The sequence below is a fragment of the Dipodomys spectabilis genome, unplaced genomic scaffold (genome assembly GCF_019054845.1).
Source record: "Dipodomys spectabilis isolate Male_0828 unplaced genomic scaffold, ASM1905484v1 ptg000167l, whole genome shotgun sequence".
In the NCBI taxonomy this organism is placed as follows: Eukaryota; Metazoa; Chordata; class Mammalia; order Rodentia; family Heteromyidae; genus Dipodomys; species Dipodomys spectabilis.
In genome coordinates this window covers 36,462-106,480 of record NW_024870844.1, presented here as the reverse complement: position 1 = coordinate 106,480, position 70,019 = coordinate 36,462, and the positions used below count along the sequence as shown (strand labels likewise).

At 47.2% G+C, this 70,019-nt stretch overlaps 2 protein-coding genes across 4 annotated transcripts; both read left to right on the top strand.

Annotated features, from left to right (window-relative positions):
* The first annotated feature begins 21,532 nt into the window (after positions 1–21,532).
* On the top strand, positions 21,533–41,094 carry Got2 (glutamic-oxaloacetic transaminase 2). The gene is made up of 10 exons (XM_042693464.1): positions 21,533–21,722; positions 30,094–30,250; positions 31,526–31,654; positions 32,606–32,665; positions 33,316–33,477; positions 34,320–34,424; positions 35,160–35,310; positions 35,989–36,154; positions 39,154–39,304; positions 39,880–41,094. Exons 1-10 carry the CDS (start codon positions 21,640–21,642, stop codon positions 40,000–40,002), a joined length of 1,287 nt encoding a protein of 428 aa, XP_042549398.1. The 5' UTR covers positions 21,533–21,639; the 3' UTR covers positions 40,003–41,094.
* Positions 41,095–45,929: 4,835 nt separating this feature from the next.
* Slc38a7 (solute carrier family 38 member 7) lies at positions 45,930–61,715 on the top strand. 3 transcript variants are annotated; one of them, XM_042693467.1, is made up of 12 exons: positions 45,930–45,962; positions 46,599–46,720; positions 50,467–50,854; positions 51,691–51,889; positions 52,083–52,227; positions 53,320–53,418; positions 54,170–54,227; positions 54,416–54,530; positions 55,615–55,762; positions 56,513–56,712; positions 57,416–57,470; positions 60,752–61,715. In XM_042693467.1, the coding sequence occupies exons 3-12, from the start codon at positions 50,585–50,587 to the stop codon at positions 60,852–60,854; spliced, it is 1,392 nt and encodes a 463-aa protein (XP_042549401.1). In that variant the 5' UTR covers positions 45,930–45,962; positions 46,599–46,720; positions 50,467–50,584; the 3' UTR covers positions 60,855–61,715. The 3 variants fall into 3 exon arrangements, 2 of the variants coding, with proteins under 2 accessions (XP_042549401.1, XP_042549400.1); XM_042693466.1 differs by lacking the exon at positions 45,930–45,962 and having other exon boundaries at positions 46,595–46,720; XR_006149564.1 differs by lacking the exons at positions 45,930–45,962; positions 60,752–61,715 and having other exon boundaries at positions 46,595–46,720; positions 56,518–56,712.
* Positions 61,716–70,019: the final 8,304 nt, after the last annotated feature.

Genomic DNA, 70,019 nt, shown 5'->3' with positions numbered 1-70,019 from the left:
GCTCAAGTGGTAGAGCGCTAGCCTTGAGCTGAAGAGCTGAGAGACAGCGCCCAGGCCCAGAGTTCAGGCCTCACAACCGGACCCCAAAAAAAAAAACATACACAGACTCGGAAAATCAGAGACAGAGAAGACAGTCAGAGATGAGGGAGAGGGAAAGAGAGAGAGAGAAAGAGAGGATGTTAGGGAGCCTATAAGAAAGGGAGCAGACAGGAAATGGGGAGAGGAGGAAAAAGAGAAGGATAGGAAAAGAGGGAGGACGGGAAGAAGAAAAGGGGTTTTTAACCAAAGTCGGGTGCCTGTTAGATAACCATGTGACATATCAACTAAATGATTGAACACAGAGCTAGACTTCTGGGGAGGCATTTTGTGGAAAAGACATCAAATTGGGAGTTATGCCTTCGAGCTGTCATGTGAAGTCATAGAATTGGATGAGGGCACCCAAGCAAAAAGAAAGTTTCGGCACTCCTGGGCAGGCCAGCCTCCTGCTTCAGCCCAGCACTTCTTGGATGATGCATGGAAACAGCAAAGGCAGGACAGAGGCTCAGCTCTTTGGTGTCAGGGGTATGGAGTCGGCCTTTGCCTGGAAAGGGGAGATACAGCTCCCTCTCTCAAGTTCTCCATAAAGAAAACCTCAGGTGGATTTTTACAACACCAAAGCTTATTTACCAGGCTGTCTTCTGTCCACCAACGTCCAAGACTCATAGGTCAATCCAAAACCAATTTATTGAACATGCAACTCAGAGCTGCCTCTGGTTCTTCATAGCCTTTTTTTTTCCCTGAAAGAATGACAATTTTCTAAAAAGGAATCCCATAGGTCCCTATTATAGGGACATTTTTTTAAAAAGAGAGAGATGAAAAAGCTCCAAATAAAGTTAACCAGCATACTAAAAGATCAGCTTTTGGCCTGAAATCCTAGCTTCTCAAAGGCTAAGAATGTCGGTTCAAAACTAGCCCAGATAAGAATGTCCAGGAGACTCTTACCTCCAATTAACCACCAAAAAAGCCAGAAGTGGAGCTGTGGCTCAAGGGGTAGAGTACTAGCCTAGAGCACAAAAGTTCCAGGGATAGCACCCAAGCCCTGAGTTCAAGCCCCCAGGACAGGTACTTTAACTTTTTAAAAAAACTCAGCTTTGAAAAACACACACACACACACACACACACACACACATTTTGCAGGGTGCCAGTGGCTCATGCCTGGAATCCTAGATACTCAGGAGGTTAAGTTCTGAGAACTGTGGCTCAAAACCAGCCTAGATAGGAAAGTCCATGAGACTCTTATCTCCAATAAACTACTCAGAAAAAGCCAGAAGTGGCACTGTGGCCCAAGTGGTAGAACACTAGCCTTGAACCAAAGAAGCTTAGTGACAGTACCCAGGCCCAGAATTCAAGCCCTAGGACCAGCAAAAGAAAAAAAAAATCTTCACAGCTGTTGATAATGACTCATGCCTGTAATTCCAGCAGTCAGAAGACTGAGCTAGGAGGATCCCTGGTGCTCAGGAGTTGTATTCTAGCTTGGGTAGCAAGCATAGCAAGACCTAGTTGGGGGGCGGGGAGGAAAATGCAGGATGAGGGAGAGTGAGAAGAGGGGATGAGTCTGATCAAGATACATTATGCATATTTGGACATGTCAAAATGAGACTCCCTTATACAATTAATGGATGCTATTAAAAAACAACAACAACAATGCAGCTGGGAGCCAGTGGCTTACACCTATAATCCTAGCTCCTCAGGAGGCTGAGATCTGAGGATTGTGGTTCAACGCTAGCCCAGGAAGGAAGGAAAGGAAAGGAAGGGAAGGGAAGGAAAAAGAAGGGAAGGAGGGGGGTAGGGAGGGAAGGAAGGAAGGAAGGAAGGAAGGAAGGAAGGAAGGAAGGAAGGAAGCGAGGGAGGGAGGAAAGAAGGGAGGAAGGGAGGGAGGGAGGAAGGGAGGGAGGGAGGGAGGGAGGGAGGAAATGAAAAGAGAAGAGGGAATCCAGGAATGGGGTTAAAAAGTGCTGGTTCCTGGTCAGTGGGTCTCAGTCCCACAGAGGAGTTTCTAAGAACCCTTCAAAGAGGCACCTCAGGAATGTCCTGCTGACCAGGGAGTCTGGTGCGTCTTTTGACCAACTGTCTTTCCTTGTTGGTGCAGGACTATTCTCTATACATCCAGTGGGAGCTCATAAGCAATTGACTTTCCTTCAGTGGCTTTAGAAAGAGTCCACAGGCAGAGAACTGGAAAGACAGTGGCACACAGGTTAAGTGGGATGGGGATAAAGGGAGAAACTGTTCCTCTCAGCTGAGCTGAAAAAAAAAGATAGCTGAAAGCTGGGCACCAGTGCCTCACACCTGTGATCCCAGCTACTCAGGAGGCTGAGATCTGAGGATCACAGTTCAAAGCCAGCCCCGGTAGGAAAGTCTGTAAGACTCTTCAATAAACCACCAGAAAACTGGAAGTGGCACTGTGGCTCAAGTGGTAGAGCTCTAGCCTTGAGCTGAAGAGCTGAGGGACAATGCCTAAGCCTAGAGTTCAAACCCCACGACTGACAAAAAAAGAAAAATGTGTGAAGAGAATGTGGCCTGGGCATGGCATGCATCTATGATAATGTCCAAGGCAAGTCTCATGCTGAATAATTTAGGGGAGCCTTGTCCTGTGGAGGGCAGGGTACCACATTTGCTGTCTGCTAGCTGTGTGAGCTTTGACAGACTAACTTTCCCTCTGAACCTTAATGTCTTCATCCATAAAGTAATTATAGCAGTAGCCATAATGAAGTGCTCTTCTAAATAATAAATGTGTTAATATATGTGAGGTGCTTAGTACAGGGAGGAAAACACATTAAGTTGTTATAGTATGGTTAATAAAATCATTATAAGAGCAATATCTCATTTGCCCCACTAGCCTCCAGATTGGGTTCACATTTATTGACTCCGGTTTGGTCTTGCTCTTAACTTCGTAGCTTCTGTTTATTCTGACTCATGATCATTGTTCTGTCTTACTTCTTTTCCTCCTTCTTCCTTTTTCCTTCCTAACACTTACAGAGCCGTAACTGTGCTTCTTGCATTGCACTCACCTTTTTTCCTACGATTCTGTTGTTTCCCAGGCTGTAGTTAGCATTCTTACCAGAAGTACTGCAAATGCATTGTCTGTATAAAACTCCCTCCTCATCAAACCCCAATCCTGCACGACACCAATGCTTTGAAGTCTTGGCATGCCCCACTGCAAACACAACAAACAGACCAGAACTGACATTAGGTGAGTCTTGTTCCTTCACCTTTCAAGCCTTCAAAACCTATCTATTTGTCCTTCCATTTTCACCCTATGTATGCATTTAGGGAGCAATAACTGAGCTTCCATTTTAATGCACTTTCTTAAGGACAGGCAACATCACAACACAGAAGAATTCTCTAACACAAACGATGACATCTTAGTTGTAACCCCTACATAAAGTACTAACTACTGTAAATAAGTAAAGTACTCACTACTGTATCCATCCACTTCTCAAATATGTTAAATACCTACCATCATTATTAAATATTGGTGAAGGGCATAGCAGTGATTAAAATATGATTGATGATCTCAAGCCTCTATGATCTAATCGGAACAATAGTAATGAATGCCTCTAACTAAATGAATGTGTGTAATGTGTCTTTTCTAGAAGACAGTAGTGCAAGGTGCATATATTGGCACCTAACAAATGTTGGCAGAAAAAGGAAGGAACTGGAACTCAGTTGTTACAGTGGAAAGAGAATATAGACAGCCCTTAAAAAGGTCTTGTGTTAGGGTTTGAATGTTTGGCAAGTGGAAATGCACTGGTGATTAGCCTGCAACATTACTGCTACTATCAAAAGGTAAGTTGAAGCTGGGAACTGGTGGCTCACGCCTGTAATCCTAGCTACTCAGGAGGCTGAGACCTGAGGATCATGGTTCAAAACCAAACCCAGGCAGGAAAGTTCAGGAGACATTTATCTCAATTAACCACCAAAAAGCCAGAAATGGGGCTGTGGCTTGAATGGTAAGAGTGATAGTCTTGAGCAAAAAAGCTAAGGGACAGTGCCCAGGCCCTGAGTTCAAGCCTCAGTACCAATAAAAAAAAAAATTTAATTGTGAAAATATCATACAGAGGGGTTACAATTACATGAGCAATGTAATGAGTATATTTCTTATCAAGCATTGTTGCCTCCTCCTTTGTTTCCCCTTCCCATCTCCAACCTACCCACACACCCCAAAAAAAAATTTTTTTAAGCCCCCTTTGTCCCTTAGCAATTCTGTTTATCTGCCATGTAAGGAACAGTGAGGGGGTTTTTGGTGTGTGTTTGTCTGTTTTCTCTCTGGAGGGCACAGCATGGAAGGTACTATCATGGGAGCAGAAACTAGGCCTTCGCCAGACACTAACTGCCAGGTGCTTCATCTTGGACTTCCAAGCCTTGAGACTGTAAGGAATAAAGTTCTGTGCTTATAAATCGTCCATTACATGATATTCTGTTAGAGCATCGCGAAATGGAGTTCTTATGATGAAGATAAAATAAAAAGCAGTAACAGTCCGGTGCAGTGGTTCACACCTATAAGTAATCCTAGCAACTCAGGGGGCTGGGCTCCCAAGGATAATGGTTAAAGGCCAGCTTGGATAGAAAAGTCTGAGAGACTCCATCTCTAAAATAACTAGCAAAAAAAGCAAGGTTAGAGGTGTAGTTCCAGTGGTAGATTACCAGCTTAAACAGCATAATGGAGAAAAAAAAAAAAAGAAAGCTGGGCACTTGTGGCACACACCTGTAATCCTAGCTACTCTAGAGGCTGAGTTCTGAGGATCATGATTCAAAGCCAAACCAGGCAGAAAGTCCCTGTGAGACTCTTAACTCCAATAAAGCTCTCACAAACAGCAAGTTACACTGTGGTTCAGTAGTAGAGTGCTGGCCTTGAGCACAAAGAGGTTCAGGGACAGCTCCCAGGCCCTGAGTTCAAGCCCCATGACAGACCAAAAAAAAAATCAGTCCTCCCTTAAAAATATATGGGATCGATCAAGTGTGGGGCGGGGGAGACCATTACTATTAAGACCATTCACTTCCTTTCTTTTAGTAACAATGAGGCTTGAAATTTTGAAAAACATTCATTCCCTTTAAGGGAGGAAGATAAAGACAAAGATAAAGATACAATGCCTATATGCCTCTCATCATATAACATAAAATTTATTGAAATTAACTCCAGGAAATGGAAGCAAGAGACTTTTTCTTTGCTGTTTTTGTTTTCTTTTCTTTTTGCCTTGTTCGTTTACTTATCAGTCGTGGGGAGGGCACAGAAATGGAGGCACAGGGCTGGAAAGTGGGTCAGTGGTAAAGTGCTTGTCTCACCAGCATAAGGCCCTGGGTTTGAATCCTTAGTACCACATTAATAGGAAAGCTGGAAGTGGTGCTGTGAGTCAAATGGTAGAGTGCTAGCCTGGAGCAAAAAGAAGCTCAGGGATGGTGCCCAGGTCCTGAGTTTAAGCCCCAGGACTGGCAATAAGTAAGTAAATAAACATAAATAAATAAATAAGCAGGATAAAGCAGACATTTATGAATTTTATTTGCAGAAATTAAATTAATATATAAACCTAGCCAGGTGCTGATGACTCATGTCTATGATCCTAGCTACTCAGGAGTCTGAGATCTGAGGATCATGGTTCTAAGCCATCCTAGGCAGGCTTAGAGTCTGTGAGACTCTAATCTCCAATTAATCACGAAAAAAGCCAAAAGTCGAACTGTGGTTCAAGTGGTAGAGCACCAGAAAAAAGGACTCAGAGACAGCACCCAGGACCTGAATACAAGCCCTATGTCTAGCACAAATATATATATATATATATATATATATATATATATACTTTCTGTATATATACATTAAAATATATACATAGCTGGGCACCAGTGGCTCATGCCTGTAATCCTAGCTACTCAGGAGGCTAAGATCTGAGGATCGAAGTTCAAAGCCAGCCCGGGCAGGAAAGTTCATTAGACTCTTATATCCAATAAACCACCAGAAAACTGAAGTGGCGCTGTGGCTCAAGCGGTAGAACACTCACCTTGAGCTGAAGAGCGCAGAGACAGCACCCAAGCCCAGAGTTCAAGCCCCATGACGAACCAAATATATATATACATTTATACAAAAAATCTTAATGTCATGGGCTGAAAAGGTGGCTCAGTGGTAAAGTGCTTGCCTTGCATGCTCAAGGCCCTGGGTTCGATTCCTCAGCACCACATAAGCAAAAAGAAAAAAGCCGGAAGTGGCGCTGTGGCTCAAGTGGTAGAGCACTAGCCTTGAGCTGAAGAGCTGAGGGACAATGACCAGGCCCAGAATTCAGGACCCACAACTGGACCCAAAAAAAAAATCTTAATGTCAGTTAAGCTATCTAGTGATATATATACATATATACTAACTATATATACCAAAAATATGTATATATATAAATATATATTTTTTATATATGTGTGTATATATGTATATATATATGTATACTAAATGTATATGTGCCAAAACAAACAAGCCTCTGAACCAGGTATAGTTGCACATGGTCATAATCCCAGCACTAAGGAAGCTGAGACAGGAGGGTCATGATTTCAAGGCCAGGCTCAGCTACATGAAGAATGTAAAACTAATAATTCCAGTTAGTGAAAATGTAAAGTAACTGGAATTCCTCTCCATTACTCGTGAGAATGCAATATGGCAATAGCACTTTGGAAAAAAGAATTTTCTGGGTGCCGCTGGCTCACGCCTGTAATCCTAGCTACTCAGGAGGCTGAGATATGAGGATCATGGCTCAAGGCCAGCACGGGCAGGAAAGTCCATGAAACTCTTATCTCCAATAAACCACCAGAAAACTGGAAGTGGTGCTATGGCTCAAATGGTAAAAAAAAAAAAAAAAAAAAAAAAGTACTTGCCTTGAGCTGAAGAGCTGAGGGACAGCACCTACACCCAGAGTTCAAGCCCCACAACCGACAAAAAAAAAAAAAATTATTGTAGGTTTAATCATAAACTTTCAGATGACTTAGCAATCTCACTTATAGGTATTTACCCACATGAAATGAGAAGACTATGTTCACATAAGAACCTATACTAATGCCAGTGGTTCAAATCTGTCATCTTAGCTACTCAGGAGGCTGAGATCTGAGATTCAGAGCAAGTCTGGACAGGAAAAGTCCACTGAGACTCTTATTTCCAACTAACTACCAAAAAATCCAGAAGTGGAGCTATGGCTCAAGTAGTAGAAAGCTAACCTTAAGGAAAAACAAAAAACAAAACAGGGCTGGGAATGTGGCTTAGTGGTAGAGTGCTTGCCTAGCATGCATGAAGCTCTGGGTTCAATTCCTTGGTACCATATAAACAGAAAAGGCCAGAAGTGTTGCTATGGCTCAAGAGCTGGAGTGCTAGCCTTGAGCAAAAGAAGCTCAGGGACAGTGCCCAGGCTCTGAGTTCAAGTCCCAGGACTGCCAAAAAATAAAAAAGACCTAAGACTTAGCCAGGTGCAGTGGCTCAAGCCTGTAAACCTAGCTCCTCAGGAGGCTGAGATCTGCTGATCAAGGGTTTCAAAGCCAGCCCGAGCATGAGACTCTTTTCTCCAATAAACTACTCAGAAAAAGCCAGAAGTGGCACTGTGGCTCAAGTGGTAGAGTGCTAGCCTTGAACACAGAGATGCTCAGGGACAGAGCCCAGGCCCTGAGTTCAAGCAAAAAACAAAAAGACCTAAGGCTAGGTGTGGTGATAATATATCTATAATCCCAGCACTCAGGAGGCAGAGGCAAGAGAATCTCAAGTTCCAGGCCAGTCTGGGCTGGACAGTAAGATTCTGTCTCAAAATAAACAAATATCAGATCTCAGTAAGCAAATCAGAATCTTCTGAGCAACCTAAGGGCAGAGCCAGCAGAGAGAGGCCAATAGGTAAGTTAAGACACTAGTAACCTAGGCAATAAGGAAGGGCAAGAAATGAAAAGCCTTAGCAGGCAATTGCAGGCATTGCTACACGACGCTTCTGAGACCTACCTGATCAATAAACTACCCCAAAGCTAAAGAATAATTGTCGGGGGGGGGGGGGGGGGGGAAGGAGGGTAGTGACTCACACCTGTAATCCCAGCCACTCAGGAGGCTGAGATCTGAGGATCGAGGTTCATAGCCAGCCCAGGAGCAGGAAAGTCCATGAGACTCTAATCTCTAAAAACTGTAAGTGGCACTGTGGCACAGAGTGGTAGAACACTAGCCTTGAGTGTAAAAGCTCAGGGACAGTGCCCAGGCCCTGAGTTCAAGCCCCACAACCAACAACAACAACAAAAAGGGCAGAACAACATAGTCACTTTACCAAGATGCCTGATTCCAAATGTAGGCCTTTAACTACTAGGCCCGCAGTTCTCAACCAAGGGTGGCTTTGCCAGCTTGCCCACAGGACATCTGGCAACGCCTGAAAACATTTTCTGAGTCTGTGCAAGTGGGGAGAGGAGAAGTACTACCACTGAGTCCTGCTGCTTAGAAGCCAGGGACAGGCTGAGCCTTCCACAAGGCTAGCACAGACCCTGCACTGTACCCATGGGCACTGTTGGGCTTCCGGGGACTTCTCTCTGTAGTTCAAAGACTTCACTAGGGCAAGGCAGAAATCTCCTAAGGATGGCAGCACCAAGGCTGGGAAGGTGGCTCAGTGGTAGAGCGTTTGCCTCACATGCATGAGGCCCTGGGTTCGATTCTGCAGTACCACATACACAGAAAAGGCCCAGAACTGTTGCTGTGGCTCAAGTGGTAGAGCGCTAAGCCTTGAGCTGATAGAGCTCAGGGGCAGCCCCCAGGCCTCGAGTTCAAGCCCCACGTCCAACAATAACCAAAAAAAGGATGGCAGCATCAAGCCCTGAGCCCTTGGGAAGGGGGCGGGTGAGGGAATGAAAGACGTGCCATTCTCCACAAAGAGATCATTTTCCTGACAATCACATTTGATTTCAGAAGCAATTTAAATAGATAATAATTTCTTTTTAAAAAAAAAAACCATACATACACACACAATAATCTTTTCTCCAAAACTCTAGAACTTTGGGGATTTTTTTTTTTCAATCAGCAACACAAGAATTCAGCTTCCACCAAAAAAAAAAAAAAACCAGCAGGCTGCATCTTTGAATATTAAAACTTCCACCTTGGGAAATTTTTTTAAGCCTTCAGACAAACCTCTTTTAAAGTTATAAATGAAAGTCGCTCCGCAGACATCCATCGGTGCTCAGAGGCGCCTTTTATCTGCTGGAGAAAGACAACAGTGTGATCACTTAGGAGCCAGAAGTCAGATGACTGACCTGCAGTCCCGTTCCCCTCCACCGCTGGCCCGACCAAGATAGGGCATCCAAGCTTTCCCGGGTAGCGAGAGACAACGATATAATTTGATGATATAAAGAAACCCATCAAGGGAGAATAAAAAGGCTAGATCCTATTATTCATAGAGTTCTTAAGAGTTTTAAAAGAGTTTAAATTTGCCTTCAGTGAGGCCCTTTCTTGTTTAAAAAAAAAAAATCAACCACTCCAATCTCCCCTCCTCTTCAAGGCATAAGCAATTCCAGAATTAAAGAGCTGGCTGGCTGGAGGTTAGGTGTACCCTGTGGGTTTCTCTTTTATCTGTAAAGTTAAATATTGTGTGTGTGTGTGTGTGTGTGTGTGTGTGTGTGTGTGTGTGTGTGTACTGAGGCTTGAATGTAGAGCCAGAGCTCTCCCTTGGCTTTTTAGTTCAAGGCTGGTGCTCTACCACTTGAGGCCCAGCTCCACGTTAGGCTTTTTGGTGGTTCATTACAGATGAAGAGGCTCTTGAGTTTTTTGTCTGTCTGGGCTAGCCTCGGGCTGAAGAGCTTCAGATCGCAGCCTCTGGAATAACTAGGATGCCAGGCATGAGCCACCAGTGTGCTGCATGGGGTGAATGCTAAACTCCTCATCCACTCCCAGCTCTGTAGCTTTGAACTTCCTCTGCATTCCACGCCTCCGACCCACCTTCATCCACATCCCTTGAGTGGGTTCATGGGCCCTTCCACCCCCGCTGTATCCCACACACAAGACAATCGTGACTCCTAAACCCATACCAAGCTCCAGCCACCCAGGGGCTAAAAGCCAAAAGCTGTCATGGCCAGGCTAAACACTGAGGTGCGTTCTTCCCCACTTCCAGGATTCTCGAAATACTGTCTTCACGCTCCAGATTGTATCTCTCTGTCCTATTTTTGTTTTTGTTGGAAGCAAGGAGTGTTTTCATTGGTTTGTGTGTTTGTTTGGCATCTTTTGATCATGGAGACAGTGTCTCTCTGTGTAGCCTCGCCTGGGCTCAAACTGATCTTGACCTCCTAGCCTCTGGGCTGCCAGGCGCGGACCACCCCAACCCAGCTCACCTTACTTTCTTTTTCTCTATTTCATCTCCATAAGCGCTCACTACCCCTACCTGGGCATCCTTATGCACTAGCTATTTTGCAATACTATATCATTCCATCTCCCAGCAGCCTCTGAGACACAGCACGATGGCTGCTATGTTGCTGTTTTTTCCCCCTGGGGAAAAATGTTTTTTTCTAATTGACTCACGAATGTTAGCATTCCACCAGCAGATTAAGGGAGCCACGGAAGCAGTGAGTTCCATAGAATCTCCATGGATTTTTACACAGTAAGAATAACCCACTCCTGACATTGTCCACAAAGAAATATAGTCACCATCTGCCTTATGAGATGGTAACCACTCTGTTCAACACCTTAAAATAACAATAGAAGAAGAAGAAGAAGGAGGAGGAGGAGGAGGAGGAGGAAGAGGAGGAGGAGGAGGAGGAGGAGGAGGAGGAGGAGGAGGAGGAGGAGGAGGAGGAGAAGGGCAATTACTACTCCCTTTCGCTGTCATTCTGAAGCAAGGAAGCCATTAATAGAAGAGGCCTAAAGTTGATGGACTGGGAATGTGGCTTAGTGTAGAGTGCTTGCCTAGCATGCATATAAAGTCCTGGGTTCAATTCCTCCATACCACATAAACAGAAAAAGCCAGAAGTGGTGCTGTGGCTCAAGTGGTAAAGTGCTAGCCTTGAGTAAAAGAAGCTCAGGAACAGTGCCCAGGCCCTGAGTTCAAGCCTCAGAACTGGCAACAACAGAAAGAGAGAAAGGGAGGAAGGGAGAGAGGGAGAGACCTAAGTTGAGTACAAGTGGCTCAGCCTGTAGTCCTAGCTATTCAGGAGGCTGTTCTTTGAGGATCATGGTTCGAAGCCAGCCTGGGCAGGAAAGTTCATGAGCCTCTTATCTCTAATTAGCCACCAAAAAGCTGGAAGTGGAGCTGTGGCTCAAGTGATAAAGCTCTAGCCTTGAACAAAAAGCTCAGAAATAGTGCTCAGGCTCTGAGTTCAAGCCCCTTGACCAGCACTTAAAAAGGGAGGAGGAAGAAGAGGAGGAGGTGGAGGGGGAGAAGGAGGGGGAGGAGGGAAAAGAAAATGAGGCCTACAATGGGCTGGGCACATAGCTAAATGGTACAGCACATACCTTGTGCATTTGAGGCCTCGGGTTCGATCTCGAGTACCATGAAAGGGCACCAGGAGGCACCGAAGAGACTGACTGACTCGTACATCTCAAAAGGAAAAACAGACAAAATATATGAAACACAGATTCTCAAGATGCCAGGTGCCGGTGGCTCACGCCTGGAATCCTAGCTACCCAAGAGGCTGAGATCTGAGGATCGAGGTTCAAACCAGTCTGGGCAGAAAAGTCCATGAGACTCTTATCTCTAATAAACCACCAGAAAATGGGAAGTGGTGCTGTGGCTCAAGTGGTAGAGCACTTGCCTTGAACTGAAGAGCTCAGGGACAGTGCCAGGCCCAGAGTTCAAGCCCCATAACCTACCCAAAAAAACCCTCAAGATATTGGACATCAGAGGCCTCCTGACAGATAGAAATGAATGAGGTTAGGCAAATGGCTGTACCCTCCTAAGAGTCCCCAGGCCTCTGCCCAGGAAGGGGAGAAGGCAGAACTTCCCACTGCCCTGAGTTAAGGAGACAGATCCCCACGGCCAGTGAGACCCAGGCAATGAAGGATAGGGTAAGAGTCGACGCTGGAGAGCTGCCTGGGGCACTGAACCCGCGCTCGCCCGGGCTTCGCCCAGGGAAAGAACCCTCTGAAGATTACAGACTCTAGTGTTGAACGGAGCCCGGCTGGGCGTCAGGACCACTCGCTGTCAGTCAGATGAGGAAAGCCACAGGACTCACAGGTCACCGGGTGGGATACACAGCGCAGGCTCGTCTCCGTAATGGAAAACAGTTGTCCGTAGACCGAGCGTGGCTAATTCTTACAAGCACTGCCAGAATGCATCACATTTCTTCCAATAGCCTAGATGTGATCCAGAATGAACTTCAGAACTACTTGTAGTGGTACAAAACCATCTCCCATTCAGCGCTATCATCAGAACATTTCCATCTCTCCATGATTTATGTGTTGGAACTCTGTCCCCAGCGAAAAAGTATTCAACAATGATGTGATAAGGTCACCCTTACAAAAGGGTTTAATATTTTTGTAAGAAGTTTGAGGGAGAGACAGGCACTGCGCTGGTGGCTCACGCCTGTAATCCCAGCTACTCAGGAAGCTGAGATCTGAGGATCATAGTTAAAAACCAGCCTGGGCAGGAAAGTCCCTGAGACACTTACCTCCAACTCATCACCAGAAAACTGGATGTGGTGCTGTGGTTCAAGTGGTAGAGCGCTAACCTTGAGCAGAAAAGCTAAGGGAGGGGCTGGGAAGGTGGCTCAGTGGTAGAGCGCTTGCCTTGCATGCTCGAGGCCCTGGGTTCGATTCCTCAGCACCACATAAGCAAAAAGAAAAAAGGCGGAAGTGGTGCTGTGGCTCAAGTGGTAGAGCGCTAGCCTACCACTTGAGCTGAAGAGCTGAGGGACAGTGCCCAGGCCCAGAGTTCAGGCCCCACGACCGGACCCAAAAAAAAAAAAAAAAGAAAAGCTAAGGGACAGTGCCCAGGCTCTGAGTTCAAGCCCCAAGACTGGCAAAAAAAAAAAATCCTACCCTAACTTTCCTGTCCCTGCAATGTGCCACAGAACAAAGCAGTTTCAAATGGCATGACAAAATGCAGAGCATAAACTTTTGGCATCGGATCAAGTTTTTAAAAGGATGATAACTGAGAAATCTGTCTTCCAATCCTTACAGGGAGCTTTTGTGAGGATTCAAATAGTAATCATAAGCTGGGTACTGGTGACTCATGCCTATATTCCTACCTACTTGGGAGGTTGAGATCTGAAGTGTTCGCTTCAAAGCCAGCCTGGGCAGAAAAGTCCATATCTCCAATTAACCAGCAAAAAGCCTAATGCTTTTGTTCTTTTTTTAAAAACCAGTTGAAATGGGGTCTTGTATACTTTTTTGCCTAGACTGACCTCAAACCTCAATCCTCCTGATCTCTACCTCCTAAATAGCTAGGATTATAGGCATAAACTACCATAATCTGTTTTCTACTCCTCAAGTGTGTGTGTGTGTGTGTGTGTGTGTGTGTGTGTGTGTCCTGGGTGATGTCCCGGAGCTTTTTTGCTGAAGACTAGTGTTCCACTGCTTGAGTCACAACTCCACCTTCCGATTTTTTATAGTTAATTAGATATCAAAGTCTCATAGAGGGCTGGGGATATGTCTTAGTGGTAGAGTGCTTGCCTAGCATGCATGAAGCCCTGGGTTCCATTGCTCAGAACCACACACACAGAAAAAGCCAGAAATGGTGCTGTGGCTCAAGATAGAGTGTTAACCTTGAGCAAAAAGAAGCTCAGAGTCAGCACCCAGACCTGAATTCAAGCTCCAGGACTGGAAAAAAAAAAAAAAATCCATCACAAAGTCTCATAGAAAGTCTCATAGGAGCCGGGCGCTGGTGGCTCACGCCTGTAATCCTAGCTACTCAGGAGGCTGAGATCTGAGGATCGCGGTTCAAAGCCAGCCCGGGCAGGAGAGACCGTGAGACTCCTATCTCCAATAAACCACCAGAAACCGGAAGTGGCTCTGTAGCTCAAGTGGTAGAGTGCTCGCCTTGAGCTGAAGAGCTGAGGGACAACGCCCAGGCCCAGAGTTCAAGCCCCACGACCGACAAAAAAAAAAAAAAAAAGAAAGAAAGTCTCATAGATTTTCCTGCCTGGGTTGGCTTTGAACTGCAATCATCAGCCCTCAGATCTCAGCTTCCTGAGTAGCTAGAATTACAGGCATGAGTACCCAGCTTCTTCTTTTCATGTCATAGTATTTTCTTTCCAATTAACCTGTACCTGTTTTAGAACTTTCAACTTCAAAAAATGTAAATGTAAACCAAGTGCCCATCTCTCATGCCTATAATCCTTGCTATTCAGGAGGCTGAGAACCAGAGGATTGTTGTTTGAAGCCAGATCAGGCAGAAAAGCCCTAAGCTCTAATTAACTATCAAGCCAGGCTGAATACGTGGGTAAAGTGGCAAAGCACCAGCTGGGTGAGGTCCTGCATTTAAACTCCAGTTCCTGCACACATACACACACACACACACACACACACACACACACACACACCAAAAGTGAGTGAGAGAGAGAGAGAGAGAGAGAAATGTAAATAGAAGTTGATCTAGGACTTCTTTTATTTAGTAGATATACAGGTCCATATAATAAAGATCTGGGAGTCCTTCTTTAAGTACAAAGCAGAGTGTACAAGTTTATGGACTTGAAACAGCTCTAAGAGGCTTGGTATTTTGTACAATCCTCTATGAATTTTTAAATACCCTACATAAAGCAAGGCTGAGGTGTATGTAGCTCAGTGGTAGAGTGCTTTCCTTACTTGCACCCAGCATCTCTAAATAAATAAGTAAATATTATGTATACTTACCCTTAATACATCCATCTTTGCTCCAATTTACACATTTTTGATACAATTTTTTAAATTTTTTAGATCAGTTCATTCTCTTCTAAAAGCAGAGTAGAGTTGCTAAGAATACAGAGAATTCAGACAGAGGCAACCATAACCTAGGGTGCACTCTGAAAAGTGGCCACCAGATGGCAGCCTCTGGCTACTCACAGGTTGCATTCTGAAAAATGACCACCAGATGGTAGTCTTAGCCTACAAATGCTATAACCGGCCCGCTACCTCCATACCAGAAGCCAAGGTGGCTTAAAGATCCTAAAGATTCACCAACTGGGGCGAGGGTCGCATTGATTCCAAACCATCCCTTGGAAGGGTGGGAACAGTCCTCTCCACCCACTACGAGGGCACACACTTTCACCTTCATTCAGTTGAAGGTCCTGATGCATTCATTCATTCATTCCTATTGAATCAGTCGTTCCGTGCTGCACATGAACCCAGGTCTTCCTGAATGCCAAGTAAGCGCTGTGCACTGAAGTACGCCCCAGTGAGGTAGTCACAGGTGCGGCTATTTTTTTTAATTAGTTGCACTAATTTCAATTAGTTGCAAGGTTCGGGGCTGGGAAGGTGGCTCAGTGGTAGAGCGCTTGCTTTGCATGCATGAGGCCCTGGGTTCGATTCCTCAGCACCACATAAGCAGAAGAAGCCAGAAGTGGCGCTGTGGCTCAAGTGGTAGAGCACTTGTCTTGAGGTGAAGAGCTGAGGGACAGCGCCCAGGCCCAGAGTTCAGGCCCCACGACCGAAAAACAACAACAACTAAAACAGCGAAGTTCATCTCCCTCCTCACCCTGACTCTGCCTCCCTCAAACTGCTCACCTCTTATGGTACCAGATTCTGTGTGTGTGTGCGTGTGTGTGAGAGAGAGAGAGAGAGAGAGAATGTCCTGAGGCTTGAACTCAGGGCCTGGGCACTGTCTGGGAGCTCTCTTTTGCTCAAGGTTAGTGGCTACCACTTAAGCCACAGTGCCACTTATAGATTTTTTTGGTGGTTAGAGTCTCATGGACTTTCCTGCCCAGGCTGGTTTTCAACCATGATCCTTAGATCCCAGGCTCCTGAACAGCTAAGGTTACAAGGTGTAAGCCACTGGCGCCTGGCTAGATTCTTGCTAAGTTATTTTGTTGTTTTGTTTTGTTTTACAACAAACCTTACTACATAGCTCAGGCTGGCCTTGAACTCCAGATCTTCTGCCTTAACCTCCCAGAGATTTACACTATGGCTGCCTCTTGTGAGGACATTTTTAAATGGGGCCAGGGACCAGTGGCTCATATCTATAATCCTAGCTACTTAGGAGGCTGAGATCTGAGGATCACAGTTAAAAGCCAGCCCAAGCAGGAAAATCCCTGAGACTATTATTTCCAATTAACCAATAAAAAGCTGGAAGTGGTGCTGTGTGCAAGTGATAGAACACTAGCCTTGAGCAAAAGAGAACTCAGGGACAGCACCCAAGCCCTGAGTTTAAGCCCTGGGACTAGCAAAATAAAAATAAATTTAATTAATTAAAATAAAACTGGTTTTGTCAGAGAAATAAGGTCAGGAGATTTAGGTTTAAACAGAGAGCCGGGCTGAGAGTCTGAGATTTGAGCTTTCAGGGTAGAGGCCAGCCCAGGTAGGACAGTCCATGGGATTCTCCTCTCTAACCACCAAAAAATCCACAAGTGGAGCTGTGACTCAAGTGGTAGAGCACTAGCTTTGAGGGAGGAAAGAAAAAAAAAACACTCAAGGACTATGGCCAGACCCTGAGTTCAAGCCCCAGGATCCAGGAAAAACAAAAAACCAGGCACTGGTGGTTCACACCTGTAATCCTCACTAGTTGGGAGATCTGAGGATCACAGTTCAAAGCCAGCCTGGGTAGGAAGATCGGTGAGACTCTTATCTCCAATTAACCACTCAGAAAAGCGGAAGTAGTGCTGTGGCGCAAGTAGTAGAGTCCTGGCCTTGAGCTGAAGAGCTGAGGGATGGTGCCCAAGCCCAGAGTTCAAGATCCATGATCGACCAAAAAAAAACAAAGAGGAGGAACTAGGGCAGTGGTGAGGGGCATTGCCAATAATTAAACAGTCCCAGACCCAGGCGAGGCCGTGGTCTTTTGTGTGTGTGTGGGGGGGGGGGGGGGGGGGAATGGTGTGATCTGGTTGATCATTAGCTCTGGAATCATTGGTCAGGCTGGGCCTGGTCTTCATAAGAAAGTCCTGATGCCCGTGGGGGAGAGGTAGCTTAGACTCAGCACAGCCATTATCCACAGCCCAGTTCTTCCTGCTTTCCTGAAGGGCCCCAGAATGACAGTTCAGAGTGAAGTCAGATGTAAAATGGAGGCAGATGATGGTGCTTATAATCCTGAAGATAAAAATCGCACAGAAGTGGAGCCTGCTTATGCTCCTAAATTGCCTTTTTCTATTGATTGGCATTGTTTACATTGTGATCTAAACCCCAGACCTGCAGGACACGTTGCTGACCCGGCCACTTTCAACACCTCCACTCCACAACGCGGTCTCTCCCGGGCCAGCTCTGCGGTGGCCTTCCAGAATCCAGCCAGTCCCGCAGTGGGCAGGGAAACATTTCTTTAAGGCAAAAATAAGTATAGTAAGAGCAGTCTGCTTCCTCATTGTACCCTTTGTTTGACACAAATGCAGCACACACAGAAATACAGGTCAAGAATCCAGTAACTTTTTTTTTTTGCAAATTCTTTATTGTGATTAAGTAATTACATAATTTCCCGAATTTCACAGTATTGTGGGATAGTGATGCTTATTAGTTAAAGTCACAAACACATTCTAAATTCATGGGGCAAATTGTCTATCGTGGTCTATAACATTTATGAGTTCTATGAGCTTTGCAATAGTTATTTCTTCCACATGGGTGATATGTACATTTCTTTCGTTTTGCATAACATCAGCTGTTCCCTCTTTCCCACTTGTTCCCTCCCTCCCATCGCTGCCATTGAGTGGCTTAGTTCATTTTGATCAATGTCCAGTGCGGCTGATGGGTCCCGCTGTTGTATGTTTTTCCCTGATTCCCTCTAGTTCTGTGTCGTACTCCTGGTTTCCCTCCGGTGTGTACATATATACCATATATGTGATCAGCAGCATGGGGTCATTTAGTAATGTAGAATCCAGTAACTTTTGATGTGTGGCATTTACATTATTCAACTAACCTCAATGCTGGCAAAAAAAAAAATACCCCCTTTATCTTGTTTCACAGAGAAATAGTCACTTTGAGGTATCAGGAATAGACTTGTTGACTGATACTCTAGCTGCTGAGATGAGCAAGGCTGAAATGGCACATCCATACATTTTGCAAAAGTAAGAAGGAATCAAACTGGGCCACACAGGTCCAAGAAGTCTGCTCTACCGTGAATCCACCACCCAATCCCTTTCCTAACAAAGACTGATTACCAATCCATCTGAAGTGGGAAGTGCCTTTGTCTGAGTCAGCACCATTCCCTGAGTGAATGACAATCAATCAGGGATCGATTGGTTTTCCTAGTGCTTCTCCCATTGTCATGCCCCAAGGGGGTTGTGTATTCCACTTCCACGTTACTGTCCAGAGATAAGTCTTCCTGGACATCTCATATTTCTGTACTGTGTGGACCTTCCCAGCAAAAGATACACTTGAATAGCAAACAGCTATTGAAAGCCAAAGGCAGTGAATCTAAGAGATTCAGAGACATAGCTCTCCCCAGAGATGCCCCAGTATAATAATACTCATAATTAACCCCCTTCCTTCCGGCCCCATGGAGGATTCTGGCTTACATTCCAGGATAATGCGTGAGCAATCTTCACCAGAGGGGAAGCTGGACAAGTCACCAGCTCCTTAATTCCACAGGGCACCTCACTGCAGAAGCTGGCAACATCGGGCATTAACCCTCTCACACAGGGGCCCGGTGTCCAACGGTCTACATACAAAAACCTGAGAAATGAACTGGTGAGCTTGCAAGCAAAGCGAAAAGTCTCCAACCTTTCACCATTGTACGCTTCCCTTTTTGAGTTTTTTGTTTTGTCTTGCTTTGCTTTGCTTTTCTGCTTGTACCGGGGCTTGAAATCAAGGCCAGAGCTCAATCTCTTAGCTTTTTTTTTTGTCAGTTGTGAGGCTTGAACTCTGGGCCCGGGCGCTAACCACAGCACCACTTCCAGTTTTCTTGTGGTTTATTGGAGATAAGAGTCTCATGGACTTTCCTGCCTGGGCTGGCTTTGAACGGAGATCCTCAGATTGAGATCGGAGTAGCCAGGATTACAGGCGTGAGCCACCGATACCATGCTCCCTTAGCTTTTTTGCTCAAGGCTAACACTGTATTGCTGGAACTACACCTCCACTTCCAGCTCTTTTGCTGATTAAGTGCAGATAAGAGTCTGACACCTTTCTGCCCAAGCTGGCTTTGACTGACAGTCCTCAGATCTCAGTCTCTGAGTAGCTGGGATTACAAGCTTCAAACTTACCACTTTATGGGCTGGGAAGGTGGCTCAGTGGTAGAGCACTTGCCTTGTATGCTCAAGGCCCTGGGTTCGATTCCTCAGCACCACATAAGCAAAAAGAAAACAGCCGGAAGTGGCGCTGTGGCTCAAGTGGTAGAGCGCTAGCCTTGAGCTGAAGAGCTGAGGGACAGTGCCCAGGCCCAGAGTTCAGGCCCCACGACCGGACCAAAAAAAAAAAAAAAAACTTACCACTTTATGAATTAGATAATCACACAGTTTATCACACACACACACACACACACACACACACACACACACAGCTGAGCTGTTATTTGTCAGTCTCTATATCATTTGCCACTCTATTAGAGACAGAGTTAAGTGTTGGAGACACAGCAGGAGTAAGGAAGGAAACTGGTGCTTGCATTTCTACATGGAAATCTGAGTTTCAGTCCCAGCTCCGCCATTAACTAGCCTCACAGTTCTGAGTTCTTTCTGCAAGCCTGTCTTCTCATTTGTAAAGTTAAAATTATATATATATAATTCCAGGGAACGTGAGAGCCATGAGATTATTCTTGAAACCAAAGGGGTTCCATGGACACAGAAGTATGGAAAGTTCTGTGACTTGAATGTCTTCCAGATCACTGAAGGTGAGCAAGATGCACTGTATTGACAAACCAACTCGTCAAACTGAAACGTTCTTTTACAACTATTTAAAGATAATAAAATTTCAAAATGTCTCCTCTACAAATCTACCTGCATATACTAAAGATTCTGATACAGCCATTTCATTTCTTTTTTTAAATAAATTTTTTATTGTGAAAATACCATACAGAGGGGTTACAATTACATGAACAAGGTAATAAGTATTTTTCTTATCAAGCATTGTTGCCTCCTCCTTTGTTTTTTCCCTACCATCCCTGCCCTCCCATCTCCACGGCTACACTCCCCACCAAAGTTGTAAAGTTTGTTTTCCAACATAGCATTTTATACATCTCATTGTTGCAGTGGGTCCACCTGCACAGCTTCCGGCTCAGCTGTGGGCTGGGATGGTGACTGGAGCCACACCTGTCACTCCTGAATTCCATCGGCTCAGGCAGCTGAGCCTTGCCAGGAAGATAAGCTGCTACACTTGTGTGGAAGTTTTGGAATGAGTCTCTCCCCATCGCCCAGGAGAGGTGCATTGCTGCCAACTTCCTTCTAGGAAGCCTTGTCTTTGGCAATCTTACCATTCTTTTCATCCACATGCAAAGCTAACCTTTAGAGCCAGAAAACTTTGTTTTCCTCTCTTCTTTTCCTTAATAAAAAGCCAAAGGGCTGGGGCACAGAGGGCTTAGGCCTGTAATCCTAGCTACTCATTAGGCTGAGATCTGAGGAACAGGGTTCTAAGCCAGCCCTAGCAGAAAAGTCCCCATGAGACCCTTATCTCCAATTAACCACTCAAAAACCACAGAAGTGGTGCTGTAGCTCAAAGTGGTAGAGCGCTAGCCCTGAGCAAAAGAGCTTAGGGACAATGCCCCAGACTCTGAACTCAAGTCCCAGGTCCCAGTATTACCGACCCCTACACACACACACACACACACACACACACCACATTGATTCCTAGCAAATCAAGATTGAAGGATCAAGAGTGGGAGGTCAGTCTAGGCGCATTGGAGACCTGTGTCCTCTCCTCCAGCCAAGAGAAGAAGGAGAAGAAGGAGGAGAAGAGAAGGAAGGAAGGAAGGAAGGAAGGAAGGAAGGAAGGAAGGAAGGAAGGAAGGAAGGAAGGAAGGAAGGAAGGAAGGAAGGACTGCACTCCCTTCTACTCATATCATGAGGACAACCCACATGAGTTTGGTGCTAATAATCATGGATTGTTTTGTCCTTACTCAACCAGGGCCTGTCTTTAGACATAATCTGCTAATCTCAGTTAATCTGCTCCACGGCCCACACCGGGCACAGGCGGCACCGACCGAGATAAAGGAGCAGGCATTCCAGGAAATCAGCCTGGCGGAGGACTGAGGGTTGAAACTGGCCCCCTGGGGTCTGCATAGCTGAGGGCCTGGTAGAAAACATTTCCACTGCGTGAGTCAAGCTTCCTGCATTTTCCAAACTCGCACCTGGGCGGGAGGAAGCGACTGGAGCGAGACCAGCGCGGGGTACAGCGGGGAGACCGCCCCCCCCGCCCCGAGATGGGCGGGGCCACATGAAGCCCCGCCCCCGTCTCCGCGCCGCAGCGGCAGCGCCGCCCCCGGCCGCCAGAGGCCGCTGTGGCGCGGCTCGGGCCTGGCGCGCGGTCGCTCTAGCCCGCTCGGGGAACCCGCCGTCCTCACCTTGCCCTCCGGTCCGCGCACGGCGCCCCGCGGTTGCTCTCCCTGCCGGCCTCCCTGCCGGCCTCCCCGCCAGGCGCTGCCCCGCTTGCCGCCCACCATGGCCCTGCTGCACTCAGGACGCGTCCTCTCCGGAGTGGCCTTCCATCCAGGCCTTGCCGCCGCAGCCTCTGCCAGAGCCAGGTAAGCCGGAGGAATACCGAGATGGCGCCTGGACCCCAGGGCCGCCCGGCCCAGCCGAGCTGCGGGCGCCGCGGGACCCCGGGGGGCGCCGCGGGACCCCGGGGGCCCCCGCGTGCACGCGCTCACGCACGCCTGTTCGTCTCCCCCACCACCCCCGGGGGTGGAGGATGCGGCGTTCCCCTCGCGGGGAGCCTCGGGGCCCCGCATCCCTCCCCAGCCGGGCACCGTAGCCTCGGCGACCCCTGGGCCCCACTCAAGGCGGGCTCGGGGGTACCGAGAGGGCGCGGTGGGTGCAGGGCCGGGGCCGAGGCCGAGGCCGAGCACGCGGGCGGCCGGGTCGGGCCAGCCTCGCGCTGATTGGCTGCGGAGCCGGGCCAGCCGCTCCCTGATTGGCTGCGGGCCGGGGCGGGGGTCGCTTGCCCTTGACCGGCCGGCGTGGGGGGCGGCGGGGTGCACTGTCGTCACCCACCGAGGCCCCCGCGGAGTTCGGTGGGGCCCGCTGGGGTATCGGCACGCTCGAGTACGGTTCTGAGGTGCCAGCCTTGGTACCCCGCTTCCCAGTCTGTGTCCCGTGACCTTGGGAAAGGATTGGGTGGGAAAGTGGGAAAGGATTGGGTGTTTTCCTGCGCGCTTCTTTTTGTTTGTTTGTTTGAAACCCTTCGGATGTTCAGCCGATGAGAAGTCATTAGTCCTCCCGCTACATCTCACCCTGCTCTTGCGTTCCGTTAAAAAGAACATTTCATAATCCAAGCTCCCCGAGCCAAGCCCTGGACCACAATGCTGGCCATTCAGCAGCGAGCCGGACAAGCCTCGGCTCAAAAAGTGGCAAATGTAGCCGGCCAGCGGTGACTGGCTCACGCCCGTAATCCTAGCTACTCAAGAGTCTGAAATCTGAAGATCTTGGTTCGAAGCCAGCCCAAGCAGGAAAATCCATGAGACTCATACCTCTAATTAACCACGAGAAAACCAGAAGTGGAGCTAGAGCTTAAGTGGTAAAGTGCCAGCCTTGAGCAAAATAAGCTTAAGGACAGCGCCCAGACCTTGAACTCAAGCTCCAGAACTGGCACGGGCACACACACACATACAGTGGCAGGTGTATCATTTTGAACTGTGATATGTAGTACATAGGGAAAAGTTAGGGCATAAAAGTGAGTAATTTCTGTCAGAGCCAGGCACTCAAAAACTCAGGATTGGGAAAAAAGTCCTTAAAACCATTTGGGGGCACATCTTAACTCCCAGGAACATAGCCTTGCCTTTTATATGAGCTGTGGCCTTTCCATTGGAAGTACAAAGGAGATCCCTCCGTGCTAATAGAACAGTTTGTCCTCCCTGAAATCTCTTGGCAGTACAGTTTTGCCAGGGCTTCTCATTCCTCTTCCTGATTTGGCTAGCTATCATTTCTTGCTCTTTAAGCCTTCCTACCTAATCAAGCAGAATTAGGAAGGAGTTATTTATGTAGCAGATTTAGAGAAAGGAGTGATTTTTACTTGCAGTGGAAAGTCTGGTTCACCATTATAAGTATCCATAAACTCCTTCCTAGTTTTGTTGATTTGACTGTGAGCCTGAAGCCTCCATTTAAAAGCCTTTTTAGTCATGCCTTCAGCTTAAGAATCTATTAGTCACATGAGAGCTGAGAATCTGCTTTGTTCAATGTTACAGCTCAGCATTTGGTGCCTAGCATGTCTCTCAAATTGAATTATTTTACTTTATATATTTTTTATTTTACATATTTATTATTTTACTTTACATATTTTTTAAACAAGTATGACATTTTAATGTTGCATGTTTAGATCAAAATCTGAACACAAATGGGAACCTTAGTACTGCAAAGTATGTAACAAATTGTTAGAATATCTGATCAGTTAAAGAGGAGGAGCTGTTGCTCATGCTTAAACAATGAACCAGGATTGAATGAAAGCACCAGGTGATCTATCTGGCTGTGCTACTTACTTTTCAGGGGTGATATACCAACCTTCACTCCTTTTATGTGAAAGTGATCTTCATCTAGAGTCAAATGGAAAGGTGGGAGATGTGCAAAACACACTAAATCCATTGAAAGATTTTTTTTTGTTTTGTTTTTGTGTTCTGGAGGAGATTGAGACAGGATCTTGCTTTGTTCCCCAGGCTGGCCTTTAACTTTAAATCCTCCTAACTCAGCTCCCTAAATGCTAGGATTAAAAATGTGTGAGACAGGACACCAGTGGCTCATACCTGTATGTAATCCTAGCTGTTGGGAAGCTGAGATCCCAGGATCACTATGCAAAGCCAGCCCAGGCAGGAAATTCCACAGTTAACCACAGAAAAGCAGGAAATGGAGGCCTGGCTGAAGTGGTAGAGTACTAGTCTTGAGCACAAAAGCTCAGGGATAGTGCCCAGACCTAGAGATCAGGCGCCAGGACTAACACACACACAAAAGCATATGAGACCATATCTGGCTCTTTCAATGAATAAATGAACAAATGAATGGAAAGGAAGGAAGGAACAAAGAAAAGCTCATTCTCACTGGGCACTGGTGACTCACACCTCTAATACTAGTTACTCAGGAGATGGAGATCTAAGGATCATGGTTACAAGCTAGACTAGGCAGAACAGTCTCAGAATCTTATTTCCAATTAACCAGCAAAAAGCTGGAAGTGGAGGCGTGGCTCAGGTTGGTAGAGTGCTCTGCCTGGGAGGGGGCACAACTAAGAGCTGCAGGCTCTGAATTCAAGCCCCAATACTAGCACACAGAAAAGGAAAGGAAAAGGAAGCTCATTCTAATGCATAAAACCTTGGTAATTGATACTCTTGAGAGCTAAGAATTTATCCAAGGGAATTTAAAATTTCTGTACTCATATCACTTAAATAGATCTCTCTCTAAATGCAAGTGTATGAGTTAGCTGTTTGGGGTTTTTTGTTTTTTGGGTTTTTTTGCCAGTCCTGGGGCTTGAACTCAGGGCCTGGGCACGGTCCCTGAGCTTCTTTTGCCGGTGCCACTTCTGGCTTTTTCTGTGTATGTGGTACTGAGGAATCAAACCCAGCACTTCATGCATGCTAGGCAAGCACTTTACCACTAAGCCACATTCTCAGTCCTGTACTTTTTTTTAATTTTATTTTATTTTTATTTATTTATTGCCAGTCGTGGGGCCTGAACTCTGGGCCTGGGCGCTGTCCCTCAGCTCTTCAGCTCAAGGCTAGCTCTCTACCACTTGAGCCACAGTGCCAATTCCGGCTTTTTCTGCTTATGTGGTGCTGAGGAATCGAACACAGTTCCTCATGCATGCAAGGCAAGCGCTCTACCACTAAGCCACCTTCCCAGCCCCTGTACTTTTTTTTTAAACAAAAAGTGTTAAACAATTCATTGTTGACCTGTGGTATAAAAGCATAATGACATGAGATCAGACTCAGTCACAAGTCAATGAAGAAAGAAAAGTACTTTAAAAAAAAAATTATTGTGAAAATACCGTACAGAGGGGTTACAATTACATGGGCAAGGTAATGAGTACATTTCTTATCAAGCATTGTTGGCTCCTCCTTTGTTTCCCCTTCCCATCCCTTCCTATCTCTCCCCCCCCCCCAAAAAAAAAAAAGTACTCTTGTATGTTTTTTATAATGATCTTTCTTTTTGTTGATTGATGGTGCTAGGGAGTAAACCTAGGGCCTGGAGAATGCTAGGCAAACAGACATTCTACCACTGAGCTAAACACCGCCAGCCTATTTTTTTTCTCATCCTGGGACTTGAACTCAGGTCCTGGGCACTATCCCTGAGATTCTTTTGCTCAAGACTAGCATTCTACCACTTGAGCCACAACACTATTTTTGGATTTTTCTAAGTAGTTTATTGGAGATAAGAGTCTCACAGACTTTTCTGCGTGGGCTGGCTTCAAACCGCAATCCTCAGATCTCAGTCTCCTGAATAGCTAGGATTACTGATGTGAGCCACTGGTACCCAGCTCCCCCAGCCTATTTTTAGTTACTTAATGGTAATGAAGTAATGAAAGGAGTATCATGAGACTCTTATAAAAGCCATGTACAATAGTGGCACAATAACTAATAGTTAAAAGATCAGAACTGTGGGCTTGGCATGAAGTTCTCTTTCTAGAATAAGAAGAATGTGAGGGAAAGCATTCTTAAAATTGTAGCACATTAGGTAGACTTAAGCCTTCTTCCTCAAACCCCTCCTGAAAATGCAAAGCCTTGAAACTGGATGTTTATTGGAATACTTTGTACCCAACAATCTCCTTGGTTGGCTGGTCAATATTGCTCAATGTTTGATGGAGGCTTTGTGTTTCTGTCCAAAGAACATCAATAGGAATTATTTTGTAGGCCACAGGTTGTGGACATGGGTTTTACCCCTAGCACACACTTGTTTGCATCTACTGCAAAGTTGTGTTACAACATCAGCAGATAGTCGTTGCCATTTTAAGGGGTGGAGTAATCAGTGAAGGATGTGGAGAATTAATAACTTGACATGTAATTATTTTTTATACTACAAGAACGGTGCCTTCTATCCTGGTGGTTAGGGCAGCTGTGTCATTATTTAAGAGCCTGAGAAGTGGCCTATTTTCTTAAAAGAGAAAGTGGCTTTGCTGAAGGTTGAATGTCCTTGACATTCAAAGTCTTCCCCTCACACAGCACTTAATGACAGTGATGCAGATAGGCAGGTGCTTGCAGTTTCCTGGGGATGAATTGTGGGTGGCAACCAAAGCTCACTGCAGGCCCCATTCAGAAGTTGTATCTTTCTTCTTTGCAACCTAGAACAACAATTTAAAAGAGGAGAGGACTTTGAGTCCTAGCTCTAGAGCTAAGGATGGGGTGAGAGTATGGGAAAAGGTGAGTAGGGATGGTTGAAAGCCAGAATGACTTGCATTTGGTCATAATGTCTATGATCATGTACTGCCTATATTGTCTATTTTCTAGCCTCACCAGGCTGCATACTAATGGCAAGTGGCTGCAAATAAAAGCATAGTAGTGGTCATTTAGAGGCAGTGAAAAACATCAAGCGTTCACTGTGCATCCTTATACCAACTCTGGAGATAAGTACTGTTGTGCCTGTTTTATGCATGAGGAAAGGTAAGACAGTCCGGTCGCTTGGCCTGCCTCTGCTCACACAGCTGGTTGGTACCTGAGCTGCTGTTGGAGCCCATGCAGTCAGTAAGCTGTTAAAGAGACTGTTAAAGCAAGTGTCTACAGCCTTGCACCAATGGCTCACACCTGTAGCCCTAGCCATTTAGGAAGCTAAGATCTGAGGATCATGGTTCAAAGTCAGTCTGGGCAGGAAAGTCCATGAGACTCTATCTCCAGTTAACCAGCAAAGAGCCATAAATGGAATTGTGGCTCAAGTGGTAGAGCACTAATCTTAAGCAAAAAAGTTCAGTGACAGCGTCCAAGCCCTGAGTTCAAGACCCAGAACTAATCCCTTCCCCCTCCCCCTCAAAAAAAAAAGTGAATGGGAAATGTAAAAAAACAGAAGAATCTATTCTTACATCATAGAATTAACCACACATACCATTTAACAGCTGTTGAGGCCAAGTTAGTTTTGAGTTCATCACCAGTGCCAGATTTATCTGGCCAGTCCGGCTTCAAAATACAACCCTTAGATCTCAGCCTCCTGATGACAGGTTTGAGCCACCAGCACCCAAGCCAGAAAGGAGTTTATTGGGAAAATAGCTGGTACTTTCCAGGGACTCTGTAGAAGTTTCAAAGGTAGTTTCTAATGAAAGCTGGACATTTTGGTTTTTGTATTTTAGATCCAGTTTTGTGAAGACCAATTTTTTAAAACTTATTAGGTAACATTTGTTCACTTGATTAAGATAGGATTATGAATACCTGAGAAACAACCATTGACAATCTGTTTAACCCAAAGAATAACCTAAGGAAGCTCACACCTGTAATCCTAGCTACTCAGGAGGCTGAGATCTGAGGAGCACAGTTCAGCCCACGAGACCCTTATCTCCAGCTAACCACCAGAAACCCAGAAGTAGAGCTATAGCTCAAAGTGGTAGAACAGTAGCAGAAAAGCTTAGGGACAGTACCCAGGCCTTGAGTTCAAACCCCACCACAGACAAGAATAAAGAAAAAGAATAACTTAGCTCCTTAATATGTGAAAATCTTTTTTTGTTCTTGTTTATATAATCAAGACCATACTAGAGTCAATATAAAGCATAGGAAAAACAACAAGTTTGCAAAAAAGATAAGAAATGACCTTTCATGTTGTAGGTTCACCATTAATCACTAATCCAGGAAAGCTAGCCCATCAGTATTGGGCAAACTTTGTTAGAACATTAACACAGCCAGATGCCAGTGGCTCACGCCTATATCCTAACTACTCACGAGGCTGAAATCTGAGGGTCTCAGTTCAAAGCCAGCCTGGGAAGGAAAGTCTGTGAGACTCTTATCTCCAGTTAACTACCAGAAAACCAGAAGTGGCACTGTGGCTCCAGTGGTAGAGCGCTTGCCTTAAGATGAAGAGCTCAGGGACAACACCAGTCTCAGAGTTCATGCCCCATGACCAGACAAAACAAAAACATTAACACATAGCTTCTTTGCAGATGTAATCAGGACCACTGCTTTGCTCTCCCACATGCTTCAAAAGTGGTAGGGAGAGGAAAGGCCTCCCTGATATTAATAAAGTGGAGGCCAGAGACGGACCAGATCTTCAGCATTTGAAGTAACCCATGGAGCGGGCTTTAGCCACTGTCTTCTCCCCCGCCTCCAACAAAGCTGTCTGAAAGGTCTACAGTGACTGCCATACCACATCTATGTGCCATGGTCCAGAAATGTAAGACAGAATACCCACCCAAACAAGCTCTATACCTTCTTTAAGAAATCTACAAGTGAAGGGCTGGGAATGTGGCTTAGTGGTAGAGTGCTTGCCTACCATGCATGAAGCCCTGGGTTCAATTCCTCAGTACCACATAAACAGAAAATGACAGAAATGTCGCTGTGGTAGAGTTCAAGCCTGAGCAAAAGAAGCTCAGAGACAGTGCTCAGGCCCTGACAGTGCTCAAGCCCCAAGAATGGCAAAAAAAAAAAAAAAAAAAAGAAGAAATCTACAAGTGATCATTGGGTGAGATCTACACACTAGCTGTCAGATTAATAAACTGCAACCAATGACTGGATTCACTTTCCCATCAGTCCTCATGTTCTGTGGGATTGGTGTGTCAGGAAGTCTGTAGACTCAAAACTATTTCCCAGCAGTACACAGATGTCATTTACATTAACACACAGTGTGTTTCCATCATTGCTATTGTCAAATTCCTCATTTCTTTTTTCCTTTTTTTAAAATTTTATTTTATTGTTAAGATGCTGTATAGAGGGGTTACAGTTAAATGAGTAAGGCAATTAGTATATTACTTCAAATTCCTCATTTCTAATTAGTAAATACCTACCATTGCACCCCACATGGATATTCTTTGAGGACCTTCAGCCAGCTAGAAGCTCTATCTACTTGCCTATATCAGCCCCCTGAGCTCGGAAAGTGCTTGTGCCCACAGTGCGGGGGGGGGGGGGGGGGGGGGGCGGGTGCTATGTTCTGCCAACAGAGGCAGTTTCCGCTTCAGTTCTGCCTCAGGCTCCCAAAGATCCCTAGGTCCCCACGCAGACTCCATAGTAAAGGCCTCTCCCAATGTGAGCACAAAGACTGTGAAGATTGTCATATGCATGACACTGGTGCCTTCTTAGCTGTTTGTGCAAACAAATGAGACAAAGTCAAGAATCAATAGTAGCTCTTCGCAATTTCTAGTAGATAAAGGAATGGAAAGGTCAGAACGTTTGGGTGGCTGCTGCTGTGTGGGGTCTGGGCCAAGACAACCTACTTTTTACTTCGATCTGTTTTTTGTTTTTGCCAGTCCTGGGGCTTGAACTCAGAGCCTGGGCGCTGTTCCTGAGCTTCTTTTGCTCAAGGCTAGCACTCTACCACTTGAGCCACAGAGCCAGCATTTTCTGTGTATGTGGTACTGAAGTATCAAACCCAGGGCTTCATGCAGTGAGGCAAGCCCTCTACCACTAAGCCACATTCCCAGCCCCCTGAAAGACTTTTATCTTCAATTAACCAGCAATATGTTGGAAGTGGAGGCCTGGCTCAAGTCGTAGAGCACTGATCTTGAGTAAAAAAAAATCTAAGAGGCTCTGAGCTGCAGCTCTAGTACCATAACTAAATAAATAATAACTAAGCCTATACTGTGTCCTCCCCAGAATGATTGAGATCTCCCCCTCTGCATGCCACAGTACTGTACTGAAATTATTGCTCTCTAGTCTTCTGCAAGGTAATCTGAACCTTTTGTGCTCTTAGATTGTTGGTACCTATTGCTATATCCTGTGTACAACACAAACATTGGCTGAAATAGATCTTGCAGTTCGTGTGACTGAGGTAAAGTGTTTGTCATTTCAGTTCCTGGTGGGCCCAGGTGGAAATGGGACCCCCAGATCCCATCCTGGGAGTCACCGAAGCCTTCAAGAGAGACACCAACAGCAAAAAGATGAACCTGGGCGTCGGTGCATACCGGGACGATAATGGGAAGCCGTATGTGCTCCCCAGTGTCCGGAAGGTGAGCCTGCCGTCCTTCGCCTCTGAGTCAGGAGGGGGAAGCAGAAGGAAGCTTCTGAGAGGTTGAAGGGGAGATAGACCAGGTCCAGGAGCCTGGATTTGGCACTTCACTTCATGAATCACTATAGCTTTCTGGGCTATAGGTTTCTTGACTGTAAAAGTAAAAGGTTGAGACCCCAGGGTATTTTCAACAATTAGAAAATAAGCATATGTCTTGTCTAATTCTAAGGGTACACAGGAGGATTGAAATGTTAACATGGCTCCTGGGAGAGGACTAGCCCTCTGTGGATAAAGGCTGTTGTTGCTACTTCCCATTTCTCCATAACACACTGTTATCAGAAGTGTTTCTGTTGTGCCATTAAATATAACTAATCCCCTTAGAGCAAGTTGTAAAAATTATTTAGCAAAGGGGGGGTAACAGTGCTCCGTAGGAAATGTACTCATTGCCTTACTCATGTAACTGTAACCCCTCTGAACAGTATCTTTACAAAAAAATATATTAAAAAGGGCTGGGGGGCTGGGAAGGTGGCTCAGTGGTAGAGTGCTTGCCTTGCATGCATGAAGCCCTCGTTTCGATTCCTCAGCACCACATAAGCAGAAAAAGCCAGAAGTGGGGCTGAGGCTCAAGTGGTAGAGCACCCACTTTGAGCTAAGAACTGAGGGACAGTGTCCAGGCCCAGAGTTCAAGCCCCATGACCAACAAAAACAAACAAACAAATATATATATAAATTATTCAGTGCAGGAGTGTAGCTCAGTAGTAGAATGCTTATCTAGCATATAAAAGGCTCTGGATTTGAGCCCCAGCACTGGAGAATAAATACAAAGTTATTTGGTGAGTGGGGCACTGATGGCTCACACCTGTACTCCTAGCTACTCAGGAGGTTGAGTTCTGAGGATCATGGTTCAAAGCCAGCCTCGGCAGGAAAGTCAGTGAGACTCTTATCTCCAATAAACTACTCAGAAAATGCTGGAAGTGGCTCTGTGACTCAAGTGATAGAGCACTAGCCTTGAGCTGAAGAGCTGAGGGACAGCACCCAGGCCCAGAGTTCAAGCCCCAGGACCAGCAAAAAATAAAAAATAAAGGGGGAAGGGCATGGCTCGTGGTAGACCCCTGCTTAGTAAGTGTAAGGCCAACTTCAAAGACCAACTGTGCCAGCCCCCAAAGAAGTCAAAGTAATTCTAAAATTTAAAAAAATAAATAACAAAACATTAATGAGCAATCATAGTGGTTCCATGAAAGACAAACTAAATAATCACATTTTTTTTCCTGTGCAGGCAGAGGCTCAGATTGCTGCAAAAAATCTTGACAAGGAATACCTGCCTATTGGGGGACTGGCTGAATTCTGTAAGGCCTCTGCAGAGTTGGCCCTGGGAGAGAACAGTGAGGTGTTGAAAAGTGGTCGGGTAAGCCACACATGCTTGTGTCCTGCAGGTCTGGGCTTTAGATCAAACCAAAAAAGCTCACCAGTTAGAAGAAACAGTTTTATCTCCTCACAGAATAGGAACTCCTAGACAACCAAAAAGGCATGAGCTGTCCGGGTGCCGGTGGCTCACGCCTGTAATCCTAGCTACTCAGGAGGCTGAGATCTGAGGATTGGGGTTCAAAGCCAGACCAGCCCAACAGGAAAGTTTATGAGACTCTTATCTCCAATAAACCACTCAGAAAACCGGAAGTAGTGCTGTGGCTCAAGTGGTAGAACACCAGTCTTGAGCTGAAGAGCTGCGGGACAGTTCCCCTGCCCAGAGTTCAAGCCCCACGACTGACAAAAAAAAAGGCATGAGCTGGGGGTAGAGCTCAGTGGTTGAGCTCATGTCTAGCATATGTGAAACCCCATGTTCAGTCCGCAACATCATCAGTGTTCAGTGTTATCTTGATGTATATGTTCACTTGTTTTGCAAAGTTCTTTGTTCCAGAAGGTCATCATGGGGCTGGGAATGTGGCTTAGTGGTAGAGTGCTTGCCTAGCATGCATGAAACCCTGGGTTCGATTTCTCACTACCACATAAACAGAAAAGGCCAGAAGTAGTGCTGTGGCTCAAGCAGTAGAGTGCTAGCCTTGAGCAAAAGAAGCTCAGGGACAGTGCCCAGCCCAGAACCTGAGTTCAAGCCCCAGGACTCAGGAGCAAGGGGGGGGGCGGGGAGTCATCATGTTTTGAAATATTCTAAAGTAATATTTTAGTACTGTGGCCTTTTGTTTTGCATGTATAAATCAGTTTTTGTATATTGGGGAGGGATTTGTTGGCTACGTTTTTCATGTAGCATGATGGTACAAACAGGCTGTAGGGAATTAGTTTCTGAAGTCCAGAGCACACCCTGGGCAGCACAGACATAGCTAACCCAGTGTCTCTCCTGCAGTTTGTCACTGTGCAGACCATTTCTGGAACTGGAGCCTTAAGGATCGGAGCCAGTTTTCTGGTAAGTTTGGAGATTCCTTTGGGAGTAAACTGTAAGCTAAAGGTGCCAAGTCCTCTGTCTGACTGCTTACCAGATGTAGATTTTCTCTTTCCAAAGAATTAGCAAGTCCTGTTCTCTGATAAAAGAAAGGACTATGAAGAAACTGCATGCTAGTGGCTCACACCTGGAATCCTAGCTACTCAAGAGGCTGAGCTCTGAGGATCACAGTTCAAAGCCAGCCCGGGTAGACCAAATGAGACTCTTATCTCCAATTAACTAGCAAAAAGCTGGAACTGGAAGCATGGTTTTAATGATAGTGTGCCAGCTGTGAGAGGGGAAAAAAAACAAAGCTGAGCAACCCCTGAATTCAAGAAAGCAAGTACTTTGGAGAAGTTGCAATGAATATAATAATACTAATGCTAATAGGTTCAAATGGTTGAGCATTTACTGTTACTAGGGAGTTTGTGTCTTAATTGGTTGAATTTACTTCATTTTACAATATAGGTGAGGCCCAGACAGGTCCTTGCTACCTAGCCAAGCTGATTGTCAGAGCCTGAATTCTGATTCTCGTAGCTAGGTTTCAGTGGGGAAAATGTTATCTCAGTAAAGTGTACCACCAGTTTTTGCCTGTCTTTCATGATTGTTTCATTCCCTTTCCTCTCGTGTTTTAGCAAAGATTTTTTAAGTTCAGCCGAGACGTCTACCTGCCCAAACCAACCTGGGGGAATCACACACCCATCTTCAGGGATGCTGGCATGCAGCTCCAGAGCTATCGATACTATGACCCCAAGACTTGCGGGTTTGACTTCACAGGCGCCATAGAAGACATTTCAGTAAGTACGGCTTCCAGAATGGGAAGGGAGAAACAACAGAATAAACTTCCATGTGGACATTCCATGTCTCCTGTGTCTGCCTTACAGTACTGGGGGTGGGCTAATGCTCTGGCCTCAAGTTCTACTGGTCACTTCTCAGAAGTGCCCTGTAGTTTCAGATGACTCCCTCCACAACATAGGGCTGAGAATGTGGCTTAGTGGTAGAGTGCTTGTCTAGCATACATGAAGCTCAGTACCACATAAACAGAAAAAGCCAGAAGTGGCACTGTGGCTCAAGTGGTAGAGTGCTAGCCTTGAGTAAAAGAAGCTCAGGGACAGTGCCCAGGCCCTGGTGGCTCATACCTATAATCTTAGCTACTCAGCAGGCCAAGATCTGAGGATCACGGTTCAAAGCCAGGCTGGACAAGAAAGTTCTTGAGACTCTTATCTCCAACTAACTTCATAAAAAGCCAGAAATGGTCTGGGAAGGTGGCTCAGTGGTAGAGCACTTGCCTTGCATGCTTGAGGCCCTGGGTTCAATTCCTCAGCACCACATAAGCAGAAGAAAAAAAAGCCATAAGTGGTGCTGTGGCTCAAGTGGTAGAGTGCTAGCCTTGAGCTGAAGAGCTGAGGGACAGCACCCAGGCCCAGAGTTCAGGCCCCACGACCGGAGCCAAAAAATAAAAAGCCAGAAGTGGTTCTGTGGCTCAAGAGGTAGAGCACTAGCCTTGAACAAAAGAAGCTCAGGGATAGTACCCACGTCCTGAGTTCAAGCCCTGTCCTGAGTTCAAGCCCCAGGACCAGCAAAGAAAATAAACACACAATGCAATGCCAAGTCTTTTCTTGATTGTTTTTCTCTTTAGAAAATACCAGAGCAAAGTGTTCTCCTCCTGCATGCCTGTGCCCACAACCCCACGGGTGTAGACCCTCGTCCAGAGCAGTGGAAGGAAATCGCATCAGTGGTGAAGGTATGGAGGGTGGGCAGATGGGTGACTGGTGGTTATTAACTAGCCTGGGACGCTTAGCTTGACTGAAAATGAATGAATTTCAGGCCTGCACCATGAACGAACTGCCAGGAAAGGGCTCTTAGTGATACATGATGCATGAGCAGTTTGAAATAATGTTTTTGCTCAGCCTGAATATACCAAGTTCTGGTACAACTTGTCATTGGCTGGCCTGCACTCCGGCCGCACTGTCTGCTTTGGGCGCCTCCATGTGCACAGAGTTACGTGTTCTTCCTCTCACATGGGTTTTCACATCATTCCTGTTCTTGCCACTTTCAAGACACTGGTCAGAATTCTTAGGGAGGAAAACATCACTCCTGCTGTGTCACTATCTTCCCTACCTTCTGTCAATTCTTAGCTGCAAGCAGAACGAGTTAAGAGACATAACACAGAGACCGCTGTCAGGAGAAAGTGGTTCTGTGCTGACTGACCCCAGCAAACTACTGTGGACCTCAGAAGCCTCCTGCTTGACTAAGGGGCACTGCACACACACTGAGATTAAGACACCTTGGTGTTTGTTGCAAACCATATCCATTAAAGTCAAAACCTAAAAACTGTTGCGGTGTTAACACTAGGAAAATTCAGATATCACTCCAGCTTCCCTCTAGGGAGAAGCTGTGTAACTGTGGCATTGGTCCCAGTGAGCCCAAGCGTCGCAGACAGCCTGACTAAAGCTCTGGTCTTCTCATTCCTTCCCAGAAAAAGAATCTCTTTGCATTCTTTGACATGGCCTACCAAGGTTTTGCCAGCGGTGATGGTAACAAAGATGCCTGGGCTGTGCGCCACTTCATCGAACAGGGCATTAACATTTGTCTCTGCCAATCGTATGCCAAGAACATGGGCTTATATGGTAAGCAAGGACCCAGTATGATACATGCTCTGATGCTTAGACAGAATGAGAGGCAGAGTGAGTCCTTACCCAAAGAGGTAAGAGTGGATTTGACTGATTTTCTTAGCCATATCTTCTCCAAATATCCATGAATTCCTTTAGCAAAGAAAGCTGATGATCCCCAAACAAAAACTGATCCAGGTGCCAAGAAAATAGATCCAATAAAATGCTGGGCACAGGAGGCTGAGATCTGAGGATCATGGTTCAAATGATGCCAGCTCGGGCAAGAAAATTCGTGAGACTCTTAGCTCCAATTAACTACCAGAAAACCAGTAGTAGAGTACGAGCCTTGAGCGAAAGAACTCAGGGACAGTGCCCAGGCCCTGAATTCAAGCCTCATGACTGACCAAAAAGAAGCAAAAAAACCTTAAAACTGATGCTGATGGCTCCCCCCTGTAATCCTAACTACTCAGGAGGCTGAAATCTGGAGAATCATGGTTCTAAGAGAGCCAGCTAGAAAAGTCTGAGAGACTCCATCTCAAAATCAGAAGCGAGGGGGGGGGTGGGGGACGACACAAGTCTGGGTATGTGGTTCAAATGGTAGAGTACCAGCTAAGCAAGTGCAAGTTCAACCCCCAGTGTGTGTGGGAGGGAAGGAGACTGGAATACTCTCTTGATGTGATCATTTTCTGTATTCAGGCGAGCGTGTGGGAGCCTTCACTGTAATCTGCAAAGATGCCGAGGAAGCCAAAAGAGTGGAGTCCCAGTTGAAGATCCTGATCCGTCCCATGTATTCCAACCCTCCACTCAATGGGGCCCGGATCGCCTCCACCATCCTGACATCCCCAGATTTGCGGAAGCAGTGGTAAAGACTTCCCAGCCACCCTTAGTTCCAGTCCCAGCCCCTTCAAAGCCAGTTAGTGACTGACCTGCAGTGACATGTAGAACCTTCTAGGTCCTGTGTGGAAAGGGTACGAGGAGGGAGAGCATATTTTGTTGGATCAAATAAGTTATTTACCTGAAAGAGACCCATAAAATTGAGAATTGGCTGGTGTTTATGCTATCCTTCATACATATCATCCGTACTTAGCAAAAGCTACTTTCCCCTGGAATCTGGTTCAAATTGTAGTACTTGCATAGAAAAACTTCCTTACAAAGATCATATTTTGGTTTTAGTATTGTAATGCTAGAGGTCAAACCTAGGGCCTCAGACATGATAGGTTTGCCCAAGTGTGCTACCTCTGAGCTATTCCTAGCCACCATGTTTTTATTTTTGTCACAGTAATAGCTAACATTGAATCAATACTTCCGGCATATTTTTGTCTTTTATTACTATACTCTGCATCTTAAATACTTGTTTTTATTACTGACCTTCAATCTATTTAACTACATCCTGCATAAAAAATGACATTGGTTTGTTTTTTTGTGCTCCTATTAGGGCTTGAACTTGGCCTGGGCACTGTCCCTGAGCTTTATTTGCTCAAGGCTGGTGCTCTACCACTTGAGCCACACCTCCACTTCTGGCTTTTGACTGGTTAATTGGAAATAAAAGTCTCACAGACTTTTCTGCCTGGGCTGGCTTTGAAGCCATGACCCTTAGATCTCAGTCTCTTGAGTAGCTAGGGTTAGAAGCATGAGCCACCAGCGCCTGTCATTTGTTGTACAGTCACTGTACATTTGTTGTGCAAGGTGGGTTTCATTGTGACATTCCATAACCCATCAACCTCACCCTCTATCGCTCTCCCTTATTCCTCTCCTGTTGTTTATTGTTTTGTTTTTGTTTTTTTTGTTTTGGGTCCGGTCATGGGGCCTGAACTCTGGGCCTGGGCGCTGTCCCTCAGCTCTTCAGCTCAAGGCTAGCACTCTACAACTTGAGCCACAGCGCCACTTCCGGCTTTTTTCTTTTTGCTTATGTGGTGCTGGGGAATCGAACCCAGGGCCTCAGGCAGGCAAGGCAAGTGCTCTACCACTGAGCCACCTTCCCGGCCCTGTTTATTGTTTTGTACTGGTGGGATTTTACTATACCTTACTTACTTGTTGAGCTAGGTCCTCACTTTTTCCTAGGCTGCTCTCAAGCTACAATCCTCTGGATCTTTGCTTCCTACATAACTGATTATAGGCATGAGCCACCACACACAGACTTTATAAGCTTTTAGAGAAGAAAGATGGTATACACCTGTAGTCCCAGTACTCAGTAGGGTAAGGCAAAAGGATTATGAATTTGAGGCCAGCCTCTACATAGTAAGACCCTGTCTCAGGAGCTGAGAATGTGGCTAGGTAGTAGAGAACTTGCCTAGCATGCATGAAGCCCTGGGTTCAATTCCTCAGTACCACATAAACAGAAAAAGCTGGAAGTGGTGCCATGGTTCACGTAGTAGAGTGCTAGTCTTGAGCACAAAGAGGCTCAGGGAAAGAGCCCAGGCCCTGAGTTCAAGCCCCAGGATCGGCAAGTAGGGGAAAGGTGTGGGGAGATCCTCTCTCAGAATTAGTCAAAGGAAAAGACTACATGTCAGTCCTCAGCACTCAGCATCCGGCTTGGCCTGCTGTAAGTTCAGAGTGCGTTGCCTTCATTATGAAGGAAGAATGTTTTTACATCTGTATTGAGAATAAGGCCATATTTGATTGTTCAGCACACAGCTTTTCCCTTGGTCTTCTTAAGTTTTGAAATAATACCTTCACTTTTCTTTTTTTCTTTTTTTGGTCCGGTTGCGGGGCCTGAGCCTGGGCACTGTCCCTCAGCTCTTCAGCTCAAGGCTAGCGCTCTACCACTTGAGCCACAGTGCCACCTCCGGCTTTTTTCTTTTTTGCTTATTTGGTGCTGAGGAATTGAACCCAGGGCCTCATGCATGCAAGGCAAGTGCTCTACCACTGAGCCACCTTCCCAGCCCTGCCTTCACTTTTCTTAACATGCATATATATTAACTATTATAATTGTCCGGTCAAAGTAGTCTTGTAATGCAATGCTATAAAATTGATTTCTTCAGCTGGGCACAGGGCCTCATGCCTATAATATTAGATAATCAGGAGGCAGAGTTGGGAGGCCATATGAGGCCAGCCTGTGCAAAAAGTTCACGAGACCCCCATCTCTACCAGTAAAAATCCAGACAGGTGACATGTGCCTTTCCTCCCAGCTAGCTGCATGAGAAACATAAATAGAAGGATCCAAATCCACGCCAACCAGGACATTAGGCCACACCTTATTCAAAAAATCAACTGAAGGGCTGGGAAGTGGCTTAGTGGTAGAGCGCTTGCCTTGCGTGCATGAGGCCCTGGGTTCGATTCCTCAGCACCACATAAGCAAAAAGAAAAAAGCCAGAAGTGGAACTGTGGCTCAAGTGGTAGAGCGCTAGCCTTGAGCTGAAGAGCTAAGGGACAGTACTCAGGCCCAGAGTTCAGGCCTTTCGACTGGACCCAAAAAAAAAAAAAATCAACTGAAGGGCTGGATAGTTGACTTTGGTAGAGTGCTTGCCTCGCATGCATGAGGCACTGGGTTTGATTCCTCAGCACCACATAAGCAGAAAAAACTGGAAATGGCCCTATGGCTCAAGTGGTATAGCACTAGCCTTAAGCTGAAAAACTGAGGGACAGTGTCCGGGCCCAGAGTTCAGGCCCCATGACCAAAAACAAACAAAAAAAATCAACTGAAGCAAAATGGGCTGGAGGCAAGACTCAAGTGGTAGAGCACCTGCCAAGCAAGCACAAGGCTCCAAGTACAACTCCCAAAACTGAAAAAAACACATATGTATTATTCCCTATCCATTGACAAGGTGGGACTTACTTAAGGATTGAGAATTGAAGCACAGAAACACTGGCTTACTGCTGGTTCTCGGCTAGAATGAGCCACCTCTCTGGGTTTCCTTGCAGGTTGCAGGAAGTGAAAGGCATGGCCGACCGCATCATTAGCATGCGCACCCAACTGGTGTCCAACCTCAAGAAGGAGGGCTCACACCACAACTGGCAACACATCACTGACCAGATTGGCATGTTCTGTTTCACTGGCCTAAAGCCTGAGCAGGTGAGTTGATCATCCCACAGATGACCAGTCCTTAGGAGGCAGAAGAATTCCTCCTATGCTACCTGCTTCTTTGGGATTTTCCCTGAAAACATTTCTTTTGGAGCCTTTCATGTTGTTTGTCTGGGTTTTTTTTAATTGGCCATGGGCTTGAACACAGTGCTTGGGCACTGCCCCTGAGCTCTTCAGCTCAAGGCTAGTACTCTACCACTTGAGCCATAGCGCCACTTCTGGTTTTCTGGTGGTTTAGTGGAGGTAAGAGTCTCACGGACTTTCCTGCCCGGGCTGGCTTTGAACCATGATCCTCAGATCTCACTCCTGAGTAACTAGGATTACAGGCGTGAGCCACCGGTGCCCAGCTCGGAGATATTTTTTTCCTCACCTATTCATGCCTCAGAACCCATCATCCTACTTGAGAATAGGTTTCAAATCTTTTATTATAAGCTCCCACACTGAATTATGGGATTAAGGCTCTAGTAAGAAGATGGAGCCTTCTGTTCTTTTTCTATCTGAACAACTTGCCCTGCTAGGGCTGACAAATTTCCACCCAGAAGTCCCCAAGCTCTTTCTCTCTGCAGGTGGAGCGGCTGACCAAGGAGTTCTCCATCTACATGACGAAGGACGGCCGCATCTCTGTGGCTGGAGTCACCTCCAACAATGTGGGCTACCTTGCCCATGCTATTCACCAGGTCACCAAGTAAACCCATGGGGTGCAGAGACAACCTTCCTGAACAGAGACAACCTTCCTGTCGTCTTCAGCCTCTGCTGTTGCGAGACTCCCATGAGGATGAGGGGTGGGGGGTAGCGAATAGGTCATTTCTTCCAACCAGTGCGGAACACTCAGTGACTGAGTTTGCTCAGCCAAGAACAGGTCATGAGATAGGGCAGGGGCATCCATGTTTGGTGTCTGGGATTTTGTGGCTCTCAACCAAACTCTTCCTTCCCCGCCCCCTCCCCCCCATCCTTTTGCCTCTAGCTTTTCTGAAAGAGTTTACATGTACATGAAAGTCAAAGCACCAAAAAGAATAACCAAAACAAACAAAAACGGTCAGTCTTGAAACTGCAATATTTCACAAGCTTTAACTGAGGCATTGTATGGTGTTAGGATCCAGCCAAGACTTAGCTCATATTAGAAGCTGAGAGAGAAGACCTATTTCTGTCATTAGCAGTTTTGTCCTCATGTTTGTCCTTATCAACACCCCAGTTCAGGAATTGTGCTTTCCAAAAACCAATGAGTCTGTGGCTACTGCAGCAGGGAAAATAATAGATGCCATTTCCTGTCTTGTTTTTTTTTTTAAAAAAGCTTTCTTCTTGTCATTGCTAGTTTTTATTATTATTATTTAAGGATGAAAAAATCAGAAGAAAACCAGCCTAGATTTTCATCCCACTCTGCTATTTGATTGATCGACTATCATTCTCATTCTACCAGAATTTAAGAATGAAGAACATGATTGTCTCTCCACATCAAACACTCTTCCTTTCTCAGCAGAGAATAGTGGGAGAGTAGGTACTATACTTTACTTTGGCATCCTCCCCAGCGGTTTGTAGTATCTCCTGTTGGGATAGGACCTCTGCCCAGCTCAACCTCTTCCTTCAGCTGGCCTGCGAATGCTCATCCCACACCTTGAGTGATAGGAGGCAGCGCAGAGGAGGATCAGAAAGAAGACAACCTTAGTTGTGATTGCTGCCCACAGGCTCAGACTCCGCCTTTTGGAAAAATAACCACCATCTGCTCTAATCTAGACCTATTGCAGCCTGGTTTCTCTGTTACAATAAAATTATGGTAGACTCAACTGCTGTCCACTTTTTTCTTAAATGGGGGGAGCGGAGGAGTAAGACTGAATAAGTATTCCCAAAGTCTAGAATCATGTCCAGCTAACCATAAGCCAAAAGAAGTGTTAGCTGCTCCAAGTGCTGACTGCAAATCATCCAGCCATTCAGCTCGTCCAAAGATGTCAAGGTTGGAAGTGGCGCTGTGGCTCAAGTGGTAGAGCGCTTGCCTTGAGCTGAAGAGCTGAGGGACAGTGCTCAGGCCCAGAGTTCAGGCCCCACAACCGACAAAAAAAAAAAACATGTCAAGGTTGAAGGTATAATCCCTAGGTCCCCAGAAGACAAATGGAGGCCTGTGAAAGGATCCTGTGGATATGGACAATGGGTGGGAGGGTGAAGGGACGGGGCAGCTTTCAGCATCTAGAGCCAAGTTGATAGGGTGAATAAAAAGTGACATGAGGGGCTAGGAATGTGGCTTAGTGGTAGAGTGCTTGCCTAGAATGCATGAAGACCTGGGTTCAATTCCTCAGCACCACATAAACAGAAAAAGCCAGAAGTGGCACTGTGGCTCACATAGTAGCGTGCTAGCCTTGAGCAAAAGAAGCCCAGGGACAGAACCCAGGCCCTGAGTTCAAGCCTCAGGAGTGGCCAGAAAAAGAAAAATTGAATTCAGGGCCTCCCACTTGCTAGGCAGGCATTCTATCACTTGAGCCATTCCCCCTGTAAGGTCCTGGAAATCCTAGATCTAATGGAAGGTCTGAAGTTGGCAGCTCACCAGACACCAATGGCTCACCCCTGTAATCCTAGCTACTCCGGAGGCTGAGGTCTGAGGATTGAAATTCAAAGCCAAACCTGCCAGTGAAGTCCTTGAGACTTGTCCTAGTTACAGAAAAAGCTGGTAGTAGAGCTGTAACTCAGGTGGTAGAATGCTAACCTTGAGCAAAAGGAGTTCAGAGACTGCCTAGGCTCATAGTTCAAGCCTCAGGACAGGCAAAAAAAAAAAAAGCTATTTCAAGTGGCTCATAACCAAAATGCAAGCAAGATCATCAGTCTATGAGCTCGAGTTTGATGCCAGGCCCTCTGCAGACATCTAGCAATGGCACCGGTGTGTCATTAGTCCTACATGGTTGTTATATCCCTATGTTAGTGATGGCCATTCAAATGAGACAGTCCAGACAGATAAGCAGTGAGGCTGGGAGGGGTCAGGCGCAGAAGCCATCCACAGAAGGGGAAGGGAGACGCAATGTGTCCTTTATAACATATTCTCACTCCTGAGGGTGTCAGTGTACGGCAGGCAGAGTCCCTGGCTCCTTGCTCTTCTGGATTCCTGTCACTGATGGACATTCCAAGATAGTGAAAGGATAGATACATGGACTGACTCCCTGGATGTCTTAGAATAGGAAAAGGTAAAACTTATTAGTCATTTGCTCTGGAAAGAAACTAACTAGCTTAGGACAAACTGCTTTGAATTCTCAAATGGAACAAAAGTAATTGAAAATTGGCTGCTAAGCCCTCAACTAGCTGAAGAAGAAACTCTGACTTTGTTGTTTGTTTGTTTGTTTTTGCCAGTCATGGGGTCTGAACTCTGGGCCTGGGCGCTGTCCCTCAGCTCTTCAGCTCAAGGCTAGCGCTCTACCACTTGAGCCACAGCGCCACTTCTGGCTTTTTCTGCTTATGTGGTGCTGAGGAATCAAACCCACCCAGGGCCTCATGCATGCAAGGCAAACACTACCTCTGAGCCACCTTCCCAGCCCCAGTTTGAACTTGAGGCACTGAACCTTCCCAGCTTGCTTGCTTGACTGGTACTTTACTACTTGAGCCACACCTCCATCTTGGCTTTTTGCCAATCGTCAGGGAGAGAGTCTTTTTGTTGTTGTTCGTTGTGGGGCCTGAACTCTGGGCCTGGGTGCTGTCCCTCAGCTCTTCAGCTCAAGGCTAGCACTCTACACTTGAACCACAGCACCTCTTCCAGTTTCTTCTGCTTATGTGGTACTGAGGAATTGAACCCAGGGCCTCATGCATGCAAGGCAAGCATTCTACCACTGAGCCACCTTCCCAGCCCTTGACTTTGTTGTTTTTAAACAAGGTTCACCTGGGCCTAAGTCCCATTTTTCTTGTGGGTGTGAGCTCTTCCTGTGTTTTATTCAGAAGTTCAGACTGTTTGCCCACATCTTCTACTTTCTTATAGGTCTAAGATGTTAATGTTCTCCAAGCTGGTGAAGAGTTGTATGCTCAAAAAGAATCATGCTGGCATCAGTGGCTCACACCTATAATCCTAGCTATAGTACTCAGGAGGCTGAGATCTGAGGATCACAGTTCAAAGCCAGCCCAGGCAGAAAAGTCCTCATGAGACTTATCTCCAAACAAACAACAAAAAAAAAAAAAAACAAGCAGCCAAGCACCAGTGGCTCACACCTGTAATCCTAACTAATCAGCAGACTGAAATCTGAGGACCATGGTTCAAAGCCAGCTTGGGCAAGAAAGCTGCAAAACTCTTATCTCCAATAAACCACCAGAAAACTGGAAGTGGCACTGTGGTTCAAGTGGTAGAGCGCTAGCCTTGAGCTGAGGAGCTGAGGGACAGCACCCAGGCCCAAAGTTTAAGCCCCACAACCAAAAAAAAAAAAAAAAAGCCAGAAGTAGAGCTGTGGCTCAAGTGATAGAGTGCTAACCTTGAACCAAGCCCAGGGACAGCACCCTGACCCCAAATTCAAGCCCAGGATAGGTGTACACACACACACACACACACAATTGGTTGTTTAGCTTCACTCTAGGCATTCTGGGATGAGGTTTGGGAATATGTTTGTGTATATAGATGTCTATAGAAGAGATGGACCCCAGGGCCTTCCACATGCTAGGCAGATACTCTACCAGTGTTACACCCAACCCACTATTTCCATTTCTTTTTGGTTTGTTTTTTTTTTTTTAATCAGTCATGGGGCCTGAACCTCAGCTGTCCCTCAGCTCTTCAGCTCAAAGCTAGCGCCCCGGGCTGGGAAGGTGGCTCAGTGGTAGAGCATTTGCCTTGCATGCTCGAGGCCCTGGGTTCGATTCCTCAGCACCACATAAGCAAAAAGAAAAAAGCTGGAAGTGGCGCTGTGGCTCCAGTGGTAGAGCGCTAGGCTTGAGCTGAAGAGCTGAGGGACAGCGCCCAGGCCCAGAGTTCAGGCCCCACGACCGGACCCAAAAAAAAAAGCTAGTGCCCTACCACTTGAGCCACAGTGCCACTTCCGGCTTTTTCTACTTATGAGGTGCTAAGGAATTGAACCCAGGGCCTCATACATGTGAGGCAAGCACTCTACCACTGAGCTGCCTTCCCAGCCCCTATTTCCATTTGTGTAGATAAGTAAACTAAGACTTTCCCACAATCACTACTTGCACACAAATCTAGGGCTATTAACACACTGCTTGAAGGTTGTACTCTGCATCTGTGGTACCTTTTCCAATAAAGCTTCAACCTTTTAGCCTAGTATTCAAGACTACTTACAAACTAGCAGCTGTTGGTTCCTTTAGACTCAAGTAGCTTTCCTCCATGTCTTTTCCAGACAATGCAAAGATTTTAAGATCAACACAAAGATTGTACCAAAGGCCTGGTGGGGGCTGGGAATATGGCTTAGTGGTAGAGTTCTTGCCTAGCATGCATGAAGCCCTGGGTTCGATTCCTCAGTACCACATAAATAGAAACAGCCAGAAGTCATGCTGTGGCTCAAGTGGTAGAGTGGTAGCCTTGAGCAAAAAGAAGCTCAGGGACAGTGCCCAGGTCCTGAGTTCAAGGCCCAGGACTGGCAAAAAAAAAAAAAAGTCTGAGATCTGAGGATCTTGATCAAAGCCAGCCCAGGCAGATAAAAGCCCAGATTAAATTAATCAGCAAATCTTCCGTTAACTAGCAAAAAGCCAGAAGTGGAGGTATGGCTCAAGGTCTTGAGATCAAGCAAAGAACGGAAAGCAAGCAAGCAAGAGAGAATGAAAGAAAGTTGGATCATGTCTAAAACATGACTGGAACCTGGCATGGTAGTTCACACCTGTAATCCCAGTAATCCCAGTACTTCTAAGGCTGAGACAGGAGGATCTCCAATTCAAGGGCAGCCTGGACTGGATGCGAGACCCTGATTCAAAAGAGGAGGAGAAGGAGGAATGAACTCTAGGGTCACTGGCTGTGGCATAAATGCAGAGACAGAGGAGAAAAAAATAGGAGAGCAGGGTGGGAGGGGGGAGGCTGGGAAGGGATGTGAAGGGTAAACAAAGGAGGAGGCTGCAATGCTTGGTAAGAAATGTACGCATTGGGGCTGGGAAGGTGGCTCAGTGGTAGAACAATTGCCTTGCATGCATGAGGCCCTGGGTTCGATTCCTCAGCACCACATAAGCAGAAAAAGCTAGAAATGGTACTGTGGCTCAAGTGGTAGAGCACTAGCCTTGAGCTGAAGAGCTGAGGGACAGTGCCCAGGCCGAGTTCAGGCACCATGACTGGCAAAAAAAAAACAAAAAAACAAAACAGAAATGTACGCATTATCCTGCCCATGTAATTGTAACCCCTCTACAGTATGTTCACAAATAAAATAAAATTAAAAAAAAAAAATAGGAGAGCAAATAGCTGTGACCCATTGTCCTTGAAGGACAAAGATGCCAGACCTCTTAAAGACCTGCCCAGGAAGAAATGTTTTGCCTGACCAAGATGTCAGGCCTAAAAATAAGTGCATAAACGCTGACTGTCTGGATGCCAGGCCGACTCAGGACGATGATGACAAACTGAGCCAGGGAACTGCTAGTGTGCAAGATTAACACCATCCGAAAACTACAACTCCCAGCGTGCCCTTCGGTCCGCCGGAGCCTGGCGGTCATGTGATAGGTCCTCACGTGTCTCCCCAGCTGGCTCCGGGATGAAGCACTCTAGGTAAGGGGTTGTCGGTAGAGGTGGTGACGGGTGGGGCGTGAGGGCCCGGGGGTTCCTGGGGCCCCCCACCTCGGCGGCGCTCAGGCGAGCTCGCTGCGGGGCCGGAGCTGGTCCTCGCCCCACGCCCGCCGTTCATTTCGCCGGCAGGGTCGCACCTGATCCAGCCGGGTCTCCACCCAGTCCTAGGCCGAGGTGGAGTCCCGGAGCGGCTCTCCAGTTACCCCACGTGGCCCACCTGCCTTGATCCAGGCCTGAGAACCTTGCACGCACGCGCACACACACACACACACATACACATACACACACGCACGCACGCCTGGCCCGGCCGGACATTTTCTGGTCCCCCTCCCAGTGCACACCAACCTTTTGTGTTTCAGGGCTGCAGCTCCACATTGGACTGGGTCAGGTCCTGAGTGGGATCTGAGGTGCCAACTGAAATCTCTGGTAGAGCATGTGGGGCATCAGGCTTCTAGTTCTGGTCCTGCCAGCTGCCCATTGTGACCTTAATCTCCTTCAGGAACCTTTTCCCCTGTCTTGTGTGGGCACTTAGTTCTGAATTAGTATTAAAATTAATCAGTTCCGCCACCTTCTAAAATCAGCTCAGTGACTGCCTGAACTCCTCTCTCCTGACTCCAGATTTTAGGCAAAATCTTCAGGAAGAAGAACTTGAAGCCAGAGAGGGAAGTGAAAGGAATCATCGCAGATCTTGGGAAGAAGAAACCTCCCTTCCACCATAGCCAGGCAGGTGGAAAGAGCAGGTAAGCTGGGAGCTGTTGGAGCTGTGTGATTGGGAGTGAGGATAGGGATTATTGGACCTACCCCTGCTGCAGTGGTCTGCAAGGAGATAAAACTTTTGCCCTCAAGATCCATGGGAACTGCAGCCTTAGTTCTTGTGTAGAGGCTGGGGAGATGACACAAGATTGGGCCAGGAGTGTTATGGGTAATGCATTGCCTGGAGAGCCAGGAAGCTGCTTTAGCCTTGTGACCTTGGATGGGTCATCCAGTAAACGTCTGTAGTGGTAGTGTGAGCAGGTGGTCTTAAACCACTCTGGCACTATACTGAAAGCTAAGAATTAGAAAACTGCCATCACTAGTCACTGCTCTGGTTTTTTGCCGAGTTGCAAGCTGGGGGATAAGTTACACAAGAGGAAGAAGTCCTGTGTCATAGACGAATTTTTCAGAATCTGGCACCAGTAGAGGGAAATTTCCCCTAGGGCTGTGTCCCTTGGTTATGCACACTCACAGAGGCAAATACTCCACCACTTAAGCCACGCCCAAGTCTCCTTGGTTACAGGCTTATTGACAGATATTGGAGAGCACTTGCAATTTTCTATGTCCATCTCATGAGGGAAATATAAATATGCTCTTCAAGAACATTAGACATGGGGCTGGGACGGTGGCTCAGTGGTCGAGTGCTTGCCTTGCATGCATGAGGACCTGGGTTTAATTCCTCAGCACCACATAAGCACAAAAAGCTGGAGGTGGTGCTGTGGCTTAAGTGGTAGAGTGCTAGCCTTGAGCTGAAGAGCTGAGGGACAGCGTCCAGGTCCAGAGCTCAGGCCCCACAACTGCCACCCCCAAAAAAAAGTATAAAAGAAAGATAGATAGACATAGCCAGGCACCGGTGGCTCACCCCTATAATCCTAGCTACTCAGGAAGCTGAGATCTGAGGATTGCGGTTCAAAGCCAGCTCTGGCAGGAAAGTCCGTGAGACTCTTATCTCCAATAAACCACCAGAAAACCAGAAGTGGTGCTGTGGCTCAGTGGTAGAGCACTAGTCTTGAGCTGAAGAGCTAAGGGACAGTGCCCAGGCCCAGAGTTCAAGTCCTACGATGACAATAAAAAGAACGTTAGACATAAAAATAAAGAATTGTCTCAGCAAGGCACAATTTACTTCTGCCCAGAAGGATACACTATCAGCCAAAAATCTGGCAAGGGAGCATGCACACAGAGCTAGTAGTCTGCTCAGGTATTCATTCCTAATGCAGCAGGCCCTGCCCCTCTGCTCAGATTGGTTGAGCCTCAGGTTCACAATCTGCTTCCAGTTAGCTAGTTTGGATATAGTAAAAAATATATGGTGATTTTGAAATAAGATTAACAGTTCACAAGTAATCTCAAAATACACCCATACACTCTGCTATTTCTTTTTCTTTTTTTTTTTTTTGGGGGGGGGGGGAGGGGTCCAGTCATGGGGCCTGAACTCTGGGCCTGGGCGCTGTCCCTCAGCTCTTCAGCTCAAGGCTAGCGCTCTACCACTTGAGCCACAGCACCACTTCCGGCTTTTTTCTTTTTTGCTTATGTGGTGCTAAGGAATTGAACCCAGGGCCTCATGCATGCAAAGCAAGCGCTCTACCACTGAGCCACCTTCCCAGCCCCTCTGCTATTTCTTGAACTGTCTGGGGTGTATTATAAGCCTATCTTGGAAAGAAACCAGTTTAAGACAAAACCTTACATTTTACAAATCCTTTCTTAATCCAGGGAAAGTTCCTCTTTTTTCCTTAACAAGAATGGAACCACCTGGCCAAAGCAGGACCTTTTCTGCAATACACTTTGATAGGAAAGGCTGTTTTTCTCCAAATTCTCCCAGCTTTGTTTGTCCACCCTCACCGGGAGAAACTAGGAATCATCCCAAGGAGCTATTCTATACCCACTGTGGACTGACAACTTCAGAAAGGATGGCTTTATGATAGACCCTGATTAGGTTATTATGGCAGAATCTGAGTCTTTCCCTATCAGATACATACACTCTCCCTCTGAGTTACACTCCCCAGTGTGGTAAATGTTTGCTAATATTAACACATTCCTCACAGAAACAACAGGTAAAGGCTTAGAGGGGTGAAGTGATTGCCCAAGTCAGATGTCTAGGAAAGTAAATAGGTTAGCATTCAGTCTCCAGAGTGTATTCTTGAGACCCAGAGTACAGTTCCTCCGTGCTGGGAGATGCTCTTGATCTGGAATTGGACTTACTGCCATCACTTCTCTTGTTGGAGGCGGGGGTTGGGGGGGCGGGTCTCAGGCTGTGTGAGCTGAAGCTGGAGAACACTGGTCAGTTTTCAGGACTGGACGCCTTGAAGCTCAGGATTCTGAGAAGGAGAAATCTCTTTTCTGGAAATGTGGCTTAGTGGTAGAGTGCTTGCCTAGCATGCATGAAGCCCTGGGTTCGATTCCTCAGTACCACATAAATAGAAACAGCCACAAGTCATGCTGTGGCTCAAGTGGTAGAGTGCTAGTCTTGAGCAAAAAGAAGCTCAGGGACAGTGCCCAGGTCCTGAGTTCAAGGCCCAGGACTGGCAAAAAAAAAGGAAAAAGAAAGAAAAGAAGGGGCTAGGAAGGTGGCTCAGTGGTAGAATGCTTGCCTTGCATGCATGAGGCCCTCAGCACCACATAAGTAGAAAAAGATGGAATTGGCACTGTGGCTCAAGTGGTAGAGCGCTAGCCTTGAGCTGAAGAGCTGAGGGACAGCACCCAGGCCTAGAGTTCAGGCTCCACAACTGACAAAGAAAAGAAAACAAGAAATCTCTTTCTAGTTTTCAAGAAAGAACTAAGACCGAAGGAAAAACTGCATCTCATCTCAGGCCCAGGGAGAGGTAGTGACAAACAAATGTATGTTCTAGCACCAAACAAGCCCTCCATCAGGCGTGGGATGACCCTTAGTAAACCCACTTTTAGGACTCCATTGAAGATTAAGTGAGACAAAGCACTGTGGGGTGCAGTAGGAGTAACTACTATCACCATGTGTGTGGCCTTAGAACCTTGTGATTTAGCCGAGAAAAAATAAATCCATGCCTATGTATTGGTAGCACATGAGAGAATGCTACAAGGAAATGCCCAAGCAGTACCAGGCCTTCCAGTGACTCCTAGAAAGACTTGCTGTGCTTGGAACGATCCCAGTCCCTCTCCAGCCACATGCATAGGTCTCATCTCTTCTGGGAAATAGGGAAGGTACACATGGACCTTTAGGCACACATATGACTTGTCATGTGGGAGAAGAGTGGCCTACACTTAATAGACTATTGACTAGAGTGCAGGGGAGTGTGCTGGGCTGTATGTAATACCTTGAAAGTTGCACAGTTGTTGGTAAGAGCACCTCTTGAGAACCTGTGGTGTGGAAACAGGCTGACAGATACAGGTTCAGATCCTGCACAACAGCCTGCTCACATCCAACCTGGAGTCAGTAAGTTGATCTCTCTGACCCTGTGATCACAAGGCCGTCATAGGATTCGTTGAGATAAGATATATCCATGGCACACCTGCTCAGTGGAGGCCTTTCTAGCACTGCTGTATTGGCATCAGCTCTAGATGTGGTAGCCTCCTCTCTTCCTGTTAGGTCTTCTTTACCTTGAATGTCTATGAGGGTGAAACAAGCAGGATTTACATCTGGTGTATTTTTCTATGTCTGTTACCTCATACAGTGGTGTCCAGTGCAATGTTCTTCCCAGAGGCACACGTGGATTTGAACTCTCCATCTCGGGCTAACAATAATACCTGCCTATTTCCCATCTAGGTGACAAGAGTCCTCATAAAATAGCTGTCCTGAACAGACCAGTGTTCCCAAGTTATCCCCAGTGATGTGGTCATGAGGCAGAGCCCAGAGCTCTTACAGAAAGACGACTCTCAGGGCCATGGCCCAGTTCAGCATTAACAATGATTACAACGAGTGGAGCTCCAGCACTGATGCTGGGGAGCGGGCCCGACTGCTGCAGAGTCCCTGTGTGGACACAGCCCCTAAAAGTGAGAGCGAAGCCTCTCCTGGGAGTCCCGACAGAGGCACCACTTCCACACTTGGGGCCATCTTCATCGTTGTCAATGCCTGCCTGGGTGCAGGGCTGCTTAACTTCCCAGCGGCCTTCAGGACTGCCGGGGGCGTGGCAGCTGGCATCTCGCTGCAGATGGTGAGTGTACACAGACTGGTGACAGAGATGAGTGTGGGTGAGCCCATGCATCAGTAGAACGGCTATGGACTGCAGCTGCCATTCTTCCCCTCCCTTATATATGGCAGACATTACCAATCTATTCCAGTACTCTATTCTCATCAAAGCCTTCAGGGAGATTTAAACATTGATTGGGTGTTTAATTTTTTGGGCATTACTTTGATTTTGTGGTTTTGCTACAAGAGGTAGGCCTTAGTCTTGAGAACTACTTACATGTTTACAGATTGTATTGGCTTTATAGTGGGAAGGGAATAAGATAAAACAAGACTAGCCATAATTGTTTGTTTGTTTTTAAGCTGATGGGAATACTTTGAGTCCATTATACTATGCTCTCTACTTTCATGTGTTTTAAATTTTTCAAAAATTCTTTTTTTTTTTTTTTTGGTCAGTCATGGGGCTTGAACTCTGAGCCTGGGTACTGTCCTTCAGCTTTTCAGCTCAAGGCTAGCACCCTACCACTTGAGCCATAGCACCACTTCCAGTTTTCTGAGTGGTTTATTGGAGATAAGAATCTCACTGGACTTTTCTGCCTGGGCTGGCTTTGAACTGTGATCCTCAGATCTCAGCCTCCTGAGTAGCTGGGATTACAGGCGTGAGCCACTGGCGCCCTGCTCTTTTGTTTCTTAAAGAAAACCTCAACTTGTCAACCTTTAGCAGTCAGTTAAAATTGCCTTGCCAAATGAGATCCATTTCCCAAAGCTACTTTGGGCATTAGTCTGGTCAATACTGCATGAGCTCAGGATCCCTTAGCTGCCTGGCTTTTCTCACACCCTCCTTTCTCCCTGCCCTGTCTGCAGAGCATGCTGGTTTTCATCATCAGTGGCTTGGTCATCTTGGCCTACTGTTCCCAGGCAAGCAATGAGGGGACCTACCAGGAGGTGGTGTGGGCTGTGTGTGGCAAGCTAACAGGCGTGCTATGCGAGGTGGCCATCGCTGTCTACACTTTCGGTACCTGTATCGCCTTTCTTATCATCATCGGGGACCAGCAAGACAAGAGTAAGGTTCTTCCCAGAGTGCCTACCCCATCTTTCCCTCAACCCTGGGGATCCTAGAGCGAAGAGAAAGGGTATTATATACCTGCCTGACCTTGTCTGAACTTGGGTCCCGTAGAGGGAGGGCCTGGGGCCTAACAGAGTAGGAAGGCCATACTCTGATGGCCTGGGATGACATTGCCTTCCTCCCTGTGCAGTTATAGCAGTGCTAGCCAAGGAGCCAGAGGGGACCAACAACAGCCTTTGGTACACAGACCGCAAGTTCACCATCAGCCTCACTGCCTTCCTCTTCATCCTGCCCCTCTCCATTCCCAGAGAGATTGGTTTCCAGAAATATGCCAGGTTTGGAGGTGCCACCCCAGCGTGGGTGGGACAGAGCTCTGGTCATGGGCAGCTGGAGACCCAAGGGCTGCTGGGAAGCCCCTCTATGGCATCTCGCCCTTCTGGGATGAGCAGACCAAGGCTTCTAGTATTTTAGGCCCAAGATTTTCCTTTCCTGTCACCATCGAGGGAGAACATGGTCCTTTGCCTCTCTGAGAGGTTCAGTCCTAAATGCCCTTGTCAGAGAAGGGACTGGGGATATGAAGGAGTGTGAAGACACCCTGCTAGCTTGGAGGCTTTTCTTGGGAACATGGGCCTTGAGGTCATTTTGAGATAGCAGCCTGGGAGCATCTTCCATGCAGCTCATGGTAAAAAGGGAGACTAGCTGGGCGCTGGTGGCTCACGCCTGTAATCCTAGCTACTCAGGAGGCTGAGATCTGAGGATCGCAGTTCAAAGCCAGCCCGGGCAGGAGAGACCGTGAGACTCCTATCTCCAATAAACCACCAGAAAACCGGAAGTGGCGCTGTAGCTCAAGTGGTAGAGCGCTCGCCTTGAGCTGAAGAGCTGAAGGATAGCGCCCAGGCCCAGAGTTCAAGCCCCATGACTGACAAAAAAAAAAAAAAAAAAGGGAGACTGGCTGCCTGGCTCAGTGTCTGTGAAGACTGGGGTAAGAGGTAGGGGGCTGTGTCCAGGCTGTTTCCTAGTCTGTTATCTCCGTGGTGCCCTTAAATGTTGATATTCTACTGTATACCAATTCTTTACCTTTAGCATCTTAGTACTCAAAGACCCACAAAACAGCCTACAGCTGACCCTACCAAGTCTGGGCTGCTCAGATCCAAGTTGTCGCTGTGCTTTGGAGCCCAGTCTTCCATCGTGGTCTCTGAGCCATGGAGCTGAACTATTCTATGTGCCAATAGCCACAAATGCTACCCACTGCCTTCCAGCTCCCTCCTAGCTGTATCAGGTCTCTGTGAAACTTATTTTCTAGACATTTCAAGTCTTTGCTTGTCATATTTCTGTCCCAAGAGCAGAAAGTGGACCCCCTGGGATGGCATCAAATAAGGGGGCTACTGGGGCTGGGGAGGAAGAAGTCAGTCTCTCCTTCCTGGCAGCTTCCTGAGCGTTCTGGGCACCTGGTACGTGACTGCCATCATTATCATCAAATACATCTGGCCAGATAATGAGATGACCCCAGGAGACATCCTGACAAGGTGGGTGAGGCTCCCCAGGAAATATATGGGGTAGAACCTGTCACATTGGCCCTGGGAGGTACTGGGTTAGCATCCAAAGGCTACACCGGCTTACTGAGGCTTATAACTCTCCCAAGGGCTGACTCACCAAGCAATGAGGGAGATGGTGAAAAACCCTAGTGAGATCTGACAGTTGCTAGGTGTGAGACACAGCCCAGGTTGGGGAGACGCTTAGAGTAAGGTTGCACAATTCCTGACACTGTTTATCTGCAGTTTCTATATCTTCTATGCAAGGATGAATCCTTTTTATTTTCTCTAAGTCTATCCTTCTGCCTTTTTATTTTTTAATAAGAAAAACAAAGTCAGAAATTCAGAATTTGGGCTTTAGGTGGACCTTACAAAGCCTCAATTTACTGAGGAGGTGCTCAGCCGGGCACCAGTGGCTCACGCATGTAATCCTAGCTACCCAGGAGGCTGAGATCTAAGGATCAAGGTTCAAGCTAGCCCAGGCAGGAAAATCCATGAGACTCTTATCACCAGTTGACCACTAGAAAACCGGAAATGGCGCTGTGGCTCAAGTGGTAGTGCGCTAGCCTTGACCTAAAGAGCTGAGGGACAGCGCCCAGAGTTCAAGCCCCACAACTGACCAAAAAAAAATGGAGGTGCTGAGCATGAGGAAAGCTGGCCACTGGAGGCTGTGGTGGCATGGGGGAAGAGTAGACGGTAGAGACTCTGAAGGCATCACAAGCAGCTGTTCATTGTTTGTTCTCAGGCCAGCTTCCTGGATGTCTGTGTTCAATGCTATGCCCACCATCTGCTTCGGATTTCAGGTGCCAGCCATCCCCTTAGGTCATCCCTCACACTAGGACGGAACTCGTATCGCAGGCTGGATGGGTGGAATCCTGGGGAGGGGGTGCAGGGGGAGGATAAAGCAGGGGCCCCAGATTCCCTTTTGTTCCTAGGGCCTTTTTCCCCAAGGCCTCTGTCCCTACCATCACTGTGCCCTTCACCCAAACAGTGCCATGTGAGCAGCGTGCCCGTCTTCAACAGTATGCAGAGGCCTGAGTTGAAGACCTGGGGTGGGGTGGTGACAGCCGCCATGGTCATAGCCCTGGCTGTCTACCTGGGCACAGGTGAGTGCTTCCCCTTCAAGGGCCAGGCCAACCTGAGTCCCCAGGGCCTCCAGCCCAGCTTTCCAAGGCACTTTCCTGTACCACCAGCCTGACGCTTTGTAGACGTTGGGTTGAATTTGGGCTGTCTGAGCTAAGTGTGTTCCTCCATTCATTCATGGATTCTCAGTCAGTGGCTAGTAAGTTCCAGAAGCTGTTGTCAGTGAAGTACTGTGAGGGTGAAGGTGCCCTGTCCCCAGGGCATGATGGTCTCCTCATGACGTCAGTCAAGTGAGAATGAATAAGGAATTCCGGAGCCATCGTGACGGGTGGATTCACAGAGGGCCCCATCTAGGGAAGCCCGTGACAAGACAGTCTGAAGAGTGGGATGAGCATTCCGGAGAAGCCAGGTCTCTGAACCAGGGTCCGGAAGGAGCTCAGTGTAGCTGGGGTGCCGAGACTAAAGGCAGGCTGGACAGGTGGTGGGGAGGGTGCTTGAGAGGAAGCATTTCATGCAGGGGAGTGGCTGGGGAATGAAGGCTTGGCTGCTATGTGGAGTGGTTGGACAAAGGCACTGTGGCCCTCCCCTGGCAAGAGAGGAGTAGGGCAGGGGCTGCTAGGGCCAGTGCCATGCCAGCCTCTGAAGCCATAGCCAGGGACGAGAAAGGCAAACAGGCCAAGTATTTGTACAGTGAGGCTTATGTCCTGGCTGGAGAGAAAATCGAGAGAGATGTACTCTGAAGAAAATAGAATGGGGGAGGCTGGGAATGTGGCTTGGTAGAGTGCTTACCTAGCACACATGAAGCCCTGAGTTCAATTCCTTAGTACCACATAAACAGAAAAAACCAGAAGTGGTGCTGTGGCTCAGTTGGTACAGTGCTAGCCTTGAGCAGAAGCAGCTCAGGGACAGAGCCCAGGCCCTGAGTTCAAGCCCCAGAAAAGAAAGAAAGGTGGTGTCATGGGGGCTGGAGAGCATCTGGCAGGAAGGGATCTCAGAAGGCAGGTGTGGAGGCGCCTTCCGAGGTGGACTCCCCGAGGCTCAGCCTCCTGAGTTGTGCCGGCACCCTCCTCGGGCTGCCTCACCTGGCCCCCTTGTGCCGGCCCCCAGGCATCTGCGGCTTCCTGACCTTCGGAGCTGCTGTGGACCCCGATGTGCTCCTGTCCTACCCTTCCACAGACATGGCTGTGGCTGTTGCCCGAGCCTTCATCATCTTGAGTGTGCTCACCTCCTACCCCATCCTGCACTTCTGTGGGCGGTGAGACACCCCCCCCCCCCCTTCCAGCACACACGGAGCCCTGGAAGCCCTCTAGTATGGTCCTTGGCCTTATGTGGAAACCATTCTGTTCATGGAGAAGTTGAAAACTATAGAAAAATGTGCAGGCCCAGCGCTGGTGGGTCATGCCTGTAATCCTAGCTACTCAGGAGGCTGAGATCTGAGGATCATGGTTCAAAGCCAGCCTGGGCAAGAAAGTCTGTGAGGCTCTTATCTCCAGTTAACCACCAGAAAACTGGAAGTGGTGCTGTGGCCCAAGTGGTAGAGCGCTCACCTTGAGCTGAGGAGCTCAAGGACAGCGCCCAGGCCCGGAGTTCAAGCCCCACGACCAACCAAAAAAAGGAAAAAGAAAAATGTCCATGCCTAGAATGTCCCCCAAATACCCCAAGTGAGGTCTTAGAAGTACCTTTGTCCCAGGGTAACAAAACACTCTTAAGTCCTTGAGGAATCTCCAGCCAGATCCTTTTCTGACCTCTCACATGGGCACCCATTCTTTTGGAAACTCTACCCAGTTTCTTGTAAGGAGACTAACATGTTGTTTCCATGTGACGAGGCAAAGCACTGAACCTTTGTGCTCACCATCAACTCCATGGTGATGAAGGCCCATGTTACAGAAGTCTTGGGCTCAGATCAGATCCCTGCCCACAATCCACCCAGTTCAGGGTCTGGCTCCTGTGACCTAGAGGCAGAGGACATTCATATGGGAACCCTCAATCTCCTCCTTACCTGTAGGGCAGTGGTCGAAGGCTTGTGGCTGCGCTACCAGGGGACCCCCGTGGAGGAGGACGTAGGGCGCGAGCGGCAACGGCGCGTGCTGCAGACGCTGGTGTGGTTCCTGCTCACCCTGCTGCTGGCTCTCTTCATCCCTGACATTGGCAAGGTCATCTCAGTCATCGGAGGCCTGGCTGCCTGCTTCATCTTCGTCTTTCCAGGTGTGGACACCTGCTGCTCCTGTCTCAGCCCCATTGCAGTCTCCCTGGCTTCAGCTCACTGCTAGCTCAGAACCTGCCAGAGAGAGTAACCAACAACCTGTATTGCTCACCCGCCTCAGTTGCCCTGGGGGGTCAGCATGGACCCCTGGAGGGAAGGTTATCATCTTCCTTCCATGGTGAGATGTGAGGTTCAGTGGGGCAGGCTTGCCCAGAGGTTACTAAACTCAGCTGGTAAGCCTCAAGCTCTTTCAGACCCATCGGCTGGGCCCAGCACGAATAGTCTCGCTTTTCATTCAAGCATGTATTCCTACTTGATATGTGGATCCGGCTGCCAGGTGGCTGCAGGTCCATCAGAAACTCAGGTCTACTTATGTCTGAATGAAGGGGCCTGGAAAGCCCTTCCCACTTGACTTGGAGCAAGGAATCCCTGTCTACTCAGGAGTCCACTGGAAGGAACCTGTCATGTGAGCTACCAAAGAGTCACTGTTGGCTCTGAGCCCTACTTACAGCCCAACTCCTCTTACCAGGTGCTGGTCTATCGGGAGAGCAAAAGCAAGGCCTCCAGTTGAATGTAGCAGAGTGTGTGTTGGGGGGGGGAGTCTCCAGAGGACCCCATTGCCTCTTGGCAAGCCGGAGGCCATGCTGAGGGAGAGAGCCAGCCTGTGATCCCTCCAAAACAAGGGCCACACCTCTTCTCTTTCAGGGCTGTGCCTCATTCAAGCCAAACTGTCGGAGATGGAAGAGGTCAAACCAGCCAGGTAAAGCAAAGCTGACCCAAGGGCCTCTGGGGGTTGTGGGGCAGGGTAGACTAGGAGAGGATCTTAAAATTCATAGGAGGACTTGGAAAACTATGAGCGTTTAATGTGTGTGTGTGTGTGTGTGTGTGTGTGTGTGTATACATACACATATGTATGTATAAAATTATACTCCATTGTAATTTCTTTTTTTGGTGGGTCGTGAGGTCTGAACTCTGGGCACTGTCCCTCAGCTCTTCAATTCAAGGCTAGTACTCCACCACTTGAGCCACAGCACCACTTCTGGCTTTTTCTGCTTATGTGGTGCTGAGGAATCCAACCCAGGGCTTCATGCATGCAAGGCAAGCACTATACCACTGAGCCACCTTCCCAGCGCCTGTAATTTTTTATTTTATTTATTTTTGTTGTTGTTGGTCTGGGGCTTGAACTTTGGGCCTGGGAGCTATCTCTCAGCTCTTCAGCTCAAGGCAAGTGCTCTACCACTTGAGCCACAGCACCACTTCTGGTTTTCTGAGTGGTTTATTGGAGATAAGAGTCTCACAGATTTTCCTGTCCAGGCTGGCTTTGAACTACAATCCTCAGATCTCAGCTTCCTCAGCTAGGATTACATATGTGAGCCATCGGCCCCCAGCTTAATGTATATCTTTTAAATAGGTAATCCAAACTAGTTGTGACAATTCAAAATACTACTTAAGGATTTAGAAAAAAGCAAAAGTTTCTCCCAATTCCCTATTGTGCCTCTCTCCCATTACCCCTGTGAACTGTGCCCCTGGAGACTCTGAGTTACACAGGGCTGTGCACAGATATGCAAGCTTAGTGTGGATGGTTTTTGTTGATTTCAAAACAGGGTCTTACTGCATAACCCATACTGGTCTCATACTCATTGTGTGGCCCAGGTTGGCCTCCAACTTGCAGTCCTCTTGTCTTGGCCTCCCTAGTGTACAGTTACAGGTGTGTGCCACAATGCCTGGTTGTTCCTTCTTTCAGTGGTTTCAAGATATTGTGTCATGCATGTGTGTCCTGTCATACATCTTGGCAAATCCATTCAGTGGTTTGAGTAAGATCAGTTCCTTTTTTATTGTTGTTGGTGTTGGCTGTGGGGCTTGAACTCTGAGCCTGACCAATTTTCTGGTGGTTAATTGAAGATAAGAGTCTCAGACTTTCCTGCCTGGGCTGGCTTTGAACGGCAATCCTCAGATCTTAGCCTCCTCAGTAGCTAGGATTACAGGTGTGAACCAATAGCACCTGACAAGATCAGTTCTTAAGAGAAAATTGGTGGGTTACAAGGCATTTCATTTTACTTTGGCACATGAGTTTTCAAATTGCTTTCCAAAAAAGTAGTTCCAAAGTCTCAGCAACACTGAGTGACAGCACCCTTTGCCCCGCCGCCCCAGCCCTGCCTGTGCTGTATGTAAGTTATGGCACACTTGTAACTGAAAATGCACATTAACATGCATGTTTCCCTGAGTAGTAAAGAGGCTGAACAAAAGGTTTACATGCTAAGAAAAATTACTGGGGGCTGGGAAGGTGGCTCAGTGGTAGAGTGCTTGCCTTGCATGTATGAGGCCCTGGGTTCGATTCCTCAGCACCACAAAAGCAGAAAAAGCTGGAAGTGGCACTGTGGCTCAAGTAGTAGAGCACTAGCCTTGAGCTGAAGAGCTGAGGCACAGTGTCTAGGCCCAGAGTTCAGGCCCACGACCAGCAAAAAAAAAAAGAAAAAAAATTATTGCATCAGATGCCAGTGGCTCACATCTGTAATCCTAGCTTTTAGGAGGGTGAGATCTAAGAATCAGGGTTCCAAACCAGCCTAGGTAGGAAAGTAGTATGTGAATCTCCCATCTCTAATAAAACAACTCAGAAACAGCGGGAGTGGTGCTGTGGCTCAAGTGGTAGAATGCTAGCCTTGAACACAAAGAAGCTCAGGGACAGTGCCCATGCCCTGAGTTCAAGCCCCAAGACTGGCAAAAAAAAAAAAAAGAGGAGGAGGAGGGCCAGGTATATGTAGTTCAGTAGTAAAGCATTGCCTTGCATGCATGCAATAAGACCCCAGGTTCCATCCCTAGCATAATATGAAAACAAAAGAAAAAGAACCCACAAATAACACTTGTTTACTAGCACTCAGGAGGCTAAGACAAGAGGATCATGAGTTCAGTACTGGCTTGGGCTACATACAAGACCCTGTCTCAAAAAAAACACAAACAAGCCGGGCACCAGTGGCTCAAGCTACTAAGGAGGCTGAGATCTAAGGATCGAGATTCAAAGCCAGCCCAGGCAAGAAAGTTCGTAAGACTCATCTCTAATAAGCCACTGGAAAACCTGAAGTGGCGCTGTGGCTCAAGTGGTAGGGCGCTCGCCTTGAGCTGAAGAGCACAGGAACAGTGCCCAAGCCCAGAATTCAAGCCCCATGACCAACAAAACAAAACACACACACACACACAAACATAGCTGGGCACTAGTGGCTCATGCCTGTAATCCTAGCTACTCAAGAGGCTGAGATCTGAGCTTCGTGTTTCAAAGCCAGCCTTGGCAGGAAACTCCATGAGACACATCTCCACGACCAACAAAAAAAAAACAATGGGGCTGGGAATGTGGCTTAGGGATAGAGTGCTTGCCTAGCACGCATGAAGCCCTGGGTTTGATTCCTCAGTACACATAAATCAGAAGTGGTAGAGTACTAGCCTAGCCTTGAGCAAAAATAGCTCAGAGATAGTGCCCTGAGTTCAAGCCCCAAAAACTGAAAAACAAAACAAAACAGACAGGCACCAGTGGCTCACACCTATTATCCTAGCTACTGGGGAGGCTGAGATCTAAAGATAACAGTTCAAAGCCAGCCCAAGCAGGAAAGTCTGTGAGACTCTTTTGCTCCAATAAATTACCCCTCACCCCGCCCAAAAAAAAGCCAGAAGTGGCTTAAATGGTAGAGCACTTTCTGATGTTTTTGATAACTGTCTACTTGCAAATGTCTACTTTTTGTCTCTTTTTTAATGAAATGGTCACATTCCACGTGACTTTCTTAGTCCCTGGTCCTCTTCCTGTCAGGAGACCTGCATGCATACCCTGATCGCACCCTTGCATGCTGTGACCATAGTCAGTTAATTCCATTAGGCCTCGATATCCTTACCTTTAGACATCTGGCCCACATGCCTCTTGATGGAAAAGGCCATGAAAACTCAAAGGTGCTCTGCCAGCAGACACAATGTACTTCTGTTGTAATACTTAGCTGATAAGTCTGCAGAGTCATGAACAGGTTGACTGACCCGTCCCTTTCATCCTCTGCCCTACAGCTGGTGGGCATTGGTCGGTTATGGAGTCTTCTTAGTCACCCTGGGAGCCTTCATCTTCGGCCAGACCACAGCCAATGCCATCTTTGTGAACGTCTTGGCATAACCACTGCCTTTGTGGACCCCAGGAGCCACCTCTCAGAGCTATGGGCTGCCCCAACCCAACATCATGCTGGTGTGATGGCATCTGGACATCCTTTTCCAGGATGATTAGCCCCCTACCTGTGGACAGCTCAGACCCCTGCTCCTTCCCGCTTCCCAGCCCCAGCAGTGCTGGCGTGGGGGCAGGTCTCCTGTGACACAGGAATTTCCTCCTCCCCTCCTCTCAACTTCTCCATGCCTTGATTCGGTGGATGAAAAGCAGCATCAGGGGGACTTAGAAGAGAACCCATTCTGACTTTCCTGGAGAAAGACGATGTGCAAAAGGCTGGCGTCCTCCCTCGCCTCAGAGTATCCTGTCCTGCGTAGGGGCTGTGTTCAGTGCCTGTTCCTGTCCTCAGCAGCCATGACCGGTGGCAACTTCTCCTGGGATCTAAGCTTCTGAAGGTGGCCTTGGAGTCATACAGATGTGCAAAGACAGCCGTCTATTCCCCCGGACTGTCAGGGAGCCTGCTAGCCGCTTTGCCATGGATTGATATCTCCCAAGTCTCTGGGGGAGGAAGTGGGGCGTCTCCAAACCCAATAGTCCAGGCCGGGCGTCCCTCTCCTGCATCCCCAGATGTCACCAAGTCTAATGTTTACAAACGGTGCCAGCCTGGTTCTGAGACCAGGACCGCCTGCGTCGCGGTGCTGTGAGTACTCCTTCCTTAACTTCACCCATTGGTGAAGGTGAGCTGTTTTTGTTCCCTCCTGATTCCAGATGGGAACTTTTTAGAGGGTCAGAGTGAGGAATGAAGGAGTCTGGGAACTTTTCAAACCCTTACTGTGGGCTGAGCTGACCAAACCTGTGTGTGTGTGTGTGTGTGTGTGTGTGTGTGTGTGTGTGTGTGTGTGTGTGTGTGTGTGTGTGTGTGTGTGTGTGTGTGTGTGTGTGTGTGTGTGTGTGTGTGTGTGTGTGTGTGTGTGTGTGTGTGTGTGTGTGTGTGTGTGTGTGTGTGTGTGTGTGTGTGTGATCACCTTCTCTCTGACTTTCCTCTTCCCCTCCCCAGCCAACCATACCCTGAAACCCAAACGGAAAGGGATAGCTGGAACCTAGAAGTTTCCTTTCCTATCTTGGCTGCTTCCTCTTCCCCCGTGCTGTCCCTGTGTGTAGTTCAGTCTCCCCCTCTCACCAGCTTCCCTGGCTCCCCGCCTCTGCCATGCAGGCTACTCCGTGGCCTTTTCCTCCCCATAGAGCTCACACCTGGATTGCAGGTTGAAAACAGATTTCATGCCTTCCTGTTGTGATCTTGGCCCCTCCCCACCCGCTCACTCTGTTAAGGTACAGGATCAACTTCCTCCTTCAGGAACCCCAACATTTATTTGCACCCCACCTCCTACCTAAAACCTCTGTCTTAGCAGTAATTGGGGACTGGATGGAGAACAGAGAGGCTTCTGTCAGCCCCCCCTGACAGAAGGAGGAGTAGGAGCTATAATTTCCTTCTCGTCCCCTCCTGGCACCCACTCAACCCCTCTCCCCCACCACCGCACCTCGCTTTCCTACAGCCTCCTGCCCGGCAACAAGACCTGCCAAGGCCGGGCAGACGGACTCCAAGGGCCGTGTTTCAGGGGTTAGGATATGTAAAGCAGGAAAGCAGCATGGACAGGCCAGCTAGGGAAGGGGTCAGGGTCCTAGTCTCTGGAGCCCTCCTGCTCCATCCCTTCTCATCAAGGCCTTTTACTGCCCTTCTACTCAAGCACACTCAGAGGAGGGAGGACAGTTCATAAAGGGAACCTGTGCAGTAGAGCTGTGTCCCCTGTATGGCACTGGGAACAATCTAGGCCGCAGACCGGAGGAGGAGGGGTTGAACTAAGAAATGTAGATGGCATTTGACCCTCTTTGAACCCTGTCTCTGGAGTGGAACCACTGTGCTCCCTAACCAAACAGGGACCTGGGGGGCTCTGAGTGCCTGCCTCTACTTCCCTCAGTCCCTCCTCACAGACTAGACAGTTCTACTGTGGTCTCTTCCTCCTGCACCTCTGTGCCCTCGCCCCGTGCCGCATGCCCCTCCTCGACCCCAAGTCCTAAGGGAGCGTCACACTCGAGCCTCTTCTGTGACTCTAGATTGTTCCCATTCACAGAGTGAAGTGGCAGGTAGCTTTTAGCCCACCATCTTGCCATGCTGTCCAGGATTGGCACCATGGGCAGGCCGAGGGGTTGGGTAGCTTGGGGTACCAGTTCACTGGAGGTTGGGTTTCACTTTCTTCCCCAAGAACAGATTACATCCACCCCAAAAATTGATTCCAGAGCAAATGGCCAGATTCACTCTCATATAGGGTACTCAAGTCACCCTCGTTTTCTTTTTGGCAGTACTGGGGTTTGAACTCAGAGCCCTGTGTTTGTTTGAACCATGCCACCAGCCCAGTTTTCCTTAGTTGTTTTTTCAAATAAGGTCTTGCACTTATGTCCAGTCTGGCTTAAACTACATTCCATACTCCATACTTCCTGAATAGCCAGGGCAACAAGGGTCTCACAAACTTTTTGTCCACAGTTGCCTCAAGAGACTATTCTGGACAAGCTAGGATTACAGGTGTGAGCCACCAACATCCCTATCTTAATATTCCCTACACTTTAATGGTATTTGATCTGCATCTGTCTCATTAGGCTAAATTCCATGGGAACAAGGTAGAATCCTGATCCGCCAGGCATCATAGCCCAGTGCTCAGGAACACATGCTCAGTAATCAAATGAGTGAATGTATAAGTGAATAGCAATATTTACAAGTCATATTGCACCAACACTACTTGCATCATTCTCATGTAGTTCTTACACTAAAGAAGCTGAGCCTGAGGGTGACCATGCGTGAGTAAACAGGTAAGCACAGGCTACACTCAACCAGCCTGTGACCTCCAACCCCAGAGGGCAGGTCTGGGAACCTTGGACTCTCATGTTGTCTCCAACAGCAGAGGTTCCCCTTAGATCCCCTCCCAGCCAGTCCTCATTGAGAGGCTTGCCAGCTAATGGCTCTGGACAAAAGACCTCTCTAGGACTCTGATTCTCTTATTTATAAGATGGTAGTGATGGGCCAGGTATGTCAGCACACCCCTGTAATATGAGCTACTCATGGGGGGGTAGGATCTCTGTCCATCAAGACCAGCCCTTGCAAAATCATGAGATCCTATCTGAAAAGCAAAGTAAAAACAGAAGGACTAGGTGAACAGAGCATTGCCTAGCACATACAAGGCTCTGAATTCATTCCCCAATACCACCAGAAGACAAGAATTGCAATCACGTTTGAGAACTCACAGGGTAAAACAGAGTCAATGTAAGGAAAGTACTTGACTTGAAAAATAAAAGTGCTTTATAACTAACCAAAGGCTGCATTTCTGTTTCTTGGGAGAAACTGTGCTAGGGATTCTCAGTGGCCGCATGGGGAGATCCTGATTCTGCATCTCGTGGGGGGGTCTGAGACACTATGGTCAGCCCCCCCAGTGAGGCCCACCCTGCTGATGCAGGGGCCTAGATCGCAAAGCCTTTGGTCTCTCAAACCTGAGTCCACTTTCAAATGTCTCTCTTATTCTGGGAGACTTTAGTAAGTTGGTTCTGTTCTCTGAATCTTTCTTCTTGTCTGTTGAGATGATCTTACTCAAACTTGAGATCCTCCTGCCTTGGCCTCCAAGTGCTGGGATTACAGGTATGTACCACCTTGCCTAGCCTCAGAGATGCTTATCTTGAGGTTGTAGATACTACTGACGCAAGGATACCTGGATAGTGCCTAGCAGATAGCAGGGCTGCACTCTTGTTAGTCATTTCACTAGGTTGTACAACTGCAGTTCCTTCATTTGGTCAGTAGAGGTCGCCTTTGCACAAATCTTATGGAGATGGAGTAAGCTTTATCTGCCTTGGCTGGCTTGGAGCTGCAATCCTCAGATACCAGCCTTCTGAGTAGCTAGAATTACAGGTGTGAGCCACCAGTGCCCAACCTAACATTTGTTTTTATTCACAAGTGCCCAGCCTTAAATTTATTTTTATTCTTTTGTGCTTGTCCTGGGGCTAGAACTCAGGGCCTGGGCACTGTCCCTAAGCTGCTTTGCGTCAAGGCTAGCACTCTTATCACTTGAGCCATAGGGCCACTTCCAGCCCTTTCTGAGTAGTTTATTAGAGATAAGAATCTTCCCTGCCCCAGCTATCTTTTAACAACCATTCTCAGATCTCAGCCTCCTGAGTAGCTAGGATTATAGGCAAGAGCCACCAGCACCCGGCCTTAAATTTATTTTGAATTGATATGTAAGAGCATACAAATTAGGCTGGGAATGTGGCTTAGTGGTAGAGTACTTGCCTAGCAAAAAAAGAACAAAGATTACACTCGACAGACAGTGGGTGCTGGTGGCTGATGCCTGTAATCCTTGCTACTCAGGAAGCTGAGATCTGAGGATCAAGGTCCAAAGCCAAACTGAATGGAACAGTGGTTCAAGCAGAGAGCTCTAGCCTTGAACAGAAAGAGTGCTGGGACAGCACATAGTCCCAGAATTAAAGCCCTGCAAAAAAAATAATAATACACACAATGAGGTACCATTTATAGCCAGGCACCAGTGGCTCATACCTGTAATCCCAGCTACCCAGAAAGGTAAAAGTGTGGTCAAATACCAGCCTAGCAACTTTTTTGTGTGCTGGTCCTAGGGCTTTAATTCAGAGTGTGGTTGCTGTCACTGAGTTTTTGTGCTTAAAGCTACCACTTGAACCACAGCTTTACTTCCAGATTTTTGTTTGTTTATTTATTTTTGTCATGATTCTTGAACTCTGGGCCTGGACACTGTCCCTCAGTTCTTCAGCTCAAGGCGAGTGTTCTACCACTTGAGCCACAGTACCAATTCCGGTTTTCTGGTGGTTAATTGGAGATAAGTCTCGTGGACTTTCTGCCAGGGCTGGCTTTGAACCTTGATCCTCAGATCTCAGCCTCCTGAGTAGGATTACAAACCTGAGCCACCGGACACCTGGCCCTCTTCCAGATTTTTGATGGCTAATTGGAGATAAGAGTCTCAGGGACTTTCCTTCCTGGGATAGCTTTGTACATAATACTCATAGGTGTGATACTCACAGGCATGAGCTACCAGTACCCAGCCAGCCTAACAGTTTTGAAGCCCTTCCTTAGTTCAAATCACAGCATAACAAAAATAAATAGGCTTCCAGACCTTTTTGCTTTAGTTATTTCTGAATAGAGTCTTGATTTTTGTCTAGTTCTACCTGGACTATGATCCTCCTATCTTAGCATCCTAAATAGCTAGGGTTACAAGAGTGAGCCATCACACTCAGCTTCTTATTGACTTTTTCCAAGGTTTCAGTATATAGCTCAGTCTGGCTTTGAATTCTATAATCCTTGAGCTCTTCAGACCATCCAAGTGCTAGGCATTTGTTTTGGTTTTTAGATGTTTGCGGTTTTTTGTTTGGTTTGTTTTTGTTCTGTTCAAAGATAGCACTCTACCACTTGAGCCACTACTCTACACTGGCTTTTTGGTGGTTAATTGGAAATCCAAGTTTTATGGATTTTCCTGCTTATGCTGGCTTTGAACCACAATCTTCAGAGTGTGGCCTTCAGAATAGCCAGGATTACAGGTGGGAACCATCAGCACCTGGCTCATTTGTTATTTGAGACAGTGTCTAGTTATATTGCCCTGGAACTTACTATGTAGTCCAAGCTGACCTTAGACTTAGTAACCTTCTGCCTTAGTTTGCTAATGCTGGGAGTACAAACATATTCACCAGATCCAGTTTACTATTTTTTTAATCTACCAAGAAGTACTTTTTAAATTTTTTATTGTTATTATAAAAACGATGTACAGCCTGGTGCCGGTGGCTCATGCCTGTAATCCTAGCTACTCAGGAGGCTGAGATCTGAGGATCATTGTTCAAAGCCAGCCTGGATAGGAACATCCATGAGAATCTTATCTCCAATAAACCATGAGATAATGGGAAGTGGTACTGTGGCTCAAGAGATAGAGCGCTGGCCTTGAGCTGAAAAGTGCAGGGACAGCGCCCAAGCCCAGAGTTCAAGCCCCATGACTGACCAAAAAAAAAAAAAAAAGATGTATAGAGGAGTTACAGTTTCATAAGTCAGGTAATTGAACTCGGGGCTTGGACACTGACCTTGAGCTTTTTGCTCAAGATTGGCACTTTGAGCCACAGTTCCACTTCCATCTTTTGAGTGGTTAATTGGAGATAAGAGTTTCATTGGGACTTTTCTGCCTGGGCTGGCTTTGAACTGCAATCCTCACATCTCAGCCTCCTGAGTAGCTAGGATTACAAGCATAAGCCACCAACATCTGGCAGGTGTAGATTTCTTTTTGGACAATGTCACCCCTTCCCTTACTCTCTTCCCAGTCAGTTTACTATTTCTTTATGATGAAAGCATAGTCCATCACTGTTATTAAAAAGGAAATAGAAGAAAGGTTGTTGTGCCCAAGTCTCAGGACCCCACCAAAAGACCACCGAGAGTCAGACTTTACAGCTGTTTTAAGGTTTATTTAGACGGGCTGCAGCTCGGGCCTCGTCCTACACTCCGACACAGCGGAGTCTAGGAGGAGAGCCCCGAGCTAAGGATCTGCAGGGCTTATAAAGGCACACAACTAGGTGTTTGGATTACCACCACATGTTGCTCTGCTAGCTGAGATAAACAAGCAACAAATGGTCACTGCCTCAAAAATGGAATTAACCCTTCATTTCCCACCTTGACTTATGGTCCTGAGTCAGTCTTGTGGCTCCGGAACAGCTCTTGATCTTGAACGGGTATAGTCCCTCTCTGACTTTAGCCATACTATTAAACAACAATAGCAATAACAATCAGTCCATTTTTCTTTTCTTAAGGCATATGCAGAGTGGTTGGGTAGGATGCTTGGAGACTTACCATGTTTCCCCATGGTTGTCCAGGGCAAAGGGGTCAGCCGGTCTGGCGTGGGAGCAGTGGATCCAAGCAGCAATGCCATCCACCTTCAGGGCAGTGGGTGTAGCCAATAGCACCATGTAAGGTCCCTTCCACCGTGGTTCCAGAGATCTCAGGTTGTGCCTTCGAACAAGCACCCAGTCCCCTGGTTTAAACGGATAGGGGTAGGGACAGAAGCAGAGTCATATAATGCTTTTAGTTGAGGCCACATAAACAGTCAAGCTTACACAGAAATTCAGTATCATCCAAATCGGCAAGCAATTCAGTCTGAAGGCTAGGGATAATGGGGGGGCGTATCCATACATTGTTTCAAAAGGAGTAAAGCCAAGCTGATAGGGTGAATTTCTTACTCTAAACAGGACAAAAGGAAGGAGCAATATCCAGTCTGTGCCAGTCTCCAAGGCCAATTTAGTTAAGGTCTCTTTTAGAGTCTGATTCATTCTTGCTACCTGCCCTGAACTCTGGGGTCTATAAGCACAGTGCAATTTCCAATCCGTCCCCAGTGCCACGGCTATTCCCTGACTTACTTTTGAGGCGAAGGCCGGTCCATTGTCCGACTCGATGGTGCATGGGAAGCCATACCTGGGTAGGATTTCTTCCAGAATCTTCTTAGCCACGATGTTTGCGGTCTCATGCTTTGTTGGGTAAGCTTCAACCCATCCTGAAAAGGTGTCTACAAAAACTAGCAAATATCGGGGCTGGGAAGGTGGCTCAGTGGTAGAGCGCTTGCCTTGCATGCATAAGGCCCTGGGTTTGATTCACCAGCACCACATAAGCAAAAAGAAAAAAAGCCGGAAGTGGTACTGTGGCTCAAGTGGTAGAGCGCTAGCTTTGAGCTGAAGAGCTGAGGGACAGCGCCCAGGCCCAGAGTTCAGGCCCCACGACCAACAATAACAAAAAAAAAAACCTAGCAAATATTTACATCCAAATTTTCCAGTTTTAATTTCTGTGAAGTCTACTTCCCAATACACACCTGGCCTATCTCCACAGAGGCGAGCTCCTTTTGAAACCGGTTGATTGGGGGCATTGGTGAGCTGACAGACTTTACAAATTTTTATTTATTTTTTATTTTTTGGGGGTCCGGTTTGGGGCCTGAACTCTGGGCCTGGGCGCTGTCCCTCAGCTCCTCAGTTCAAGGTTAGCGCTCTACCACTTGAGCCACAGCGCCACTTCTGGCTTTTTTTCTTTTTGCTTATGTGGTGCTGGGGAATCGAACCCAGGGCCTCATGCATGTAAGGCAAGCGCTCTAACACTGAGTTACCTTCCCAGCCCCAAACTTTACAATTTTTAACAATGTCCTCAATGAGTTGATTTCCTTGCCTAATTTTTACTTCTGAGTGTCAGAGCAAGTCCTGCATTCTTTGGGTTTCTATGTAAGAGGCCCAATGGATTCTCTTAAGAATCCCCTTGCCCAATCTTTGTGGCAAAATAAGTTTCCCCTCACCAGTTTTCCACCAGTCTTTGTTTCTTTCTCTGTCTGGGGGTTTATAGGCCATGGGAATTTTCTTTATCCACTCCAAGTCTTCTTGGGAGTACTGAGGCTCAGGAGGCAAAGCTCGTGGCTCTGGGTCTACTAGAGTCAGTACTTCCTCTCTGGGCTGGAGGGCCGCCTCCTTAGCTGCCTGATCGGCCAAGTTATTTCCTTTGGTTATAGAATCAGTTCCCTTTTGATGGCCAGGGCAGTGCATAATGGCAATATTTGCTGGTTCCCATAAGGCCCGGATGAGGCTTAAAATTTCTTGTTTGTTTTTAATAGTCTTCCCTCAGCTGTCAGCAGCCCCCTCTCTTGGTAAATGGCTCCATGGACATGCACAGTGGCAAAAGCATACCGACTGTCCATGTAAATGTTTAGTCTCTTCCCTTTTCCCATTTGTAGGGCTTTTGTTAGTGCCACTAGTTCTGCTCTTTGTGCAGACGTTCCCTGGGGGAGTACTTCTGCCCACACTATTTCAGTGTCCCTAGTGACTGCTGCGCCTGTGTACCTTTTTCCATCTCGAATGAAACTGCTGCCATCTGTGAACCAGGTATGCTCGGCATGCGATAGTGGCGAGTCCGACAAGTCTGGCATGAGACTATATACTTGGGCCAGGATCTGTCACAGTCATGCAGGAGTGCTTCCAGATCTGGATCTGGCAGCAGAGTAGCTGGGTTTAATGCTATAGGTACGCAAAAGCTGATCTGCGCAGGGTTCAGTAACAAGGTCTGGTAATGGACCATGTGGGCATTGCTCATCCATCAGTCGGGCAGTTGTTTTA

Excerpts from the sequence above, each read along its gene's own strand:
- Got2 (XM_042693464.1), top strand. The coding sequence starts at position 21,640 with ATGGCCCTGCTGCACTCAGGACGCGTCCTCTCCGGAGTGGCCTTCCAT. Across the intron at positions 31,655-32,605 it reads AGGTGTTGAAAAGTGGTCGG|TTTGTCACTGTGCAGACCAT; the intron begins GTAAGCCACACA and ends TCTCTCCTGCAG. Across the intron at positions 34,425-35,159 it reads AAATCGCATCAGTGGTGAAG|AAAAAGAATCTCTTTGCATT; the intron begins GTATGGAGGGTG and ends ATTCCTTCCCAG.
- Slc38a7 (XM_042693467.1), top strand. The coding sequence starts at position 50,585 with ATGGCCCAGTTCAGCATTAACAATGATTACAACGAGTGGAGCTCCAGC. Across the intron at positions 52,228-53,319 it reads GGTTTCCAGAAATATGCCAG|CTTCCTGAGCGTTCTGGGCA; the intron begins GTTTGGAGGTGC and ends CCTTCCTGGCAG. Across the intron at positions 56,713-57,415 it reads CTTCATCTTCGTCTTTCCAG|GGCTGTGCCTCATTCAAGCC; the intron begins GTGTGGACACCT and ends CTTCTCTTTCAG.